Source organism: Bos indicus, chromosome 3, assembly GCF_029378745.1.
Source record: "Bos indicus isolate NIAB-ARS_2022 breed Sahiwal x Tharparkar chromosome 3, NIAB-ARS_B.indTharparkar_mat_pri_1.0, whole genome shotgun sequence".
Taxonomy (NCBI): Eukaryota; Metazoa; Chordata; class Mammalia; order Artiodactyla; family Bovidae; genus Bos; species Bos indicus.
In genome coordinates, this window is record NC_091762.1 from 118,011,804 (window position 1) to 118,082,563 (window position 70,760).

At 51.2% G+C, this 70,760-nt stretch overlaps 3 long non-coding RNA genes across 3 annotated transcripts; 2 read left to right on the plus strand and 1 right to left on the minus strand.

The window, feature by feature from the left end:
• Positions 1–9,018: 9,018 nt before the first annotated feature.
• LOC139182303 (uncharacterized) lies at positions 9,019–10,414 on the minus strand. Its single transcript, XR_011565971.1, has 3 exons — positions 10,283–10,414; positions 9,288–9,518; positions 9,019–9,100 (listed from the first exon to the last, which is right to left on the minus strand). It is a non-coding gene; the product is annotated as an uncharacterized lncRNA (long non-coding RNA).
• A 323-nt stretch (positions 10,415–10,737) lies between these two features.
• On the plus strand, positions 10,738–37,939 carry LOC139182302 (uncharacterized). Its single transcript, XR_011565970.1, has 3 exons — positions 10,738–10,864; positions 32,275–32,525; positions 37,786–37,939. It is a non-coding gene; the product is annotated as an uncharacterized lncRNA (long non-coding RNA).
• Positions 37,940–38,786: 847 nt separating this feature from the next.
• Positions 38,787–41,409, plus strand: LOC139180108 (uncharacterized). The gene is made up of 2 exons (XR_011564425.1): positions 38,787–38,929; positions 39,687–41,409. It is a non-coding gene; the product is annotated as an uncharacterized lncRNA (long non-coding RNA).
• The last annotated feature ends 29,351 nt before the right edge of the window (positions 41,410–70,760 follow it).

Genomic DNA, 70,760 nt, shown 5'->3' on the forward strand with positions numbered 1-70,760 from the left:
GGTCTTACCCCGGGACCTGTGAATGTGGCCTTGTTTGGAAGCAGGGCCTTCGCAGAAGGAAATCAGTTAGGACAAGGGCCTACTGGAGCGGGGTCGGCCCTAAAGCCAATGACCGGTGTCCTTCAAAGAGGAAGGAGCAGGAGGTCTGGACACAGAGACTCAGAGGAGACTTGGAGGGGAGAAGGCTGGCTTGTTCCACTGCAGGAGATTCCAGGGCTGCTGGCGGCCTGTGGAGGCTGGGGAGGGGCCTCTAACGAACTCCGCCCAGAGCCTCCCGCAGGAGCCAGCTCTGCAAAGCCTTGGCTTTGGACTTCTGGCCTCCTGACCGGTAAGAGACTGCATTTCTGTTGTTTTCAGTGCCATCTGTGGTTGTTGTCATGGCAACCCCAGGGAATGCAATTCTTGGAGCATCTTTGAGCCCCCGCTGGGCAGCAGCCACTGTGCCCAGGAATAGGACCTGCTCTGGGACTTTCACCTGGTGGCCAAAGAGAAACAGGGTGGCTTGTGGAAGGGAGGGGTTGTCCCGTGGGCCCCGGGGAGGGGCTCCACCAGTGACATAGGGACTCTGGCTACCGCGTGACATGTCCTGAGGCCTGTAGACCTCGAGAGGAGCGGGTTTGTCCAGAAAAATCTGAAGAATTGGGAGTGGGGAGGGCAGGCTGAGGGTGGTAAAAGGTCATGGTTCAGGGTTCAAGTTTAACCCCAGCATCCTGGGCAAGGTCGGAGTCAGCCTTCGGATGGCACGGATGCCCCTTGGGCCCCCCAGCCTGGGCTCCCCAGGCTGCACCCTGCATGTGCCTTGACCACACATTCTGCGTCATTCCCAAAGCTGCTTCTAATGAGCCTCGTTTTCAGCCTCCGTGGCTGCAGGCCTGAGGTGTGTCCACATTCCGGTAATGTGTTGAGAGTTTATTCCAAAGCAGGGAGGCTGCCCTCGCCTTTTGACCGGACTTTGAGCGTGTGAGCCCCTTCTGGCATCGTCAGTTTCACAGACTCCTCCTCGCTGTCTCCCCCTACCCTCCACGGTTCCCGCCCACAGTTCCTGCCTGAGCCCCCCTCCCCACACTCACGAAGTCTGGGGGGAGGGAGGGCTGAGACTGGGCCCACGTGGCTCCACCACAAGTCTCATCAGCCCCTGGCGACCCTGCAACGTTACTCATGGTTTTCAAGAGAATATTAATTTTCACTCAAATTGACTCCCCTTTGGCGGGGCCTGTCCCCCAGAGGCAGCTTTTAGAACTGTTCTGCTTTCCCCTCAAAGGAAAAACACGGCAGTGGCCAGCAGCCTTTTAGAGAAGGACTTCGGAATGAGGAAGTCCTCTGCCTGCGGGGTGCCGCCCATCTGAGCAGGCAGACCCCCTCCCGGATGGACAGATGGATGGACAGATGGATGGACAGATGGGTGTGGTGTAGGTGCCGAGCACAGGGCCTCTGTTCCTCTGCAGAACCAGGAGGCATGAGGGTCAGGAAGGAGCAAAGGAAAGATGGATGGGTGGATGGAGAAGGAATGGAACTTTCCTTCCAAGCTCTGACCGTGGCTTTGGGCCCAAGCGGCTGGGCGGCAGACGTTTTGAAGCCCCTCCACCGCATTCTCGCACCTGATGCTGTGCATTGGGTGAAGTTCTCCAGTGTCTCAAACCCTCCAGCCACCCCTGGAGGTTGAAACAATGTGCTTTCTTGCAGGAGCAAGTGTGTGGGCAGCTCTGAGGGCTGTGCTCTCTGGACAGCAGCTGGTCACCCCAGTCTCATGTTTCCCAGGTGGCGTTCAGCAGGAGGCATACGGTTTCCCATCTGGTTGCAAGAGGTGGTAGGCAGGACAACCCTTGGCCCAGCAATGTGGGCTGCTCCCCCGTGGGGGGGGCTGGATGAGCCCCCTGTGCAGTTCCTTGTACAGGGCTGGTGCGGGCACTGCTGTACCGGAAGCAACTCTGCAGGTCAGGTTGACCAGATCCTCCATGCTAAGTATAGAAACCTCACTTTTCTTCACGTCCCTTGACTATCCCCCATGGATAATATCGGGCTTCCCTGGTGGCTCAGTGGTAAAGAATCTTCCTGCCAATGCAGGAGATGCAAGATTGATCCCTGGGTCAGGAAGATCCCCTTTAGTATGAAAGGTAACCCACTCCAGTATTTTTGCCTAGAAAATTCCATGGGCAGAGGAGCCTGGCCGGCTACCATCCATGGGGCTGCAAAGAGTCAGCCACGACTAAGCACATGTATAATATCAGCGTTTTAAATAGTTCTTCTAAAATACATTTAGCACTACATCACATGGTGTTATAATTTGGTTATCAATAACCTGGAAAACTCAACTAACTGGAGAAGAAAAGCCTGTTGTACTTCTCCGTATCTTTTTCTTCCTTTCTGACACCCCCAGTTTCCTTCTTTTGTTGTTTCCTTTATGTTTAGAGAATTTTCTTAGTTATTCCTTAAGGCAGGTGTGCTGGTGACAAATTCTGTTAATATTCATTTGTCTGAGAATGTCTTGATTTCCTCCTTCATTTCTGGAGGATATTTCCTGTGGTGGGCACAGCTTTTGCTCTGACATGTGAAAAATGTTGTGCTACTTTTTTCTGGACTCCTTGGCTCCTTATGAGAAATCTGCTGACACTCTAGCTGTTTATTCTCTGCTGTAAGATGTTTTTCTCTAGATGATTTCAAGATCTCTTTTTTGTCTTGAGTTTTGAGTTTTCAGATGTGTAATGACAACGTATCTTGGCACAGATTTCTTTGCGTTTATCTTGTTTGGTGTTTGCTCAGCTTCTTGAACCTAGAGGTTCACGTCTTTTGCTGAATTGATGAAATTGTCAACCATTATATACTTGAATATGTTTCAGCACGTTCCTCTTTCTCCTCTCCTCCTGGAACTCTGATGCCGTAAGCGTTTGATCTCGTTATATTCCCACAGGTCTCTGAGACGTTGTCATTTTTTTCCAGAACGTCTTCCCTCAGTGTTCAGTTTGGACGACGTCTGCTGTTCTGTCTCCTGGTTTGCTGAGTCTTTCCTCTGTCTTCTCCATTCTGCGGTTGAGCTTCTCAACTGAACTTTTTATTTCAGTTATTAAACTTTTTAGTTCTTAATTTTCCATTAAAATGTATTTTATTTCTTAGTTGAGACTTTCTTTGCTGAGACTTTCATTTGTTTCGTTTCAATTTTTTCATTTGTTTCAATCATATTTGTAATTGCTTGTTGAAACATGTTTATTAGGGTGGCTTTTAGCATCCTTGTCAGACAATTCTAATGCCTGCCAGCTCACTGTTGACATCTATTGATTTTTTTTTTTCACGCAGTTTGAGGTCTTTCTGGTTCTTGGTATGATGAGTGATTTTCATCTGAAGCCTGTGGACTGCTCTGGTGGAGGAGGGGGTCCTGCTGTGTCACTGCCTGGTAGAAGTAGAGGTCTGAGTTCCCTGGCAAAAAAGTCTTTGCTGTTGTAGGTGAAGAGGGGGGCACAGTTTTCTCTATGATCTGTGGCTGCAGCAGAGCAGTCATTCTCTGTGTTTTCTGTCTGGTCAGGCTGCCTCTTTTCTGATCCTTTGGCCACAGAGAACAGATTTTTGTTGTTTTCTTGGGGTGTTTGCCCGTTGAGAGTTCTGGGTTTCAGCCTCGTTCATATCCAAGTCTAGAATATATGAGGCAAAAGAAAAGCTAAGCATCCCCTACTGTGCTGTCCCTGGGACCGCGGTCTACCATCCTCTCTCCACCTCTCAGCGTGTTTTATGTTTGTTTTACATATAATGTTCAGGGTTTTTAGTTGTGCTTAGGGAAAAGTAGATCTGCTTCATCCTAGAAGCAAAAGAAACATGAATTCCTTTTATAATCAGAAAAACATAGGGTGCAATAATGTTTCATCCAACATTGCATGTTAATTGGGTCGCAGAGATTAGAGAATGAACAGAAGACTGCCTTCCAGCTGAAATAAACTCGAGGGAAAACTCAAGGGGCTGGTTGCAACAGAACCGAACAATAAAAGCAGCTCTTTTGCTCATAAACGTTTCTGTTTAAGTATTTTGACCAGAATCACCAATGAAGTTCTGTCTGTTTACATTCATCCGTGACAGAGGAAGGTTGATGCAGGGAACAACTGCAACCCCATGTAGTTCGTAAAATTAATAACTGAGAAATTGGACTCGTGCTTCCCCATTCTTATTTTGCTCTGGCTTTTAGCTAAACCAACGACTATTATTTTGTGCCAGAAAGTCCTTCCCAAAAGGCCTGCTTAAGTGTTCCGGCAGATTGGGAAGGCAGCAGAGGGGGGAGCGCGCGGGGACTTCGGCCCACGGCCGACCTGCAGGCTCCTCTCCCCGAGTACAGGCGCCCCCTTCCCACTCCTCCAACCCGAACCGTTTCCTCCCTCGAGGGGAGAGCAGGGATGAGGTTTCCAGATTTAAAAGGAGGCTGGCCATGACCTCGGCCCTTTTTACGGCGCCTTTCCTGGGCAGCACATGAAGGGGAGAGTCCGTGTGTTCGGAGGTCAGGGTGGGACGGAGCAGGTGCCCAGGTCCCCGCGCTCTCTTCATGCCCCGGTCCTGCCGTTCTCACCGCGACACAGGCTGCACTGATGCAGGTGGGGAGGGCGACTCTCACTGACTCTCTCCTCATTGTCACGGTCACAAGGATGGTCAGTCCCTTTGGTCCTGGGGGCAGCGATGTCCTGCAGTTCGTTCATTCCTCAAACACGCAGAGTGCTCCACTCAGGCTCCATTCTCAGGCTCCACGCACTCAGAATCACAAGGCTCTTTTTTACAAAATATTTTACTTTTATTTATGTATTTATTAGACTGCCCTGGGTCTTAGTTGCAGCCTGCAGGATCTTTAGTTGCCACATGTGAATGCTTAGTCGCGGCACATGGGGTCCAGTTTCCCAACCAGGGATTGAACCTGGGCTCCCTGCATTAGGAGCATGGAGTCTTAGCCTCTGGACATCCAGAGAAGTCCCCATCACAAGATTCTTATTTCCTCTGGTGCTGTCTTCATGGGGAAACATGTCATTGCCTACTTAACACCCACAAGGTGAGGCTCTTCACAGGCTGGTGAAAGGGAGACAGAGACTAGATGTAAGGACGTGAACAGGCCAGTGGGCACCTGCTCAGATGAGGCTGTTCCAGGGAAAGTTGGTTTCCGTTCCTGGACAGCCTCTTCATGTCCCCGTGTGTCACCACGCTGCTTCCAAAACACCAGGGGCAGAGTGTGTGCCCCCCACCCCTCCCCATGCAGGTCGAGACAAATCAGAGCGTGTGCCCCCCGCCCGCCCCCCATGCAGGTCGAGACAAATCAGAGTGTGTGCCCCCCTCCCCATTCAGGTTGAGACAAATCAGAGCGTGTGCACCCCCCCATGCAGGTAGAGACAAATCAGACCGTGTGTCCCCCACCCCCCTTTGCAGATCGAGACAAATCAGAGTGTGTGGCCCCCACGCCCCGCCCCCCATGCAGGTCGAGACAGATAGGAGAACTGGGTTGTGTTTTGCATCAAAAGCCATCTTCTGTCTTCATCACCCCAGCCTTCTTCCTTTGAGTCACCTGCTCCCAGCTGGACCAAGCAGGTCAGTATTAATTCCAGTTTCTTCCATCTTTCATTGCTCCTCTGTAACTTAAAAATCCAATAAGCTAGGGGAAAAAGTGAATCACCCCAAACCCTGCTTGTGGTTCCCACTCTGCCATAAACCAGTGAGGCCCCCTTGGGCGTTGCCCGCCTTTCCTGAGCCTCAGATTCCTAACTGCCAGGAGAGGCCTGGGCCCCAGGACAGCCCGGCACAGGGGCAGCCACCTTGGGCATCAGCTGCGGGGAAAGGAGTACGGGGCGGGGTTTGAAATATCTGCTGACCTGAGACCCCTGACCTTTAAGCTCAGTTTTCTGTGCTCACCGTAATTGCAGCATGCTTGTTCCTTTGGATTTAAATGTACCCGCGATTTACACGTAAGTGAGTCCGCCTGTGCAGAAGACGTGAGACAACGGTAAGATGTCTCCGGCGGAGATGCAGGGAGAAACTCTACACGGTTAGCAGGTGAAAACCAAGCGGGGATGACCCTGCAAGGCCTGGGCACTGTCTGGGCTAGGGCAGGGATGCTCAAGGGCACCTTGTGCGGTGAGTGTGCTGGCAACTCATGACTTTCTGATGGAGGGGAGATGAGATGAGGGAGGTGAGAGCTGGGGAAGGGGGCCTGAGGAGGGCTGTGGGGAGGCTGAACCAAAGTGGGTGCCAGCTGTCACCTTGCTAGACCAGGGTCTGGGGCCCCAGGCCCACCCAAGATAAGGTTCAGTTGAGGGGGCTTCCTGAGTTTTCTGGACCATGTCACCAGCCAAGGCGGGTGTTCTCCGTTGGTGGCAAGGATGCTGCTGGGGAGAATGAAGCTGCGGTCTCAGGCAGCGATGGACACACAGGTGTGACGCGGGCCTCACAGCTGTTAGCTGATTCCACCTGCTTCTTTTCTGCTTTTTTAGCAAGTGGGTGTGAAAAAATTTAAATGACAGTTCAGTTCAGTAGCTCAGTCATGTCCAACTCTTTGTGACCCTATGGACTGCAGCACGCCAGGCCTCCCTGTCCATCACCAACTCCTGGGGCTTGCTCAGACTCATGTCCATCAAGTCAGTGATGCCATCCAACCATCTCATCCTCTGTTGTACATCTATGCCACTGTTAAAACAGTGAAACAGATGGCATTCATTTTAATGATGTAGTTTACTTAACTCTTTTAAAATATTATTTCAATCCATAATCTGTACAGAAATTATCAATGAGACATGGCACATCCCTTTTTGTGCCAAGTATTCGACACCCACTGTGTGTGTGACCCTCCCAGCGTCCTCCAGCGGCCTTGTGTGGTCAGTGGCCACTGTCCTGGGCGCTGCAGCTGCGAGAGGCGAGACGGGATCGGGACAAGGGGGCCTGCTGTGCCGGTGGCTTGTGAGAGGGTCAGGGCTCCATGAAGGGAGAGGTGTCTTCCTCTGCAGGAGGACACGCCCCCTGGGAGGAGTGGGTGGAGGTGAGTGTGGGGGCACCTGGCTCTGTCTGGAGGGACTCCTCCTGGTCCGGACACTACAGCGTCACACTTCCTAAAACGTGTCCCCGGAGGAGGAACTGGCAGCCACTCCAGGACTCTTGCCTGGAAAACTCCATGGACGGAGGAGCCTGGGGAGCTACAGTCCATGGGGTTTCAAAGAGTCGTACATGACTGAGTGACTTAGCATGTCCTCAGACTCTGGGGAGACTGGCAGCACCCAGAGCCCACGGCTACATGGGAGGCCCTCCCCATCAAGCTGGGCTCCTTACGGGGCTCTGGTGCCTTCTCTGCGGCTCTCTGGTCCATGCGTCCTGGGAGGAACGCGGGTCTCCCTCCCCTGCATGGAGCCGAGCAGGGGCTGGTCAGGAGCTGGTTATGAAGGTGGATGGGGGCTGAAGGTCCAGTTCTGGGACAGAAGTGCCCCTCTGTGTGACTCCCACCACCACTACCCCCTGCCAGGCCATGGGTGTCGGGACGTCCACTTTGACTGTCCAGATACGATAATCATGTCATAATCATGTCAAAAACTGTTCTTTTTCTAGCAAACCCTGAGAGCAGACCCGTGACAAATGTGGCAGCCTTTGTAATCTCACGTTTGTCTTTAAACATCAGTTATGTGTTTATTGAGGAGCCATATCTTGACAGCCTTGTTCACCTGCAAACCTTACTTGTGAGCAGTTTCTTTTCTCAAAGCTTCGTCTTCCCGTGGTGAAATCAGGGTCCCAGCGAGGACTGGAGGTTACAGCCTGACAGAGCAGCTGCGTGGCCAGAACTCCCTGGGAGGGGACCTGAGTGCAGGAGGGCGCCCCAGCCCCTGTGGGCCTCGCGAGCTCCGGGAACTGGGGTGGGGGGCCTTGCTGTCCTTCCTGGAGGTGGACGCTCCCAAGCCCAGGCCTGCCTCAGGGGCCAGGGGTCAGCGCACCTGGGGTGGGCAGGGGCTGGGGCTGGAGGCCTAGTGTGGGGAGGTGGGAGCCGCCTGGAGGCCCCCGGGGCGTGGTGAATGGGCCGTTTGTGCGTTAGGAACACCCCAGTGTCTCAGGAATGTGGCCCTGCCCACAGCAGGGAAAGAACCAAGCTGAGAGCTGAGAAATCCTAATAAAACACCACTCCCGGGAAACCACTTAAATGAATGACTGCTAAGGTAATAATAACCCTTTTGGCAAATGCATTTTCTCTGCCCCAAGCCAACACATATTCAGCCCCACAAAGGACCCTGTGATGGGCGGTGGGGCAGCCCCCGCTGAGGGGATGTTCTTGGGGCTCTTCAATTCAGTTCCTTTCACAGGGCTGGGCCCGACCAGGAATTTAGAGGACTCTGCTGCTTAATGAAACGTTCCGGGGCTGTATTTATTTAACAGATACATGCATTTATTGGGCTCCTAGACAGAGCAAAATAAGCTTTTAAAAATATCTTTATATTGATCTCATATATAGTTTTTTTTTCATTTTAAGTGATTTTGGGGGCTAAGAGAATGGAAAATACCCTGAAGAAAGCTGGCAGCCTAAGGGTATTGAATGAGCCTTTGATCATTTTTTTCCCTGTAAAACTCAGCCCCAGGCGACACGGTTACAACTGGCCAGTGGAAAGGCTGAGGGCGAACAAAATCAGTTCACCTCTTCTGCACTTGGCCATCTCAGGCTGGGGGTGGGGGTGGGTGGGATGGGGTGCCCCCTCCAGCTGAGACCCCCTTCTCTGCTGCAGGGGGGCCTCCCTGGAGGTGGTTCTGGTGACCCAGGTTTTGGTGATGCTGTCTCCTGACTCAGATTGGTCTGGGGTCACCTGGAGGACCTCACTCTTCATACAAGCCTCAGTTTCCTTACGTTTAAAATTAGGGGGAAGGGCTGTATAAACCAGCAAGCCTGAAGCCCCAGACTGCCACGAGCCCCTCCCCAGCCCACCCTGGACAACACCGTGTGTCCGTCGGACATGTCACCGAAACTGCGGACAGATGCGGCTTCAGGGGCGCCCTCAGTGGACGGCCCGCAGGCCGCGGCTCTGCTGCGCAGGAGTGAACCCTGTCAGCCATCAGGACAGCCGGTGGTCCGCTGGTTCACTGGCCCAGCCACTTCTGTGGCTCCTTTTCTGTCCGCTCAGTGCTGTGGGGGGCAAAGGTCACGCATGACTCCCAGCCCCAGGTTGTCTGTTAAGCTGGAGTGACTGGAGGTCAGACGAAGATACACGGTGAAGATTCTCGCGAATAAAGCAGGCGGTTATAGGGAGGGCAAGAATCTCCTGGGGATTTATTAGGAGAAATAAAGTAATGACTTTCCTTTATTTACTTACCTATTGCTGGCCATGACAGACAGCCCAGTCTGGGCTTTGTGAGAAACCGGAGTGTGGATTGGGTGTGGGCTGTGTGTGCCATGAGCGTTCGTGTGTGCCCCCATGTGCCAGTACTCGCACACCCACGTCCTGTGCTGGGGCTACTGACAAGGAGCTGGTCGCGTTCCCAGAAATATGCGTGGATTCTGTGTTTCACCGCTCCTTACACCGAGGGTGTTTATCAACCGCTGCCTGAAAACAAGAACAGGTGACCAAACTCCTTAACCATAATATGAAACACTGCTCTGGGGGCTCAGTGTAAAGAATCTGCCTGCCAATGCAGGAGACAAGGGTTCCATCCCTGGGCTGGGAAGATCCCCTGGAGGAGGAAATGGCAACCCACTCCAGTATTCTTCCTTGGGAAATCCCATGGACAGAGGATCCTGGCAGGCTAGTGTCCATGGGGTTGCAAAGAGTTGGACACGACTGAGCGGCTGAACAATACACACACACGTGTGTCTGAGAAAACACTCAGGTGATGGTGTGGACTGATAGGAGAGCGTGACGTTAACCTTAACAGTATGTTCATGTCTATATGCTGCTAAGTCACTTCAGTCGTGTCCAACTCTGTGCGACCCCATAGACAGCAGCCCACCAGGCTCACCCGTCCCTGGGACTCTCCAGGCAAGAACACTGGAGTGGGTTGCCATTTCCTTCTCCAATGCATGAAAGTGAAAAGTGAAAGTGAAGTCGCTCAGTCGCGTCCGACTGTTAGCGACCCCATGGACTGCAGCCTACCAGGCTCCTCCGACCATGGGATTTTCCAGGCAAGAGTACTGGAGTGGGGTGCCATAGCCTTCTCCACATGTCCGTATAGTGTGTGTGCAACCCAGCTGCACATACACACGTACACACATGCTGTAATTTTTCTGACTGTATTTGCCATGACAGTTCATTGTAGAAAATTTGGTAAACATAGAATATATGAAGAAGGAAGTATAAACCCAGTTACCCACCTTGCTGAGAAACACTGTGAAGAGTTTTATGTGTTTTCTCCCAGGCTTTTGTGGCATGCACACTCATGTAACTGTGTCCTGTGGGGCCTGTGTCCAGCCCATGTGTGTCCAGATGCTGGCACTTGTCCCCAGGCCCTGAGAGCCTGGGGTCCCCGTGGTGCTGGATGCTCTCCAGGGAGATGTGCAAGCTGCAGTGACGCAGGAGCCCGTTGCTTGTTCTCACACAGCCCATGGGCTGTCAAGGCCACTTCAGACCTTTGTCCCTGGGCCTGGTACCCTCTGTTACTGAACCAACCTTGCTCGCCATGTAGCAAAGCCAACTTACTGACACTGTGGTGTGTGAAGAAAAGCACAGCGTTTATTTGCAGGGCAACAAGCAAGGAGAATGGACAGCTCATGCTTGAAAGCCCCAACCCCTCACTGATTTTCAGGGAAGGGGTTTTAAAGGCAACATTTGGGACGAGGGTTGCAGCTCACGCGCCCTTCTTCTGATTGGTTGGTGGTGAGCTAACAGAGTGGTGTTTTGGGATTTTTGACCAACAGTCTTCTGGTTCCAGCCAGTCTGGGGTCTGCATGCTTGTGGTGAGTATGTGGTCACCATCCCCCACCTGGGCGGGGGTCCCAGTTCCTGCAGAACAACTCAAAGATACACATCAGATTGTTATACACATTCTATGAGGAGGACCTACAACTCGATTGTTGTTTAAGCTGTCATTACTTTTCTTGCTTAACTGCTTTTTCTGTTTCCCCACTCCCTCACTTCGCTAATTAGTAGTAACTGCTTGAGTCTGCTATTTGGAACTCAGGGAAGACCTTTGGGATTACAGCCTTTTTCTGCAAACAAGAAACGTGGGACACAGAGGTGTTTTTGTGCTTGGGAAGGCCCTGCAGTGTCCTGCTTTGTTTCAATCCCCACTTTTCTCTGATTCTCCTCAGTCTTGAGGGGGATGGGGTTAGGATAAGAAAGAGAATAAAGTTTTGGATAGAGAGGTTCATAAACCTGGCAAGGGAAATTTGGTTTCTGGGGAACTTGGTTTCACCTTTGCCTTGATGTCCTTGGCTTGGTTCCTCCCCGCTCTGTGGCCTCCTTTTTCAACATGCTGGTCGGCAGCAGGGCGTTTTCTGGACCCAATGCCCGTGCCCCTGACAGAGGTGTGTTTTCTCTACATCCAGAGTGGACCCCAGGTCACTGAGCTTGGCCAGCTGTATAATCTGCAGGCCTCAGTGCCAGGTGAAAACACAGGGTCCCTTGTTCAAGAAGTAGGAAAACAGAAAAAAAGCTTTTCCTGTGGTTTCTCTCTTGACCTGTCACCGTGTGCTTTTATTGCAAGTGCAGACCCTCACAGGAGCCCCGGGCCCACCCTGCGACTTGGCACCTGCCCCCGGCCCTCCCGGCAGTCGCTGGGCTGGGGGGCCGTGAACTCATTTGTCCCACTGGACTTCATCCACCAAGCAGAGTCCCAGGGGGAGTGGTGAAGTGTCAGGACCGAGACAGCGGAGCGCTGACCGCCATGGGCGGGGCCCCCTCCCAAGCGCGGGGTGCCCTGGGACTTCGTGGTCACACCCCCAGGGCGCTGCCCCGGTGGCTGAGGAGGGACAAGGCCCAGAAGGACTCTGACCGTAGGAATGGTGCCCGGCGCACCAGAAGGTTGGCGCGGGCTCAGGCCTGGGGCCTGGGGCGGCGGGGAGGACTGCCCAGGCCCCCCTGAGGCAAACGGCCGTCACCGGCCTGAGGACAGGCCCCGTTCTTTCCTGACAAACCAGAGCAAAAGCGATTTCTCTAAAACGTGTGGGCTTACCGGCTAATCGTGTTACTCTGCTCTTCTGTCCTTTCGAAACTTCTTTTAAAAAACCCCCCTTTAGGACAAGTGTAGCTGGGGTTACGGGAGGAAGGCAGGGAGAGGTTTGGGGTGTCTCACCTCATCTGTAGACAGTTCCCTCGCCAATGCTGTCGCAGATCGTTAGCCCTGGGTTCAGACAACTTATGTGACAGGTGAGCCCTCCTGTAACTGCTGTGTTTAAAAGGCCCAAGAGAGGGCTGCCCCAGGGGCGCCCAGCTGGGCCCCGACTACACGTTCATTACAAAACTGTTTAAAAGAAACTGCTTCGGGGCCCACCCCGCTCCCAGGGGAAGCGGATGGAGCAAATACAGAGGGATATCCAGATAGGAAACACCTGTCCCCCGCCTGGAGCCGGCCAGCCATTGTTTTATATATTTGTGTTTTCCTTTCAGTTCATTCAAACTCAATATCGAGGTGAAATTAAGTACATCATCGACCTAAAGCTACCAAACCAAATACATAAATGGTGGGATTTAAAAGCCGTGCTGCCGCGGGCCGGGTCTGGCCTGTGGCCAGTCTGGGCTTGTGTACAATGGGCCAGTGTGTGCTTCGGGCCCGCCAGCTCAGCCAGACCGCAGGCACCCCGGGTGGCCCAGCCGGGATCGCGTCCGAGGACGGTGGGGGTGAGGGAGCCGGGGGTGGGGGGCTGCGGGGGGCTCTAACCTGCAGACGGGAGCCCCCAAGCTGGCTGTCGTCAGGGGGCCCCGGGGCCAACGGTGTGGGGAGCGGGGCGCCGGACCTGCAGGGGGAAGGTGTGGAAATCTGACACAATCGCCAATGTTTTACCTTCTAAATCACCTGGGTCTCTGCAGTTGAAATGCATCCTGAACTTCCCACCCCACATGTCTCGGGCGGGGGGACCCCGGGCGACTTCTCACTTTCCAAACTCACAAGTCGTAATTCTTTCTCCGGGGGCAGCCGGTCATGGACTGAGCTCTGGGCGCGCTGCTGAGATGCTGTGAAAATCTTGGAAGGGTCCCGGGACCCTCCCCTCCCCTGCTCTCCGCAGGGAGCGGGCTGACCCCCGGCGGCCTTTCTAGAGCCGGTCCTGTCGGGTTGGGTTTTTCCAGAGGCGCTTCTGGCTGCAGAGGGGCTCCTGTCACTCAGGCGTGGCCCATGGTCCACCTTCAGCCCAGCAGGTTGGCCTTTCGCCTGTGGCCTCCTGTGTGTGCTGGCATCCTGTCTGAGCTGGGCGGACCCAGTCCTCAGCACTCTGCCAGCTGTCCACGAGGCATGGACGCCCCACTGGAGACAGGACTGGACGTGTGACCCCGCACGCAGTGCCCGCGGGCTGGGTAGCTTCTGGTCTCAGGGTCCCCATGGGCACTGGTCCCGTCCAGTCTCTCCTGTCTCTTCTCTGTCCTCAGCCTCTCCTCCAAGTCCATGTCCATCGCAGAAAGGCTGCTTCCAGGAGAGGTGCATTCGTGTCCTGGGCCCCTGGAAAAACCGTACTGATTATGGATTGATCACAGCCCATTCTGTATTGGCTCTTGAGCATTGGGTTCTCCCACCCTTTCCTGGAACCAGGTCCAGACTCATGTGATTTCCATCTTCCCTGCAGATCCCTGACCACTGACCTGGTGGGGACGTCCCCCCCAGACTCCTCCTGCCACCATGGTTATCAGTGACTCTGTTGGTCTGCTTTTCAACCCCCGAGCTTGGCAGGCACTGTGCCCCCATCTCCGGGGGGACTGGGATGGTTAAAACCCTTCTTCCAATGGCCTAAGCCTCTCCATGTCATCATTTGTTCTCCGTGATAAATTAAGACCTGGACACAATGTACAAATGACCACAAATGTCGCAGGCTTAAAATAACACAGATTTATTCTCCATACAGTTCTGGAGGTGGGGAGTTCAGAGTGAATGCTTCCTGGGGCCCTGAGGGGAAGACTTGCCTTCTTGCCTTTTCCAGCCTCTAGAGGCTCATGACCCCTTCCTCCCGCCTACCTGGCCTCCCATTTCTGCATGTGCCAAGTCGTTTCAGAGTTGTCTGACTCTGTGTGACCCTGTGGACTGTAGTCTGCCAGGCTCCTGTGTCCATGGGACTCTCCAGGCAAGAGCACTGGAGTGGGCTGCCATGCCCTCCTCCAGGGATTGTCCTGACCCAGGGATTGAACCCGCATCTCCTATGTCTCCTGCATTGGCAGATGGGTTCTTTACCACCAGCACCACCTGCCTCTCACTTAGGTTGTCACATCTGCAGCCACCAGACTGTGGTTAGCTGAGTAACGGCCCCCAGGGATATCCCCAGCCTAACCCTCGGATCCCATGAAGGTGACCTTCCGTGGCAAGAGGGTCTTTGCAGCACGACTAGGTTCAGGATCTTGGGATGGGGAGTGTCCTGCTTTATCTGGGATGCAGGGGCCTGTGGAAGGGGAAAGACAAGGAGATGGTTCTTGATGGAGGCATGCAGCCCCGGCGATACTTTGATTTTAGCCCATTGAGTCTGATTTTGCATTTCTGAGCTCCAGACTGTAAGATAGTCAGTTTGTGTTATTCAGAGCCTCTAAATGTGAGGTACTTTGTTCAGCGGCAATAGATTAATGCAGGTGCTCCTGGAATGTAGGGGAGGCAGGTTAGTTAAAGAGGGCCAGCGGGGAGGGGACCTGGCTTGAAGCTGTCTGTATGGAGCGCACGGACTGTTTTCACCTGGAATCGAGGTCCATTCAGGATTAACGTGGCTTCGGCACGTGTGTGTGAGACAAAGACTTGAACTGATGTCTTACCCTCACAACCCACCCCCGTCTCCCGGACTTCAGCTGAAGATTCTCCATCTCTACTTTGGCTTGAGCTTGGTATTTTCCTAGGTTAAAAAAACCTTATTTCTATAAATGTTTAGTCGTTCTGTCCGTCAGTTACAGGTGCAGAGAATTTAGAGTCGATGCAGCCCTTCACAGGTCCTCTCCTGCAGTTCCTCACTCTTTGGGCCAGTTCTGCTGGTGTTGACCCGGATGTCACTAGTAACATGTTTATGTGGGTACTTCCTGATTTTTCAAATTTGCCGACTCTCTCATGTAGGATACTGGCTCTTTTGGGCTTTCACTTACATCCTGTCCCCCCCACCACAGAAACACAGATGGACACATACACACTCTCACACACACACACACATGGACAGACACACACACCCAGACACAGACACACACATGAGCACACACATAGACCCACACACTTACACACAGATGCACTCAGACACATACACACTTACACACGTATACACACATGGACACGCACACTTACACACATGCGCACGCATGTGCACACCTCTGGTTCCTCCCCCTTTCTGATATGGTTGGCATCATTTGACCAAGATGAGTAGCCCATGTTTACTATTCACGCTAAGCCACGAAGAGCAGTAAGTTTAATTCCTCTCGTTTTCTTTTGGGTTAATGATTGCTTTTTTTTTTTTTTTTTTGTAATGTATTTTACCACTTAGCACAGTCTCAAACTCTCTGTTTCTCAGTTTCGTCTTCTTGGAGAAGGCTCCCTCCCTCGTTACACCTGCAGCTGCACCCTCTAGGCGTCCATGGGGTGGATGGTTTGCTTCTTGGCCAAGCCAGCTCCCGGCTCCCGGGAGACTTGGCAGACTCGGTTCCTGGATCTGCCACGCTGGTCCTGCTTGTCCATCCCTTGTTGCTGTTGCCTCTGCTGGTTCTCTCCGCCTTTGTGGATTTATGCCATCAAAACACACTCTCTGCGCTCCATGCTGGGCCTCCGGAGCGGGTGGATGACGCGCCTCTGTCCTTTCTTGTCATGACATCTTTGATGGGAGCTCTTCCCTGCCTCTTCTGACGGGCGTGCGTCCCCTGGCGTGTCCACTGACAACAGCGATGGCGGCGATCCGTCCTGTACCGACTGCGGGCGTGCGTCCCCTGCTGTGTGTCCACCGGACGACAGCGATGGCGGCGATCCGTCCTGTACCGGCTGCCGTACGGGGCCAGGCTCTGCCTTCACTTCATGCAGCCTCCCCAGAAGGTGGGGCCTCGGCCCCCAGTGTTTACATAAGAAGAAGGGGGCCTAGGCTGGACTTCAGGTCCCCCAGCTGCTGAGTGGGCAGAGCTGGGCCCTGGACCCCTGCTCTCTGCCTCTGACCGCGGACTCCTTTCTTTGTTAATTCTAGCTGAGTGTGTTTGCACTATGCTGCCTAGAGTGTCACTTGCTGGGAGGGTGGGGGTGTGGCAGTGCCCACCTGACAGATTAGAGAGGATCCCCGATGGGGGGAGGGCAGAGGGCTGTGTCTGTCTACCCCTGGTCGTTCTGCATGGGGGTCAGCTCAGAGGACCCCAGAAGCTGCCCCCACTTCACTGCCTTCTTTGTGTGTTTTCTTAACTTTTTTCAGTGGAAACTCTAGATACTTAAAAAAAAATTAAGCGTCTCTTCTCACTGTTTGGATACCATATCGTTGGTAGAGTATTAAAAAAACCCCTGCAAACTATAGCTTTCACATGCACGACAGAGAAGACTGATTTTAAAAGGTGAGTCTGTGTTTTTGTGCTGTGTGCACTTATGCAAATGAACTGAGCAGCCTTGGCAACCCCGGGTGCACTTTTGTTCTGTATTTATGTCTAATACTGAGGTTTTGTGGGAAAGCTACATTTTTATGACCCTGGAGCACCTATTTCTCTCCCCCGTGTGCAGCGTGATCGCGTCTTATTTATTGCACTGGGTGTTAGCACTCATAGTTCATTAAGAAACTCTCTCCAGGGCTTGTTGGGGCTGGTGCGTGAAAAGAATCAGAGTTAACGTCCAGACATGACGGCAGGGACGAGAGGTGACTCCACGTTCTGGGGACGCGCCAACACCCGAGCCCCACAGGCCCCGTCCACACAGGTCTCACCACTGAGCCTCTGGACCCCAAGACTCTCAGGACTCGTTTCTCAGCTTGAAGAGTGAGGTGGAGCTCAGAGCTGTTTCTTTTCTGGTGTTGACTCTGCAGCAGCCATATGAGGGCCTCCCGGGCAGCGTGAGGCTCAGCCAAACCCAGGAAGAGGGAAGGCTACCGGCTACCCTCGGAAGTGGCAGCACCTGAAGGGATCGAGCTGACCCTGCCCTGGGGTAGGAGACCCACGAGGGGTCAGCTCCACACTCGTCCTAATTCCCTCAAGGGCCCTGGCAGTGAGCAGGGACATTCGGTGACATTCATCGCCGGCTCTCCCAGAAAGTGAGCAGGACCCCCGCTCCAGGGGCAGGTGTGAGGTTTGGCTCAGTGCGGCTCTTGTTTCAGGAACAGGAGACCCTGGTGGGGAGATGCTGTAGGTCAGGTGGGGAGTGGCCGGAGACCAGGTTCTCTTCATCTGGAGAAAGACCTCCAGTGGCACGGATGTTAGTGAGGCTGGGTGGGCACTCTCCACCTGGAGCTGGGGTGGCTTGGGTGGGCAGAGGGTGCTCTTGCCCGGGCCCTGTGAGGGTAGCACCGATGGCCCCGCTAGAGCACAATAGGCCCCTGCCCCCGGGTGCCTCTGGATTTGGAGGACACCTTGGCCAGCTCTGGGGTCAGCTTCTGTGGTTTTCCGGCAATGCTGGGCACAGGCTAGTGAGGGAGGGGCAGCTGGACTCCCGAGCTCCACCAGGACATCCTCGGCACCGTCTTGGAGAAGGTCTCCTTGTCTGGGTTGGTGGCCACACTCTACGTGGTGTCAGGGCAGCTGCTTTGGGTAGCCGTGAGCGAGCTGTGGTCTGTGGGACTTCACCCTGTCTCCGGCTCAGGTTCCACTGCTGTGCACACCATGCTGTGTTCTGCGCAGAGGGCCTCTGCAGGTACCACCCTAATGCCTGGAACAGGACAGCATAACTCTGGAAAAGCGTCTCTTCTGAGTGTAGTTCAGTTGAGGGTCTTCAGAGGACATGGTCCTGGATTATCTGGGCAGCCTTAATCCAGTGACAAGAGTCCTTGAAAGACACAGAATGGGGGAGACGTGGGCTCGCAGAGAAGGCGACACGAGACTGGGAGGACTCAGCCACACCCAGGAGCGCCAGTGATCAGCAGCAGACGAGGAGGGACTCACCCCCGTTCCACCCGAACCTCTGCAGGCAGCATCGCTGAGGGCAGCATCCCTCTTTCCTGGCAGGTCTTGCACTTTTCCAAAGAGAAGTTAGAAAACCCAAAGTGTAATAGTTGGGTCACATGAAAAATATAATGAGAAATGTGGGTAGCCTCCAAGAGCAAAAACTAGCCCAGGTTGACAGCCACCCAGGACATAAACAGATAGAAAGTATCCAGATTGGAGAGGAAGAAGTAAAACTATCTCTGTATACAGATGGTGTGATATAAGGCATGCCAAAGGGAGAATTTGTGGCCACCTTTAATCCATCCAGTTGGCCATGGCTGGAACCTCTACTACAAAGTATTGAAGACAAGTAAGAGCAGCTGTTCCTGATTTTAGGGGAAAACCATTCAGTCTTTAACCATCAAGTATAAATTTAGCTGTGGGCTTTTTGTAGATGCCTAAGGTTGGAGAAGCTCTCTTTGTTCCTCATTTGCTGAGTGTTCTTTTTACGAAAGGATGTTGGATTTTGTCAAATGTTTTTTCTGTGTCTGGTGATGATCATGTGATTCTTGCTTTTTATACTATTGATATGATGTATTATAGTAATTAATTTTGAGATGTTGAACCAGCCTTGAATTCCTGGGACAAATCCCATTTTGTCGTAGTGTATAATTCCTTTATATATTTCTATATTTGGTTTGGTATTATTTTATTGATGATTTTTATGTATGTATTCATATGAGATATTGGTCAGTGGTTTTCTTTGCTTGTGATAGCTTTCAACTTTGGTATCAGGAAAACAATGGCCTTGTAGAATGAGTAAGTATTCTCTCCTCTTCTATTTTTCGAAATAGTTTTTGAAGAATTGGTATTAGTTCTTCTTTTAATGTTTGGTAGAAGCCATCTGAGCCTGGGCTTGTCTTTGTGGACAGTTCTTTGGTTACACTTTGATTTCTTCACTTGCTAGAGATCTACTTGGATTGTTTTTCTATTTGAGTCAGTTTTAGTAGTTTGTGTCTTTCTGGGAATATGTCTGGAGAAGGCCATGGTGCCCACTCCAGTCCTCTTGCCTGGAAAACCCCATGGATGGAGGAGCCTGGTGGGCTGCAGTCTATGGGGTCGCTAACAGTCAGACACAACTGAGCGACTTCACTTTCACTTTTCACTTTCATGCATTGGAGAAGGAAATGGCAACCCACTCCAGTGTTCTTGCCTGGAGAATCCCAGGGACGGGGCAGCCTTATGGGCTGCAGTCCATGGGGTCACACAGAGTCGGACACAACTGAAGCGACTTAGCGGCAGCAGCAGGAATACGTCTACTTCACCTAAGTTATATAATTGATTGGCACATAATTTATATATGTATATATATACACCGTAGTTCCTGGCATACAGTAGTTCTTATATACATTTTATTTCTGCAAGGTCAATAGTAATGTCTCCTCCTTCATTTAAAAAAAATAAAGTTTTATTGGAATATAGTTGCTTTACAATGTTGTGTTAGCTTTTTGCTGTACGGCAAAGTGAACCAGTCACATGTATATGTATATTCCCTCCTTTTAAGATTTTCTTCCCATTTAAGTTCCCTGAGGTGCACTGTAGGTTTTCATTAGTTATCTATTTTATACATAGTACTGTATTCTTCTTTCATTTCTGAGTCTAGCAATCTGAGCCTTCTTTCTCCTTCTCTCTTATTTTTAAAAAGTTAATCTATCTAAATGTTTGTCAATATTGCTAATATTTTCAAAGAACCAGCTTTTGATTTCACTGATTTTTCTCTATCGTTTTTCTATTCTCCATTTCACTAACTTCTAATCTCATTATTTCTTCGCTTTTGCTTGCTTTAGATCTAATTTGTATCTTAAGGTGGAAGGTTATTGATGTGAGGTTTTTCTTCTCTCTTTTTTTTTAAATTAAGGTATAACTGACATGTAATGCTGTATTTGTTTTGGGTGTACAACACTATGAGTTGATATATATTTATGTTGTAAAATGGTTACAACAATAAGTTTCATTAACATTTATCACCATAAAATTTAATTTTTTCCCTTTGTGGTGAGGGCTTTTACGATTTACTCTTAGCAACTTTCAAATGTACAATACAGTACTATTAGCTATTATTTCCGTGCTGTACATTACATCCCCAGGACCTGTTATAACTGGGAGTTTGTACTTTCTGACCTTCTCCACCCGTTTTCCCATCTCCTACCCTGTTCCTCTGCTCGCCACCAGAGATCTTTCTTTGTAACATAGGCATTTACAGCTATACATTTCCCTCTGGGCACTGCTTTGGCTGCAACCTAAAGGTTTCCATAGGTTGTGACGTTGTTTTCATTCATATCAAGTATTTATAATTTCCCTTGTGATTTCTTCATTGACCAATTGGTTATGTGTTTATTTCCTTCACTGCATTTTCTTTACTCTATGCAGCATGAAGTTGCAGCCTTTCCTGATTTCGGAGTGACTTTTTTTCCTTTAAAAGATTAGTATGGTGGATTAAAGATGCCCATACATTTTTTGAGATTTCTCTTATCAAGAGGTGAGATCTCTGGCTCCCCTCCCCCTCAGTCTGGACAGGCTCTATGACTGTTTTGGCCAACAAGATACAGGAGAAATGAGGCTACATGACTTAAGGCCATAAGGCCAGGTTGGAAGCAACTTTGCAGCATTTGCTTTGGAATCTTGGAATGCTTGCTTGGGAGGGGGTCAGGGCAGATAGCCACTAGATAAGAAATCCAGCTGCTCTGAGACTGCCATACTGTGAGGATGCTCAGCTAGCCGTGTGGAGGAGCTACCTGGGGAAGTGCTGACCATCCCTGTGTTAGTTTGTTCAGGCTGCCATTACAAAACACTGCACAGTACTGGGGAGCTCAGACAATAGCAATTTGTTTTCTTCCTAGGGAAACTAGTTCTAGAGCCTGGACATCTGCGATCAGGGTGTCAGCATGGTCGGTTTCTGGCGAGAGCTCTCTTTCTGGCTTGTAGATGACCCTGTTCTCACTGTCCTCACATGGCAGAGAAGGAAGTGAATTCTATCCAATCAGGGCATCACCCTTATGACCTTAGTTAACTTTAGCTACTTCCGTAGAGGTCCCATCTCCAAGTACAGCCATACAGAGGGCTAGGGCTTCAAGATATGAAGGGGGACACAGACACTGAGTCCATAACAAGTACTCAGCTGCTCCAGCCATCCCATCCTAGGTTCCAAGTAGGTGGCAAAAGAAGTCATTTTTATAGTTCCAACCCCAGGAGACGCTCTGGTTGAGCCACCCCTGCCCTCTCCTGCTATCTGAGGCATAGTGGCAAGGCTGTGGATGTTGTACAGCAAGGATGTGTTTTCTTCACTGTGTCTGCGCTGATTCCTGACCTGCAGAATTGTGAACAAAACAAAATGACTTTACTCTCCCAAGTTTTGGTATGATTTACTGCACAGCAAATGGAAATGGGAACACTGAATTTGTTGCATTTATATTTATTGTTATTATAACAATCAATTCCCCTTAATGGAGCACACCCTTGTCTTGGCAAAGAGGCTGGCATAACTCAATGAAGCTATGAGCCATGCCATGCAGGGGCATCTAAGATGGACGGGTCATAGTGAAGAGCTCTGACAAAACACGGTCCACTGGAGGAGGGAATGGCAAACCACTCCAGTATTCTTGCTGCGAGAACCCCATAAATCATATGAAAAGGCAAAAAGAAATGACGCCGGAAGCCGAGCCCCCCAGGTTGGAAGGTGTCCAGTATGCTACTGGGGAAGAGCAGAGGGCAGTTACTAATAGTTCCAGAAAGAATGAAGTAGCTGGGCCAAAGCAGAAACGACACTCATTTGTGGGTGTGTCTGGTGGTGAAAGTAAAGTCTGATGCTGTAAAAAACAATGTTGCATAGGAACCTGGAACGTTAGGTCCATGAATCAAGGTAAATCTATATTTTGGCCCAGAAGCGCCATGTGCCACACCTGCTCAAAGCCTGTTGGTCAGAGCCAATCATGGGACCCTGCACCGGTGTGGGGCAGCGTGGGGAGCAGGTTGAACGTTTACGAATGCTACTGTTCCTGCCATGAACTCTATCTACATCCCTCAAAAACATCCATTTATATGAAATGGATGCTTTTGAGGGATGTATAAATTAGCAGAATTGATCCAAGAAGTAAGAGATGGCAAGAGTAAACATCGACATCTTAGGAATCAGTGAACTAAAATGGATGGAAATGGGCAAATTTAATTCAGATGACTATTACATTTACTAGCATGGGCAAGAATCCCTTAGAAGAAATGGAATAGCCCTCATAGTCAACAAGAGTCCAAAATGCAGTTCTTGGGTGCAATCTCAAAAACAAAAGAATGATTTCGGTTCATTTCCAGGGCAAACCATTCAACACCACAGTAACCCAAGTCTATGCCCCAACCACTGATACTGAAGTAGTTGAAGTCAACTGGTTCTATGAAGACCTACAAGACCTTCTAGAACTAACACCAAAAAAGATGTCTTTTTCATCATAGGTGACTGGAATGCAAAAGTAGAAGTCAAGAGATACCTGGAGTTACAGGAAATTTGGCCTAGGAATACAAAATGAAGCAGGGCAAAGGCTAACAGAGTTTTGTCAAGAGAACACAGTGGTCATAGCAAACACCCTTTTCCAACAAAAAGCAATGACTCTACATGTGGACATCCCCAGATGGTCAATACCAAAATTAGATTGATTCTATTCTTTGTAGTCGAAGATGGAGAAGCTCTATACAGTCAGCAAAAACAAGACCTTGAGACAACTGTGGCTCAGATCATGGGCTCCTTATTGCAAAATTCAGGCTTAAATTAAAGAAAGTTGGGAAAGCCACTAGACCATTCAGATATGATCTAAATCAAATCCCTTATGATCATAGAATAGAGGTAATGAATAGATGCAAGGGATTACATCTGATAGACAGAGTACCTGAAGAACTATGGATGGAGGTGCCTAGCATTGTACAGGAGGCAGTTACCAAAACCATCCCCATGAAAAAGAAATGGAAGAGGCAAAGTGGTTTTCTGAGGAGGCTTTACCAATAGCTGAGAAAAGAAGAGAACTGAAAGGCAAGAGGGAAAGATATACCTAACTGAATACAGAATTTCAGAGAGTAGCCAGGAGAGATAAGAAGGTATTCCTCAATGAACAACACAAAGAAATAGAGGAAAACAACAGAATGGGAAAGACTAGAGATCTCTTCAAGAAAATTGGAGATATCAGGGGAATATTTTATGCAAGGATGGGCATGATAAAGGACAGAAATGGTGAAGACCTAACAGAAGCAGAAGAGATTAAGAAGAGGTGGCAAGATTACACAGAAAAACGATACAAAAAAGGTCATAATACCAGGATAATCACAATGATGTAGTCACTCACATAGAGCCAGACATCCTGGAGTGTGAAGTCAAGTGGGCCTTAGGAAGCATTGCTGTAAACAAAGCTAGTGGAGGTGATAAAATTCCAGCTGAGCTATTTCAAATCCTAAAACATGATGCTGTTAAAGTGCTGCACTCATTATGCCAGCAAATTCGGAAAACTCAACAGTGGCCACAGGACTGGAAAAGGTCAGTTTTCATTCCAATCGCAAAGAAGAGCAACACCAGAGAATGTTCAAACTACCACACACTTGTGCTCATTTCTCATGCTAGTAAGGTGATGCTCAAAATCCTTCAAGCCAGACTTCAGCAGTACATGAACTGAGAACTTCCAGATATACAAGCTCAGTTTAGAAAAGGCAGAGGAACCAGAGATAAAATTGCCAACATCTGCCGGATCATAGAAAAGGCAAGAAAAACAACTACTTCTGCTTTAATTGACTATGCCAAAGCCTTTGACTGTGTGAATCACAGCAAACTGTGGAAAATTCTTAAAGAGGTTGGAAGAGACAAGACACTTTTCATGTCTCCTGAAAAACCTGTATGCAAGTCAAGAAGCAACAGTTAGAACCTTACATGGAACAACTGACTGGTTCAAAATTGGGAAAGGAATATGACAAGGCTGTATCTTGTCACCCTGCTTATTTAACTGATATGCAGAGTGCTGCTAAGTCGCTTCAGTCATGTCCGACTCTGTGTGACCCCATAGACGGCAGCCCACCGGGCTCCCCCGTCCCTGGGATTCTCCAGGCAAGAACAATGGAGTGGGTTGCCATTGCCTTCTCCACTAGCACCACCAAAAGGTAGCTTGGCTAAAGATAACTCAGTTCAGTTCAGTTCAGTCGCTCAGTCGTGTCCGACTCTTTGCGACCCCATGGACTGCAGCACGCCAGGCCTCCCTGTCCATCACCAACTCCCGGAGCTTGCTCAAACTCATATCCATGGAGTCGGTGATGTTATCCAACCATGTCATCCTCGGTCGTCCCCTTCTCCTCCCACCCTCAATCTTTCCCTGCATCAGGGTCTTTTCCAGTGAGTCAGCTCTTTGCATCAGGTGGCCAAAGATAACTAGATGCATATACTTTTGAATATATTCTTTCATTTGCTTGAGAAAGTTGGCAGTTTTTCTCTGAACTTTAATTTCTTGTGGTGAGTGTTTTGAATCATTCTCTTCCTCTGCTTTCTTACCTACTATATTCTGATTTAAAGTTCTTTCTTAAGTGAAGGAGCTGGGTTTCTTGTTTACTCATCTTGGAGGGGAGTTTCATATGGGTTTTCCATTAGCCCCAAGTCAGTGAGAGCAGAAGTTTTTGTCCTGTATGCCTGGGCCCTGTGTTTGCTGCCCTCCCCTTTGCTCCCCGCACCAGCCCCTCGTCCCCAGCCCTGAGATTAGCATGGAGTCCTCTCTGCACATCACCAGCTGGCTTCCTCCAGATCATCCGTCGTGAGGTTGTGGCTTTTCCTGATTTCAGAATCCTTGATCATTTTATTTACTTTTGATGGTAGTGGTTAAGAGAGAGGGCATTTTGGGGTGTGATTTATGTAGGAATGTATGGCATTATGATAAATGTGCATTATTATGCCATTTTCTTTCTTTCGCCATCCAGGATGGAGCAAAACCTGGCCTCAGCCCTGGAATTTGTCAAAGTTAATGAGTAGAAACTCTCCTTGGTCCGTTCATGGGGCAGCCACGTCTGTTAGCTCAAATAACAGCAATTCCCTCACATCAAAGCTCTTACTTCACTAAAATGTCCATCCGGCTTTTGAGTGGGAGACTCATCAGGAAAGAATTCCCATCTTGTCGGAGGTTCAGGAAGGACTGACATGAAGCAATACTCTTCGGAATCCTGCAGGGTTTCAATGGTTTTCATGGAATCGCATAACCTCTTAGGCGCAACAGGCTTCAGTGGGACATCGAGTGTCCATGGTTCATCCTGGATGGGTCATGTTTGGCCTCCTCTGTAAAAGCACCAAGCCTGCAGAAGCTCCTGTGAATCTGCAGGGGTCACGTCAGTCCCTGGAGAGGGGGGCGGGTGGGGAGTGGACAGGAAGCTCGCTTTAATTAGAGTCGAGCTTTCCATCCAACACAGAACTGCATCTGATTTTCACTCTGTGGGCTTCCGCCTCCCAAGGCAAACAGAGGGTCTGAGCGCTTGATGTTTAAACACATTTCACACACACGTCGATTTATTTACTTACACAGACACGCACTCGCACACACGCAGACCCACCCGTTCCCGGCCTTGCCATGTGTGGGGCAGATTTTGCTTCCTTCCCCACCCTCTCTGTGGGCCCAAGCAGAGCTGGGTCATCTCTCTGTTTGTTTTTACACGGAGGGATTCATCAATTAAATGTCCAGTGTGGAGATCCGGCCTATTGGGACTGTTCGCACAAAGCCAGCTCCTCGCTTTAATCTCCACCCTCAGCCCCAATTAGCTGCCCTTCAATCAACAGTATTTGGACAAGGATTCTTGTCCCAAAGAGCAGCCAAGGTGTTCTCATCGTTCTCAGGGGTCCCCACTGGCTCTGGGGTTGCATTTGCCCTCTGAGGAACCCCATCCTGACCCCCCCATCCAGGGAGGTTGTACCAGCCACAGCTGTGGGTGACTCCAGACATTCTTGTTCACTTTCCAGGGCTGCACCCCGTGGGGGTGTCTGCTGAAAACTGGGCCTCTTCCCGGGGCTGTGCACATATCCACACATGTGTGTGCACTTGCATGTGTACACACACACACATACACACACACAGCTTCTGGACTATGGGGCAGTGCCTGGTTCAGCCTGATACTAAGGCCCAGAAAGCAAGACCCAGGCGCATAAACAAGTCCCTGGTGAGCAGCGATGGGGCTGGACTGGAAGCTGCTCCCCAGCCCTTGTCTCCACTCCTACTGCAGAGCTGGCCCGCCTATCCTTGCCCAGGTGCTCCCTCTCATCCTGAATAGGTCTTTACTTCTCCCATTTCAAGAGGTCTGGCTTGGCACATAGAGAAAACTGGTGGGGTCCTCGGAGAAGGGTCATGGGAGGGCTCTGACCAGGTCAGATTTGGTTTGTCCCTGGAGCCCTCACAGAGCTCCCAGCCACCTGTATCCCTGTCCCTGGGGGCTTGACCACTGGCGGCTGCTGTCCCTGGAGGTGAGCCAGGCTCTGGGGACTGCTTTCCCCTGCCCCTGCTCTTCCCATGCCCCAGGAGAAGGATGTTTTTCTAGGAGGTTACTTAGTGAGCATGTTATTGATATATTGCATGAAAAAGGCAGGTTACAAGATAAATCTTACACTTTGGCTGGTAAATATGTATATGTTTATTATATATAATATAGAAAAAACACAAGAATGAAAATGCTAAGCAGTTATCTCTAAGTGGTGAGATTTACAAGGAATAGTTTTCCTTTTGGGGGCTTATCTCTTATTTCTAAACTTTTGCCTAAGAAAATGTAATAACTTCATAATGAAAATGTTATTAAAAAATAAAATGGAATGGTAGAAGAAACTGTTTGGACTGAAATAAAAAGGACTTGGAGACACAATGATTGTTTCTGAAGAAAGGTCACATGAAAGAGAGATGTTGACATTTTTTGCTAATGAGGATGGGGGTGCTGATTTACAATTGAAACAAACAGACAAAATGGCAAAGAACTCACCATTAGCAAAATTGTCTATAAATAGGTTGAGCCAACTCAGAAGGGGCTGTGTTCTCTGTCACAGAAAGACCTCTAGATGGGAAGGGGTGGTGGCAGGATTTCAAGTACAGGATTGACAACGGTGATGATGAAGATGGTGAAGTTTATGATAATAATGGTGGTGATAATGGTGGTAATAATGAGTGATGGTGATGATGGTGATTGATGGTGGTGATAGTGATGGTGGTGATGGTGATGGTGAAGATGGCGATTGTGGTGGTGGTGATGGTGATGATGATGGTGATGGTGATGGTGGTGATGGTGGTGATGGTGAAGATGGCGATTGTGATGGTGGTGATGGTGATGATAAAGGTGATCATGGTGGTGATGGTGATGGTGATGGTGGTGATGGTGATGATGGAGATTGTGATGGTGGTGATGGTGATGATGATGGTGATCATGGTGGTGATGGTGATGGTGGTGATGGAGTGATGGTAGTGATGGTGATGGTGATGGTGGTGATGGTGGTGGTGATGGTGATGGTGGTGATGGTGGTGATGGTGGTGGTGATGATGGTGGTGGTGATGGTGATGGTGGTGGTGATGGTGGTGATGATGGTGGTGGTGATGGTGATGGTGATGGTGGTGATGGTGGTGATGGTGGTGGTGGTGGTGATGGTGGTGATGGTGGTGGTGATGGTGATGGTGATGGTGGTGGTGATGGTGATGGTGGTGGTGGTGGTGATGGTGGTGATGGTGGTGGTGGTGATGGTGGTGGTGATGGTGATGGTGGTGGTGATGGTGATGGTGGTGATGGTGGTGATGGTGGTGGTGATGGTGATGGTGATGGTGATGATGGTGGTGATGGTGATGATGGTGATAATGATGGTGGTGATGGTGATGGGATGGTGGTGATGGTGATTATGAGGGTTAGGATGATATAATCTTATATTTTCATGTTATGCTGACAATGGGCTTCCCTGGTGGCTCAGTGGTAAAGAATCTGACTTCCATTTCAGGAGATGCAGGTTTGATTCCTGGGTTGGGAAGATCCCATGGAGAAGGAAATGGCAATCTGCTCCAGTATTGCTGCCTGGGAAATCCATGGATTTCCATGGATTCATGGAAAGAGCAGCCTGGCAGGCTAGTCCATGGGGTCGCAAAAGAATTAGACACGACTGAGTGACTAAACATCAAAAACACAGTGAGAATACAACACTCCTTTCCACACCCAGCTGATACTTGCCCGACCCTCTGGGGAGGCACTCAGGCACTATATCCACCACCCAGCAGAGTGAATGAGGCCAAGAGAAGATGTTCCTGCTGATCCAGAGGAAGAGCAGGAAGCTGGCCCAGACCTTCCACTCCCCAGCACACTGCCCTGCCCTTTTTCATCTGAAAGTGGTGGCACCTTGTGAAAACCAAAGACTTCTGGAAGGAAAGGTAGATTCCATGGACCCCACTGCATAGGCCTGCATTCCCATGAGCTCAGAGAAATGCGGCCACAGCCTGGGCCCCGGGACCAGAACAGTGTGGATGGGGAGCAGGTTTTCAGGGACTCAGGTGGAAAAGAGTGTTTCCGTGGGGGAACCAGTCTGAGATGAGGGTGGAGCCTGTGCCCACAGGCCTTAGGACTGGCCCCTCCTCCAGCAGGGCCTGCAGAGGGGACTGTTTCTTCCAGCAGGCTGTCCCCCAGGCCCCCTCCTGTCATCCTGCCCACCTTCCATTTCTGAGCCCAGCCCTTGGATGTGGCGGCTTTCCTGGATTCTCTCTGATCTCAGCCTCCACTTCCAGTTCACACGGCTTCAGGTCCCTCTCGGCTCTATCCCAGACCGCCCTCACCTCCTGATGCTGCTTGCTCCAGCCCAGCATCCTGCCCCCTTTCCAGTCACTTCACCCTGAACACAGCCAAGTGGGGTCCCTCTCCCACCCCACTCCACGGCTTGCTCTCGAGGGAGCTGGTAGTGTGACTGTCACTTGCCCCTGTCTAGTCCCGAGTCCCATTTATTCTCCCCAGCAATTCTCAGCACTGCCTCCTCCTGCCATCTCCCAGGGGCCCCTCACTGCTGTTCCAGGGTGGTCAGCCTCTGCACAGCCGCCCACCTGCAGACCCATCTCCTCCTTCACTGCCCGTCATCACATCGTCACTTCTGCCCTTTGGCAGTTTTGGTGTTTTGGTTCCAACCCACAGGACTGAGTCCCTGGAGGTCCCCAGGGAGTCCCACTCACGTGTGTCTCTAGGAACCACAGTCTCCGTCCTCTGCCTGTGCTGGTCTCCTCTCCATGCTTTGGGCTCAGCTGGCTTTGGGCTCAGCCTGAAGGAATCCCGCCCGGATCCTCTGCTGGAGTCAGATGCTCCCACCTTCCATCAGAGCATCATCGTCCTTGTTACCTAATCATGGGGCACAGCCCAGCTTGCAGTGTGCTTGTTGGGTGAATAAACGAGGAAGTGAATGAATATATGAATGAAGGGGGTATCCAGGGTCCTGTGGCTCCCAGTGGCAGAGTTGGAATTTCCACTGCTCTGCAAGTGTCTGCCACGTCCCCCACTGAGACCAACCTTGAGTTCAGAGCCAGGGCCCAGGGTGACCAACAAGGCAAGAGGCCCTGCTCGCCTGGAAGTGAAATGCAGCCTGCATTGGACTCTGAGTTCAGCTCTTCCACATGTTGCAGCAGCCTCAGGGCCCAGCACAGCCCTGCAGGGCATTTTGCACCTTTTCAAGTGGGTGAAGCAGGGTCCAGGGTCTGGCAGCCTCAGGCACTCAGGGCACACACACGTCACTGACTGCAGGAGCCTCCCCCTTATTTACCTCTTGCTTTCTGATGGCCATTGCCAGAAGGGCAGCCTCAGAGGCCGGCCAGCTCCCTCCTCCTGGCTGCAGACTACAGGTGAGGGCGCTGCTGAGTGCTGCTCTGGGAGGACAGGGGAGCGCCTGCCCTGCAGATCCCAGCCTGACCCCATCAAAGGGATGCTTCGGCAAGGGGATCGGATGGATGCTGGCCCGGAGCAGGGACGCCAGCCTCTGCTGTTAAGCAATGGCCCCAGACCTCTTTGTTTCTCCGCTTCTTCCAAAGTGGCAAAAGATCAAGGCCCCGGAGCTTGAAATAACAGAAGGGAAATGGCTTGCAGGCGTGCATCTGGAGGCCAGAAGGTGTTTTAACATCCCTGCTTGGAGGGTGCGAGGAGGGGTGCGGGCTGGGGCGCCGGTTCCCAGCCTCTTCCCCCTGGCTCCCCTGGGCCGGGATGAGGTGCGGGGTCCCTCCCCTTAGGTGGCATCCACCTGGCGGCAGCCCCTCCCTTGTCACTCAGGAGGGCGGTGCCACCCCTCCCCCCCCCCCCCCCCCCCCAGTCCTCACTGCAGGTTCTTGGTCTCATAGCTCGTGCCTTTCTGTCTCTTGTTCCGTCAGGGGAAAACCTCTTCAGTCCAGCTCTGGGCTGGTGAGAACACCAGGCTGGGGGTTAATGAGGGTCTGCAGCAGGGCTGGGACTCCCTGGCCACGGTCGTGTGCAGACACACATCTGTGATTACTCCAGGCTGAGGAGAGCCAGCCCCAGAGCACCGCAGAACTTCCCTGCGGGTGGATGAGACGGGCCTCCCCTGGGGGATGTCACCCCATAGCCAGAGGTGGCAGGAAGGGGGCGTGGTGGTGTCTCACTGCAGAGAAGGGAGTCTCTCTTTCTCTCTTGCTCCGCTGACCCCAGATGGATGACTTCTGGAGGGCTGGCAGGATCACTTCTCACTTCTCACCGCACGTGGTTCTCTGGGCTGAATCTTCTTAAAAGCAGTGAGAAGGGCATCTAAAGTTCTGGGAGGTTGGGAGGTAGAGGGGCCTCCTCTCATTCAGCTCTGACAGCCGCAGAAACAGCACCTGCTTTGCACGGAGCCACAGGAAACCCCCCCGTTGGCCACAGCTCACACCCACACCCACAGAGCCACCCACGAGCCTTTACCGCGTGTCAGGCATGGTCTGTTCACCATGCCACTCGGCCAGGGGTGGGGGTTCACACCACCATCCAGGAGAGGCTGGTGTTGGGTGAAGGCTGGCGCGCTGTTGAAGGTTCCCTGGTTCATCAGAGCCGGAGCTGAGTTTCAAATCCAAACCTCCCTGACAACCGGCCCTGAACGCTCCAGGATCTCCTGTCTCCCAAGAACTCGAGCGAATGAATTACCCAACCTGGTCCAAGTTCTGTCTCAGAGAGTGTGTTTCCCTGAAAGACCGTTTGGATCTCGTCACTTCCCACCTCCGACACTGGCCGTGGCTCTCCTTTCTTGGCGGTCCTTTCTGGATGGCTGCGGTGACAGACGCCCCTGGATGCCAAGGCTGCTTGGGGTTCTGGCCCCTGGTGCGAAGGCTACGTGGCAGAGGGAGGCAGCTGGACGGACGCATGTGTCCTCTGGCTCTGAGTGGGCAGGAGAAGCCAGGCACCTGCTGTCTGGGTTTCTAGGCGGTGCTGCCGGGGGCTCAGGCCACTGGGCGGGCTTTGATTGGTTAGCTGCAATTGATCAAGGCATCCTGTCCCAGCCAACCTAGCCAGCGGAAGGGGCTGCAGCCAGGGGAGGGGGAGGACGGGAGGCACCCGCGCCACACTCCACCACCACCACCATCGGCCGCTGGGGCTGGGTTGGCCCTGGGTTCAGCACAGCCGAGTGCCCTCTGGGAGGGCCTGAGTTGGAATGCAGGAGGCCAGCCCTCCCAGCAGGGCACTCCCCAGGAACTGGGAGAGAAGTGGAAACGCCAGTACATGGTAGGACTCCTGAGTTAGTCACAGGAACCAGCAGAGCATGCCCCCCAAGACGGGGTGTGTCCAGGAAAGGAGGGCATCAGGAGGAGGCATTGGGGGGCTAGTGCCATGGAGCACTGACGTGCGATACTGACTTGTAGGCTGTGATCTGAACCCTGGGAAACATAAGTGGCTTTTAGATATGCAACTGAGAATCCAGTTAAGTCCATTTTCAGCTACTACAAGGGGTGGTTCCTTTGCCTAGGATGGGGGGTGAGGGTGATGCTGTTTAGTGGGACTGCCAAGCCAATAGCTCACCTGTGCCAAGAGCAGGGACCGACCCATGGGATCTTCTGGTTCTTGAACTGCTCCTCTTGGGTTGTTTTTTTCAACTTTTTATTTTGTATTGGGTGGTTATTTTGCTTATTTAACTTATATGCAGAGTACATCATGTGAAATGCCAGGCTGGATGAAGCACAAGCTGGAATCAAGATTGCTGGGAGAAATATCAATAATCTCAGATATGCAGATGATACCACCCTTATGGCAGAAAGTGAAGAGGAACTAAAGAGTCTTGATGAAAGCAAAAGAAAGAGTGAAAAAGCTGGCTTAAAACTCAACATTCAAAGAACTAAGATCATGCCATCCAGTCCCATCACTTCATGGTGAGCAGACGGGGAAGCAATGGAAACAGTGAGAGACTTTATTTTTGGGGGGGCTCCAAAATCACTGCAGATGGTGACTGCAGCCATGAAATTAAAAAATGCTTGCTCCTTGGAAGAAAATCTAGGATTAATCTAGACAGCATATTAAAAAGCAGAGACATTACTTTTCCGACAAAGGTCCATCAAGTCAAAGTTAAGGTTTTTCCAGTAGTCATATATGGATGTGACAGTTGGACCATAAAGAAAGCTGAGTGCCAAAGAATTGATGCTTTTGAACTGTGGTGTTGGAGAAGACTCTTGAGAGTCCCTTGGACTACAGGGAAATCAAGCCAGTCAATCCTAAAGAAGATCAGTCCTGAATGTTCATTGGAAGGACTGATGCTGAAGCTGAAACTCCAATATTTTGGCCACCTGATTCGAAGAACTCATTGGAAAAGACCCTGATGATGGGAAAGGTTGAAGGTGGGAGGGGAAGGGCACAACAGAGGATGAGATTGTTGGATGGCATCACCAACTCTATGGACATGAGTTTGAGCAAGCCCCGGGAGTTGGTGAAGGACAGGGAAGCCTGGCGTGCTGCAGTCCATGGGGTCGCAGAGAGTTGGACACGACTGAGTCACTGAACTGAACTGAACTGATAGCCAATTATCAATGTTGTGATAGTTTCAGGCGGACAGCAAAGGGGCTCAGCCATACATATACATGTCTCCACTCTCTCTCAAACTCCCTTTGGGTTGTTGTTCAATCGCTAAGTTGTGTCAGACTCTTTGCGACCCCATGGGCTGAAGAACACCAGGCTTCCCTGTCCTTCACTCTTTCCCAGAGTGTGCTGAAGCTCATGTCCATCGGGTCGGTGATGCCACCCAACCATCTCATCCTCTGTCGTCCCCTTCTCCTCCCACCTTCAATCTTTCCCAGCATCAGGGTCTTTTCCAATAAGTCAGCTCTTCACATTAGGTGGCCAAAGTACTGGAGCTTCAGCTTCAGCGTCAGTTCTTCCAATGAATATTGAGGATTGATTTCCTTTAGGATGGACTAATTTGATATACCTGCTGTCCACGGGACTCTCAGGAGTCTTCTCCAGGATATGGCCCCCTACCCAGGACATGCTAGCATCAGGATATTCCAATAACTTCATTGAGTAAAAACCAACCCCAAAGGCCTTATCCTGGGGTAACTCTGCTTCCTTTTCAAACCTCTGTTCCTTGCATCCCTCTGTTCATGTTGGGGACTGGGAGGGGACTGTTTCATGCCTCTATGTGGCCACAAGCTCTTGTCATGGCTTCTAGGAAGATCCCTCTTCACTTAGAGAGCTTTCTCACTGACCACAGTCTGGTCAGGGGAGAGGGTGTGTCTAGTTGAGTTCTCTGTATATTTTAGGCCTACGAGGTCTTCTGGGACCCCCAGAGCTGTCCCATGCCCTTCTGCTGCTCAAAGCTACAAATGTCCCCAAGCATGAATTTTTTTCTGATGTTCCTTGGGGAAAACCAAGCCGCCTTCCTCCCCAAACATCCAGTCCCAAGCCTGAGCTGTATTCTCGGCTTCTCACCTCAGTGTGGAATTCATATCAGGATAATGCTCTCAACTTTATGTCTTCCAGAATTATGGCACTCCTCTCTAATTTTAGTGCTCAGTTCAGTTCAGTCGCTCAATCGTGTCCAACTCTTTGCAACCCCATGGACTGCAGCATGCCAGGCTTTCCTGTCCATCACCAACTCCTGGAGTTTTCTCAAACTCATATCCATCAAGGTGGTGATACCACCCAACCATCTCTTCCTATGTCACCCCCTTCTCCTGCCTTCAATCTTTCCCAGCATCAGGGTCTTTTCCCATGAGTCAGTTCTTTGCATCAGGTGGCCAAAGTACTGGAGTTTCAGCTTCAGCATCAGTCCTTCCAATGAATATTCAGGACTGATTTTCTTTAGGATCTACTGGATTGATATCCATGTAGTCCAAGGGACTCTTAAGAATATTCTCCAATCCTACAGTTCAAAAGTATCAATTCATCTGTGTTCAGTTTTCTTTATGGTCCAAATCTCACATCCTTACATGACTACTGGAAAAACCATAGCTTTGATGGGATGGACCTTTGTTAGCAAAGTAATGTCTCTGCTTTTTAATATGCTGTCTAGATTGGTCATAGCTTTCCTTCCAAAGAGTAAGTGTCTTTTAATTTCATCGCTGCAGTTACCATCTGCAGTGATTTTGGAGCCCCCCCAAAATAAAGTCAGCTGCTGTTTCCACTGTTTCCCCATCTGTTTGCCATGAAGTGATGGGACTGGATGCCGTGATCTTAGTTTTCTGAATGTTGAGTTTTAAGCCAACTTATTCACTCTCTTCTTTCACTTTCATCAAGAGGCTCTTTAGTTCTTCTTTGCTTTCTGCCATAAGAGTGGTGTCATCTGCATGTCTGAGGTTATTGATACTTCTCCTGGCAATCTTGATTCCAGCTTGTGCTTCATCCAGCCCAGCTTTTTTCATGATGTACTCTGCATATAAGTTAAATAAGCAGGGTGACAATATACAGCCTTGATGTACTCCTTTCCCAATTTGGAACCAGTCTGTTGTTCCATGTCCAGTTCTAACTGTTGCTTCCTGACCTGCATACAGATTTCTCAAGAAGCATATTAAGTGGTTTGGTATTTTCATCTCTTTCAGAGTATTCCACAGTTTATTGTGATCCACACAGTCAAAGGCTTTGGCATAGTTAATAAAGCAGAAATAGATGGTTTTCTGGAACTCTCTTGCTTTTTTGATGATCCAGCAGATGTCAGCAATTTGATCTCTGGTTCCTCTATCTTTTCTAACAACATAATCTTTTAGAATTTGAAATAGCTCAACTGGAATTCCATCACTTCCAGTAGCTTTGTTCATAGTGATGCTTTCTAAAGTCTGCTTGACTTCATACTCCAGGATGTCTGGCTCTAGGTGAACACACCATCAGTGTTATCTGGGTCATGAAGATCTTTTTTGTATCTGTGTATTATTGCCACCTCTTCTTAACATCTTCTGCTTCTCTTCTGTTCAGTTCGTTTCAGTTCAGTCACTCAGTCGTGTCCGACTCTTTGCGACCCCATGAATCGCAGCACGCCAGGCCTCCCTGTCCATCACCAACTCCCGGAGCTCACCCAGACTCATGTCCATCGAGTCAGTGATGCCATCCAGCCATCTCATCCTCTGTTGTCCCCTTCTCCTCCTGCCCCCAATGCCTCCCAGCATCAGAGTCTTTTCCAATGAGTCAACTCTTCGCATGAGGTGGCCAAAGTACTGGAGTTTCAGCTTTAGCATCATTCCTTCCAAAGAAATCCCAGGGCTGATCTCCTTCAGAATGGACTGGTTGGATCTCTTTGCAGTCCAAGGGACTCTCAAGAGTCTTCTCCAACACCACAGTTCAAAAGCATCAATTCTTTGGTGCTCAGCCTTCTTCACAGTCCAACTCTCACATCCATATGTGACCACAGGAAAAACCATAGCTTTGACTAGATGAACCTTTGTTGGTAAAGTAATGTCTCTGCTTCTGTTAGGTCCATACAATTTTTGTCCTTTATTGTGCCCATCTGTGCATTAAATCTTCCCTTGGTATCTCTCACTTTCTTAAGAGCTCTCTAGTCTTTCCTTTTCTATTGTTTGCTTCTATTTCTTTGCATTGATCACTGAGGAAGGCTTTCTTATCTCTCCTTGCTATCTGTTCGAACTCTGCATTCAGATGGGTATATCTTTCCTTTTCTCCTTTGCCTTTCACGTCTCTTCTTTTCTCAGCTATTTGTAAGGCCTCCTCAGACAACCATTTTGCCTTTTTCCGTTTCTTTTTCTTGGGGGTGATTTTGATCACCACCTCCTGTACAATGTCACAAACCTCCATCCATAGTTCTTCCAGGCCCTCCGTCTATCATATCTAACCCCTTGAATCTATTTGTCACTTTCACTGTATAATTGTAAGGGATATGATTTAGGTCATATCTGAACAGTCTAGTGGTTTTCCCTACTGTTTTCAAGTTAAGTCTGAATTTTGCAATAAGGAGTTCATGATCTGAGCCATAGTTATCTCCAGGTCTTGTTTTTGCTGACTGTATAGAGTTTCTACATCTTCAACTACAAAGAATATAATCAGTCTGATTTTGGTATTGACCATCTGGTGATGTCCATGTGTAGAGTCGTTCCTTTTGTTGGAAAAGGGTGTGTTCTATGACCAGTGTGTTCTCTTGACAAAACTCTGTTAGCCTTTGTTCCACTTCATTTTGTACTCCAAGGCCAAACTTGCCTGTTACTCCAGGTATCTCTTGACTTCCTACTTTTGCATTGCAGTTCCCTATGATGAAATGGACACCTTTTTTTTTTTTTTTTTGGTGTTAGTTCTAGAAGATCTTGTAGGTCTTCATAGAACTGTTCAACTTCAGCTTCTTAGGCATTAGTGGTTGGAGCATAGACTTGGGTTACTGTGACACTGAATGGTTTCCCTTGGAAACAAATAGAGACCATTCTTTCATTTTTGAGATTGTACCCAAGAACTGCATTTTGGACTCTTTTGTTGACTATGAGGGCTACTCCCTTTCTTCTAAGGGATTCTTGCCCACAGTAGTAGATATAATGGTCATCTGAGTTAAATCCAACCATTCTGGTCCATTTTAGTTCACTGATTTCTAAAATGTTGATGTTTACTCTTGTCATCTCTGTCTGACCACTTCCAATCTTCCTTGATTCAGGGACCACACATTCCAGGTTCCTAAGCAATACTGTTCTTTACAGCATTGGACTTTGCTTCCATCACCAGTCACATGTACAACTGGGTGTTGTTTTCACTTAGGCTCTGCCTCTTCATTATTTCTGGAGCTATTCTCCACTCTTCTCCAGTAGCATATTGGGCACCTACTGACCTGGGAGCTCATCTTTCAGTGTCCTATCTTTTTGCCTTTCATACTGTTCATGGGGTTCTCAAGGCAAGAATACTGAAGTGGCTTGCCATTCCCTTCTCCAGTGGACCACATTTTGTCAGAACTCTCCACCATGACCTGTCCATTCTGGGTGGGCCTACACGGCATGGCTCATAGTTTCACTGAGTTAGACAAGGCTGTGGTCCATGTGTTCAGATTGGTTAGTTTTCTAGGGATTGTGGTGTTCATTCTATCTGCCCTCTGATGGAGAAGGATAAGAGCCTTGTGGAAGCTTCCTGATGGGAGGAACTGGCTGTGGGGGGGAGTAGGGGTCTTGCCCTGATGGGTAAGGCTATGCTCAGCAAATCTTTAATCCAATTTTTTGTTGCTGGGTGGGGCTGTGCTCCCTCCCTGTAGGCCAAACTCTGGTAGGGTTAATGGTGGAAATGGCGACCTCCTTCAAGAGGACTTATGCCCGCATGCTGCAGCTCCCAAGACTTCTGTGTTCAGTGCCCCTGACTCCATGGCAGGCCTCTGTGGACCCACGCCTCTGCTGGAGACCCCTGGACACTCACAGGCAAGTCTAGCTCAGTCTATTGTAGGGTCACTGCTCCTTTCTCCTGGGTCCTGGTGTACCCAAGGTTTTGTTTCTGCCCTCCAAGAGTCTGTTTCCCCAGTCCTGTGGAAGTTCCGTAGTGAAATCCCACTGGTCTTCAAAGTCAAATTCCCTGGGAGTTCTCAGTCCCTTTGCTGGATCCACAGGTGGGAAATCTGCTGTGGGCCCTAGAACTCTCACAACAGTTTGAGAACTTCCTTGGTATAGTCATTCTCCAGTGTGTGGGTCATCTACTCAGTGGCTTTATGGTGGGGCTAATGGCAACCTCCTCCAAGAGGACTTATGCCACACTTTCAGTGCTGCAGGAAGTCTATTCTTATTTCCATAGTCATTTTGTCATTTGAATGGGATTTGTGGTAGAAGATGTAAATATGGCAGCCCTTTGTTTTGACCTGGCAGAATAGACTAAAATTCAAGTGGATTTTGAAATCAGGAAAGATTAATAAAGTCCAGTGAAAGTGAAAGTCACTCAGTCATGTCTGACTCTTTGTGACCCCATGGACCATATAGTCCATGGAATTCTCCCAGCCAGAATACTGGAGTGGGTAGCCTTTCCCTTCGCCAGGGGATCTTCCCAACCTAGGGATCAAACCCAGGTCTCCCACATTGCAGGCAGAGTCTTTACCAGCTGAGCCACAAGGGAAGCCCAAGAATACTGGAGTGGGTAGCCTATTCCTTCTTCAGTGGATCTTCCTGACCCAGGAATCAGAACAGGGTCTCCTACATTGCAGGTGGATTCTTTACCAACTGAGATATCAGGGAAGCCCTAATAAAGTTCAAGGAACTTCAAAAATGCAGATTCTTCTAGATCATTCAGCTTATTGAGGGTAGAATAACAGTGTGAAACCTGAACTGACCATATCTGTCCGATCTCCAGTGCTCCTTCCATCCAGAGCTCTCCTGCCCCCGTGGTCAGAAGGAAGAGGAGACCCAGCAAAAGGCCAGGTGGGTCAGTCCTTGATGTTTTGAGCCACTGGATAGGGGTCCCTCAGTTAGATGGTGACCCTAGCTGCAGTGGCTGTCCTTCCCCACCCAGCCCCAGCCAGTGTGGAGAAGGCACCCAGGAGCAGAGGGGTCAGACCTGGTGTTTTCCAACTCAACAGCCTCAAGGGCTATCCTAGGGTCAGGAGTGTTGCCTCCAAGCATCTGCTTCTCCATCCTGAATCTGGAGGTCTTCCAGAGCCTATAGACTTCTGGGAATTTCCCGTCACCCCACTCTGCACCCACCACCAGAAAGCTCCCTCTTTCTGTTCTTCAAGTGGGTTTGGCAAATCCCCTTGACCTTCCTTGGGAAAACTTGTGGTCTGTATGAGTCCGAACCCCCGATGTTTGCTCACTGTAAGGTTTCCGATACCTTCTGATCTGTTTCTGATACCTGTCCAGGTGCCCCCCGAGGGAGGCTCTTGTCTGTTGGTATTATGTAGGCATGTCCAGGGGAGACTCCAAGGTGATGGGTGACAAGCCAAATAATTTGCCTAGAATTACTTTTACAACAATCTACAATTTTGATCAGTCCAGAGTCACCAATGCAGTGATTCCAGGCATAGATTCCATGACATGGATGAAATTGTCTTTTGATAAAAGTGGCATTTCAAATAAGTAGGGGAACATTGAATACAAGATTTTGGACTTGTGTTGGCTAGCCATAGGGAAAAACGTTACCTAAAGACTAACATCCCTTTCCATGTCAAACCTCCAATAGATTCCAGCTGCTCGGATTAGGTGGAAGAAAAGAAGACTGAAATTTGCAGGAGGAGATATAGGAAGATGTCTTTGTATTCATGAGAAGAGGATGTTAGGAAATAGAAGGAACAACGTGTCTCAGAGACTTAAACCACAGAGAGTGATTTTGCCTTCAGGCTCTACATGCAACCTAGGTCACACGGTCTCTTGCTCGACCCAGACACTCAGGGACTCAGGCTGACTGGGACCCTCCCGTCTGGGATAACACAGCTGGGAAGACACACCGAGAGCCACACTCTGGCCCGTCTGTATTTCGGCCCACTTGCTCAAAGCCTGTTGGTCAGAACCAATCATATGACCCTGCACCGGTGTGGGGCAGTGTGGGAAGCAGGTTGAACGTTTATGAACGCCACTGTTCCTGCCACAAACTCTATCCTAGTACATTAAAATATCAGATGAAATGGATGATTTTGATGGATGTATAAATTAGAAGAATTGATCCAAGAGAAAAGAAGTTGCAAGAGATGCGCAGGAAGAAATGGAAGAAAGATTCTAAGAGTTACCTTCAAGAAATGAGGCCCACCCAGGTGGTTTAGTGGCAGGATAGTGAATGTTTCTTGGGGGGTAAGATGCTCCCAGAATCCACTGGGGACTGTGCACCCTATGTGGAGTCAACAGAAGGAAGCCAGGAGCAAGGGGCAGGAAGCGCCACCGCAGGGCATTAGGGGAAGATGTGGGTCCCTGTCTCCCTCTCCAGTTACTCCCAGTCCAGTGGGGGTGTACTCAGGACCCTGCCACTTCTGTAAATGCAAGCTGTTTACCTGGCATTATCCTGTCCTGGTTAATTTCATGTGTTAACTGGACCACAGTGTCCAGATATTTGGTTAAGCATTGCTGTTGTTGTTCAGTCACTAAGTTGTGTCCAAATCTCTGCGACCCTATGGGCTTCAGCATGCCAGGCTTCCCTGTCCTTCATGGCCAAGGGCACTGCTGAGCTCTGGCCAGGATGGTGCAGCCTGTGGGGTGCGGTGTGCTGCTGCTCCCATGCCCCCAGCTCTTGCTCTGTGTGCTGCCTGCTCAAGACACCCACCCAGGCCTCTCTTGCTGTTCAGTTGCTCAGTCGTGTTTGACTTTGTGACCCTATGGACTGCAGCATGCCAGGCTTCCCTGTCCATCACCATTTCCTGGAGTTTGCTCAAACTCAGGTCCACTGAGTCAGTGAAGCCATCCAGCCATTGCATCCTCTGTTGCCCCCTTCTCCTCCTGCCTTCAATCTTTCCCAGTATCATCGTCTTTTCCAATGAGTCAGCTCTTCACATCAGGTGGCCAAAGTATTGGAGCTTTGGTCAAGTATTACTCTATTTTTTTTTGGCCATGCCACACAGCATACTGGATCTTAGTTCCTCAACTAGGTGGAAGCTCAGAGTCCTAACCACTGGACTGCCAGTGAATTTCTGTTAAATATTATTCTGTGTCTCCATGAAGGTATTCTGGGATGTGATTAACCATTAAATCTGTGAACTTGACATGGATAGGCCTCACCTAATCATCTGAAGCCACAGTGAGAACAAAGACTGACCTCCACTGAGCAAGAAGGAATTCTGCCAGCAGGTGGCCTTTGGGACCTGGACCGGAGCTCTTCCCTGGGTCTCCAGCTGCCAGCCCACCCCGCAGGATTTAGATTTGCACCTTCACAACCGTGTGAGCCAATTCCTCTAAATAAATCTCTCTATATACATACACATCCTGTTGGTTCTGTCTCTCTGGAAAATACTGACCAGTGCACCTCCCAACAGACCATGGACAACCGGGCAGAGGTGATTCCTCACTGGGAAACTAGGGTGCTGTTAGAGGCCGGGAGAGTGTGCTCGGCCGACAAGGAAGGTCTAAAGAGAGCGAAGACACAGACAGATGCCCGTGGAGTATTAGATGTGGGAGCCCTGTCGGGGGTGCAGCCAGCTTGCAGTTTATTGTATGAAGCTATTGGAATCACAGAAAGTATGAGGTGCTATTTATAAATATTTATAAATGTGTATTTGTTGTTGTTCAGCTGGTAAGTTGTGTCCAGCTGTTTAAGATGCCATGGACTGCAGCATGCCAGGTTTCTCTGTCCTTCACCATCTCCTGGGGAACTAGGGAGCTGTTACAGGCAGGGAGAGTGTGCTCAGCACACTTTGGAGTGCGCTCAAACTCATGTCCACTGAGCCAATGATTGCATCCAACCATCTCATCCTCTGTTGCTCTCTTCTCCCACCCTCAATCTTTCCCAGCATCAGGGTCTTTTCCAATGAGTCGCCTCTTCTCATCAGGTAGCCAAAGTATTAGAGCTTCAACTTCAGCATCAGTCCTTCCAATGAATATTCAGAGTTGATTTCCTTTAGGATTGACTTGATTTCCTGGCTGGTTTTTTTTTTAAAATACATACTATAAATCTGTAGATATACATCCGCATATATATTTAGAAATTATTTATTTATTTGGCTGCATTGGGTCTTAGCTGTGGCACGTGGGATCTTTGTTGCGGTGCGCGGACTCTATTTGAGTTGGTTCAATAGTTGCAGCATGCTGGCTTAGTTGCCCCCAGGCATGTGGGATATTAATTCCCCCACCAGCGATCAAACCTGTGTCCCCTGCATTGCAAGGTGGATTCTTAAGCACTGAACCACCAGGAGAGTCCCTCTAAATGTATATATTTAAAATTAGGAGTCTTTCTGTCAATCTTCAGACATGGATAAGAGTCAATCTTTAGCTATGAGGCCCCTTCTTGTCAGGGGCTTTCATCTCAGCACCACTGAAGCGTCATATTCACGCTGGGAGTGGTGGTCTTGAGGCTGTCACAGCTGTGCCTGACCAGGCAGGAGCAGAGCCCACGTGGATTCTCCCAAAGGTAGAAGAGGACAAGATGTTTCCTTGGAGGAGAGGGGAGGGCTCCAGGTGCTGGTGAATCCAGAGCCATGTGGCTGCCCATGGGAGCAAGTTCTACAGAGGAAAGTTTCAAAAGATAAGAGATTCATTTTAGAGCCTTACAAGGGCCCGGGGACATCTGCCTCTTTCACTAGAGCACAGGAGAAGAAAGTGTCCCCAGACAGCTCACCCCTGGAGCTGAGCAAACTGAGACTGCCCGGCTGGTGCTGGTCTGCTCTTTTCATCAAAGGGGCTGGGCTCACTGGAGTAGTAAACGGCAACCCGCTCCAGCATTCTTGCCTGGAGAATCCCATGGACAGAGGAGCCTGGCGGCTTACAGTCCATGGGGTCACCTGGAGGCCTACAGTCCATGGGGTCATGACACCACTGAGCACGTGTGCACCCTGAACCTGGGCTCACTCTCACTTCCCATCTCCGTACTCTCAGGACACCATGACCTCTGTACTGCATTCTGGAGACAGGTGGAAGCTAGGACCAACGTACCCCAAACAAGTCTGCGTTCAGCTTGGATGACTAAAAACGAGGAATACAGAGAAGGGAAGGGAAGGTGGACTGTGATGATGAATTCTGAATTTGTGTGCAAATTCCGCCATCAGCTAGCGATCTACGCGTCAGGGGCTCCTAGCACGCTCCAAATAGAAGCTGGGTAAACACTGCCACTTTCTGTTTGCCTTGAGAGTTAGCTGTCTGCAAGCATGTTAGGAAACTGTGGCAAAGAGCATTCCAAACGCATGTGGTGCCTTTGAGTTTATTTATTTGTCTCAATTTATTCCAGCCATGTTTGAGCATGGCGTGATTATGCATCTCACACTGACTGAAGATCACGGCCTGTGTGGTGGGTAAGGAAGGAGGAGGGGAAAGGGTTTCCTAGCTTCATCTAATTTAAAGCACCTTTGGCTGAGTGGTGCAGTGAGGAGGATATGGCTAAAACAAATAAAAGTCAGACAGGATCAAAGTGCAGGCGCAAATCTATTCCTTCTGGAAGCAGCTCCTCTCTCCCCTGGCCCCTTCTCTCCCCCTGGCCCTCTCTCTCTTGTCCCTCTCTTCTCTCTCCCTGGCCCTGCTTTTTTTCCTTATTCGATTTGCAGTGATTCTTCTGTGGCAGAGCTCCAGAACGACCTCCTCTCCTCCAAGCGTGACCGCGGCTTCATCTCTGATTGATGGGCGAAATCACAGGCACCTCGGGCTTGAAGGAGGTCTGAGAGCCTCTTGATTGCGTGGTGGACATGTGAAGTAGGGCAGTCATCAACGCTCCTTCTGAGCAGTTCAGAGACAGATATGTTGGGAGAAGCTGGCTTGAAGCACAGAGCCTGGAGATTCCAGGAGGTGAGCACACGCCCTCTGGCCTCCACCCCCTCCCCAGCGCGCCTGCGCGGCTGCTGTGTGGACAGTCACGTGGTAAGCGGGCGCCGTAGAGCCAATATGGCCGTCCTGCGGCGCTCGGCACACGCTGAGGGCGGAGGCTCGGGCGATGTTTCCACTCAGGGTCACACGTCTGGTCTGGAGACCCGGGGTTGCTCAGATTTCCTGGTTCTGGTGACCACTCCAAAGGTAGCAACACGCAGGGGGTACCTGAGCCCACAGAGCACACACACACACCACCGCTGCCGCCAAGTCGCTTCAGTCGTGTCCGACTCTGTGCGACCCCACAGACGGCACAGACCAGGCGCCCCGGTCCCTGGGGTTCTCCAGGCAAGAACACTGGAGTGGGTCGCCATTGCCTTCTCCAGTGCATGAAAGTGAAAAGTGAAAGTGAAGTCTCAGTCGTGTCCGACCCTCGGCGACGCCATGGACTGCAGCCCACCAGGCTCCTCTGTCCATGGGATTTTCCAGGCAAGAGGACTGGAATCACACACATATACACACCACACACACTACACACACACGTCACAAACCACACATACAAAACATACACACACATGTGTACACACAGACACCACACACGGCACACCTTTCCCTAACCTGCCTGTGGGTGGTTCTCCCTGCACAGCCTGTGGTCAGGAGGAGGCCCAGCGCGGCAGCCACACCGTCACTCACAATCTGCAAGAGACTGACTGCAGCGCCCACGGATCTCGCCCCAGGGCAGGGCCTGACTGGCCTGGCTGGTCACATGGCCAGCCCCTCATCAATCACTGCATATGGAAAGACCCTAGGCAGTCAGAGCCCCACCCCAGACCTGAGGAGACAAGGAGGTCTGGGATAGTGCCAATAAAACCCTGTGTGTGTGTGTGTGTGTGGTATATATGTCTGTATGTGGAGTCTGTGAGTGTGTGTATGGTGTGCATATGTGTGGTGTGTGTGCACGTAGTGTGTTTGTATGGTGTGTGTATGTGTGGTGTGTGTAGTGTGTGCATATGTTTATGGTATGTATGTGTGCTGTGTGTGTGTGTGTAGTATGTGTATGTTATTGGCATGTATGTGTGGTACACATGTGTGTTGTGTGCGCATGTGATGTGTATGTGTATGGTGTGTGTATGTGTGGTATATATGTGTGTATGGTGTGTGTGTGGTATGTCTGTGTGTATGGTGTGTTTATGTGTGGTATGTATGTGTGTATGGGGTGTGTGTGTACGGTGTGTGTATGTCTGGTATGTCTCTGTGTGTGTGTTATGTCTGTGTGCATGTGTGTGTATGTTTGGTATATACATGTGTATGGGGTTGTGTGTGTATGGTGTGTGTGTGTGTGGTATGTCAGTGTGTATGGGGTGTATGTGTGGTATGTCTGTGTGTGTGTGTGGCATGTCTATGTGTGTGTGTTATGTCTGTGTGTATGGTGTGTGTGTGTGGTATGTCTCTGTGTGTTATGTCTGTGTGTATGGTGTGTGTGTGTGTGTGGTATGTCTGTGTGTATGGTGTGTGTGTGTGTGTGGTATGTCTGTGTGTATGGTGTGTGTGTGTGTGTGGTATGTCTGTGTGTATGGTGTGTGTGTGTGGTATGTCTCTGTGTGTTATGTCTGTGTGTATGGTGTGTGTGTGTGTGTGGTATGTCTGTGTGTATGGTGTGTGTGTGTGTGTGTTATGTCTGTGTGTATGGTGTGTGTGTGTGTGTGGTATGTCTGTGTGTATGGTGTGTGTGTGTGTGTGGTATGTCTGTGTGTATGGTGTGTGTGTGTGGTATGTCTCTGTGTGTTATGTCTGTGTGTATGGTGTGTGTGTGTGTGTTATGTCTGTGTGTATGGTGTGTGTGTGTGGTATGTCTCTGTGTGTTATGTCTGTGTGTATGGTGTGTGTGTGTGTGTGGTATGTCTGTGTGTATGGTGTGTGTGTGTGTGTGTTATGTCTGTGTGTATGGTGTGTGTGTGTGTGTGGTATGTCTGTGTGTATGGTGTGTGTGTGTGTGTGGTATGTCTGTGTGTATGGTGTGTGTGTGTGTGTGTTATGTCTGTGTGTATGGTGTGTGTGTGTGTGTGGTATGTCTGTGTGTATGGTGTGTGTGTGTGGTATGTCTCTGTGTGTTATGTCTGTGTGTATGGTGTGTGTGTGTGTGTGTGTTATGTCTGTGTGTATGGTGTGTGTGTGTGGTATGTCTCTGTGTGTTATGTCTGTGTGTATGGTGTGTGTGTGTGTGTGGTATGTCTGTGTGTATGGTGTGTGTGTGTGTGTGGTATGTCTGTGTGTGGTATGTCTGTGTGTATGGTGTGTGTGTGTGTGTGGTATGTCTGTGTGTATGGTGTGTGTGTGTGGTATGTCTCTGTGTGTTATGTCTGTGTGTATGGTGTGTGTGTGTGTGGTATGTCTGTGTGTATGGTGTGTGTGTGTGTGTGGTATGTCTGTGTGTATGGTGTGTGTGTGTGGTATGTCTCTGTGTGTTATGTCTGTGTGTATGGTGTGTGTGTGTGTGTGGTATGTCTGTGTGTATGGTGTGTGTATGTGTGGTCTGTCTCTGTGTGTGTATGTGTATGTGTTTATGGTGTGTATGCGTGGTATATATATGTGTGTGTGTTATGTCTGGTGTGTGTATGTTTGGTATATATGTGTGTATGGTGTTGTGTGTGTATGGTGTGTGTGTGTATGGCATGTCTCTGTGTGTGTGATGTCTGTGTGTATGGTGTGTGTGTGTAGTATGTCTGTGTGTATGGTGTGTGTATGTGTGTATGGGGTGTGTGTATGTGTGGTATGTCTGTGTGTATGATATGTGTATGTATGGTATATATGTGTGTATGGGGTGTGGTATGTCTGTCTGTATGGTGTGTGTGTGGTATGTCTGTGTGTGTGATGTCTGTGTGTATGGTGTGTGTGTGGTATGTCTGTGTGTGTGTGTGTGCTCTGTGTGTGGTATATGGTGCGAGGTGTGTGTTTCTCTAGTGTAGGGAGGGGCTTTGGGTGGAGGCCGGCACTGGCCAGCTTTCTGGAGGGCTCTTTCCCGCGGTGCTGCCTGGTGGGTGGGCGCGGAGCTGCCTCAGGAGATGTCAGGGTGGCGTCTGATGAAAGGGACTGGGGCCAGTGTGTGGGGCAGCAGCTCCTCTTGTCACGCTCATGTGCATTTTTTAATCCCCAAGACAGGGAGATTTATGAGTGTTTCCCACACTTACTGGTCCAAGAAGATCTCTCTTTCCACTGGAGCGGTAAAAAGGAAGATGGAGCTTTAGGATAAATATTAATAATTTAAACTGGAAGCCATCTCAGGAAGCCCTGTCATCTTCCAGAGGGAAATGAACAATGCGCCCTGGCGTTTTAAGGCAGACTCCCTCCGCAGCCCCCAGCCAGCTCCCAGCACCCAGCACTGGGCCCCGCGTGAACTCTCCACGATCGTGGCTTTGCTGGTGCTGTGCCCTCTGCCCGGAGTGCCCATATCCCCAAGCCCACTGACCATTCTTCTGGGCAACTCTGGCCTTTGAGACTGGGGTGACCTTACCTAGCTGCTCACACTGCAGGGGAGGAGCACCTCACGCACCAGGGTGACCCCAGCATGCTCAAGCTCCACTGTAAACAAAGCACCCCCACAACTGCCATCACACCGTGTACAGAGCATCCCTCACAGCCGGCATCACCACAGTGCCCCAGGCACCTCGCACGTGGTGCAGGCCAGAGGTGCTTCTTCATTTGTTTGCCTCCGCCGGACTGTGAGACGCCCAAATAAACCTTCGCTTCCACACAGTATCTGCAAAAGCACCTTGTGCTGGGGCTGTGCTCAGTCCAGCTCTGCGACCTCATGGACTGTAGTCTGCCAGGCTCCTCTGTCCATGGGATTCCCTAGGCAAGAATACAGGAGGCTTGCCATTTCCTTCTCCAGGGGATCTTCCCAACTCAGGGATCGAACCTGTGTCTCCTGCGTTGGCAGGCCGGTTCTTTACCACTGAGGCACCTGGGAAGCTCTTCAATGCTGGAGAATGAAGAAATGATTGAATGACAGCCTTATAAGTGTTTCTTAGGTGGCTCAGTAGTAAAGAATCTGCTTGCCAATGCAGGAGACACCGGTTCGATCCCTGGGTCAAGATCTCCTGGAGGAGGAGATGACAACCCACTCCAATATTCTTGCTTGGAAAATCCTGTGGAAAAAGGAGCCTGGCGGACTACAGTCCCTGTGGTTGAAGAGTCCAACATGACTGAGTGACTAAGCACGCAGGCACGCACGTATGACCTCTTATAGACAATGAACTCTTAGGCTATGAGTGGTTTCTTCTGCTCATCATTTCTTCTAACACATCCAGTCTCAGTGGTTGCAGTGGACATATTAATCCACAGTTCGGTGAGATCAGCTGTTGATCTTACCCTGATTGGCGTGGGACCTGAAAATTTCCTGAAGTCCATGTTGCTTTGGCAAAGCAGTGTTGCATGACGTGTTTCTGATTTGATGTGGGATCTGTGCAAAAATATTCCAGAACACAAAGAGGGATAAAACATCAGGCAACAAAGAACCTTAAAAAATTAATTGATTTACTTGGCTACGTTGCTCTCAGTTGTAGTGCACGGGACCTTGGTTGCAGCGCACGGGCTTCTCTGGTTTCAGCTCGTGGCTTTAGTTGCCCCGGGGCTTGTGGAGTCTTAGTTCTACAAGGGACTGAGCCCACATCCCCTGCGCTGGAAGGCGGATCCTTAACCCCTGGACCGCCAGGGAAGTCCCAAGGACGTGGTTTTTAAAGCTTATCTGGAAAATGAAAATAAAAATTTGGAGCGAGTTTCAATGCCTTGCACCCATGAGACAAATAAAGAAAATAGGGACTTTTAAGAGATGAGATATAAGATGAAAAGATGCTTGAGAGCTGGTAAATGAAGAATGATAAAGAAATCAATAGGCACTTGCAGAGTTTAAGTGATTATTAGAGCAGTAAGGCCTGAAATTGCTACTCTAAACAAACTAACCGGTGGGAATACAAAGCACAAACAGAAACAAAAAAGCACTGAAATCAAAGAATCAAGAGCTGCTGGGCCAGCAGTGGATGCGACATGAGGAGACTCCGTTGTGTGAAAGGAGCCCAGACCAAAAGGAATGGGAATAGTGTTTTGAAGCTGTAATAGAAGAACATTTTCTGTGACTAAAGAAGACACAAATCTGCACTTTAACAAATCTCATGGTGTCCAAGGGAACATAATTAATTCCACCTGCTGCTGAGTGAAACCCCTGCCTTTCCAGGGCAAGGAGCAGAGTCTCAGGATCCAGAAATAACGTGAGTCACTTAGAAAGGGAACCGGCAGGCTGGCCTCAGAGTTCTCTCAAGGTCGGGCGACAAAAGATAGTAGATCTGTATCCACAGGTGTTGAGGGGAAGCTTCTGTGAAACCAAGATTCTTCCCCAGCTGAGCCCCAGCTTGTGTATTGGCGGCAGGAGACGTCAACTGCAGGCGGACTCATGTCCCGAGAGCCCGCTGTCTCACTACAGTTCCAGCGCTGCTACCAGGACGTGACGGCCTGTTCTAACCAGCCAAGAGATGACTCAGGATAATCCACCGAAATTGTGGGCCAGAGAAGGAAAGGCAGGTGCTGAGCACACACTCCATTTAAACATCTCACTGTGCGTGTGATCAGTCACTTCAGTCGTGTCTGACTCTTTGCGACCCCATGAACTGCAGCCTGCCAGGCCCCTCTGTCCATGGGATTCTCCAGGCAAGAACACTGGAGTGGGTTGCCATGCCCTCTTCCAGGGGATCTTCCTGACCCAGGGATCGAACTAGCATCTCTTATGTCTCCTATACTGGCAGGTGGGTTCTTTGTCACTAGCTCCACCTGGAAAGCAAGCATCACATTAGGTCTGAATAATGGTAGTAAGTGTGCTTACGTATCAGAACAAAAACGTTGCCCGGATTCCTAATCTAATCAGGTCAGACCAACTTCATGTGAAATTTAAAACAATCATCTGATGGAGAAAAGAGAGAAATCAAATCATCAATAACAAATATTTTGAAAAGAATGGAAGAGAAAAATTTGTATGCTAGATTTTTTTGGGTTGTATCTGGAACTATTAATATACTAAGAAAAGAAGTTCATAGTTTAAAAATTGTCAAAAGATTTTAAATTATTCAAAAGGAAAAAACCCAAGGAAAACAGAAGAAAGGACTATAGAGAACAAGTATAGAGAAGAAGTAACTAATTAGAAAACAGAAACAATAGAAGTGATAAACAAAGATCAAGAACTCACTCTATAGAAGAAGAAAATAGAATAAACTATTAACCAGGTAGTCCAGAAAAATATCAGAAAATATTAATATATTATGTGAAAATAGCCTCAAAGGAGCCAGCATTTGAGGAGAATAATTCCTAAAAAACTATGCTCAAAGAGTTTGAAAAAGTAGCTGAAGAGATTAATTTTCTAAAAAAGTATGTATTATTAAAATGAATCGAAGAAGTGCTAGAATATTTACAGGTGTCAACATATATAGAAGAGTTGCAGCAACTAAGTGTGACTTGTGTGTGACTGTGTGTTGAGTTTGTGGGGCTGAGTGTGAGTGTGTGGTATGTTTGGGTGTGAGCATGCTTGGTGTATGTATGTATATGTGGTGTTTATATGGGTATGAGTAATGGGTATGTGTGGTGTGTATGAGGTATGTGAGGATGAGTGCGTGTGCATGTGTATGTGTGGGGTGTGTATGTGTGTGAGTGTGTGCTTTAACCTCCTGTAATCTCCTTCAGGCTTCACAAGTTTGTTCAGTACAAGCAATGATGGTGGTGATGGTGATGGTGATGATGGTGATGATGATGATGGTGGTGATGGTGATGGTGGTGATGGTGATGGTGGTGATAGTGGTCATGGTGGTGATGGTGGTGATGGTGATGATGGTGATGTTGATGGTGATGATGGTGGTGGTGGTGATGGTGGTATTGGTTATGGTGGCGATGGTGATGGTGGTGGTGATGGTGATGGTGGTGATGGTGATGGTGGTGGTGGTGATGGTGATGATGGTGATGGTGGTGGTGGTGATGGTGGTGGTGATGGTGATGGCGGTGATGGTGATGGCGATGGTGGTGATGGTGGCGATGGTGATGGTGATGGTGGTGATGGTGATGGTGGTGATGGTGATGGTGATGGTGGTGATGGTGGTGATGATGGTGATAGTGATGGTGGTGCTGGTGGTGATGGTGGTGATGGTGATGGTGGTGGTGGTGATGGTGATGGTGGTGATGGTGGTGATGGTGGTGGTGGTGGTGGTGGTGGTGATGGTGGTGATGGTGGTGATCATGATATGGTGATGATGGTGTAATGATGGTGATGATGATGGTGGTGATGGTGGTGATGTTGATGGTGGTGATGGTGGTGATGGTGATGGTGGTATTGGTTATGGTGGTGATGGTGATGGTGGTGATGATGGTGATGATGATAATGGTGGTGATGTATGTACAAGAGATGTTAAGAATGTCGTGAGTCAGAAAGTGGATGGATGAGTGGTGAGCACTCAGTGGAGGGGCGAGCATCAGTTTAAGTTTCCATCAGGTGAGATCAGGTCCACTGAAGCAGCTGAGCCTCAGGGTCCCAGGTATGGAAGGCTGGTGTCCCAGGGTGGGCTGGGGGGGACCAGGTGACGGTGGGACAGAACAGTGGGATGGTCCCTTCCAAGCCCCCTCATGGTCAGTGCTGCGAGGACATGGAGAGCAGCTAGGGTGAGGTGAGGTTTGTACAGTGAGTGGTGAGAGGCCCCAGCCCCTTCCTTCCCTTGACCTAGTCTGGCTGAAGTGCCAATACTTTGGCCACCTGATGCAAAGAGCCGACACATTGGAAAAGACCCTGATGCTGGAAAAGATTGAGGGCAGGAGGAGAAGGGGGTGACAGAGGATGAGGTGGTTGGATGGCATCACTGACTCGATGGACATGAGTTTGAGCAAACTCTGGGAGATGGGGAAGGACGGGGAAGCCTAGCGTGCGGCAGTCCTTGGGACTGCAAAGAGTCGGACATGACTGAGTGACTGAACCACAACAACACATGGCCACAATTCCTAGGATGTCCTGACAACCACCTGCAGTGGCCCTAAACTGAGCAGGAAAGTCATCATCTGACCCCAAGTCTCACGTCAGGTGGGTCCTGGGAGCTGGTTGGCCCTTGGCTCTTCTCCAAGGCCCCCAAGCAGGAGTCAAGCACGGGCCATGCTCTTCTTTTCCCTTTTATATTCCTCATCGCTCTTCCTTCCTCCTTTTAAAAAAGAGGCAGGGGGAGGGGCCCAGAGAAGAAAGTGAGGTGTTTACCCCCAAGTGTCCTGGTGGGAAAGACCTGGTGCGGACTGCCTGTGCCCGGAACACCCAGGGCCCTCTGTTGCCCCTGCAGCAGCAACGGGAGAAAGGGTCTCTGGGCTCGGACAGCTGCTGGTGTGCTTGGGGAAAGGGAGGCCATGTGAAGTGTTCCCACTCTGCAGTGCTGGGCAGCTCTAGCGGTGCTACGGTCTGTGTCCTTGGATGGCCTCCTCACTATACCACACTATACTAAATTGTACCCCTGAGGGGTAACTCAGCTCCAGGTGCTCACAGAGCGGGAAGGGCTCGTGGGACATTGGCTGCCCCCGACTCACACAATGACTTCCTAAAGCTGCTCTTTGGGGCAGGGTGGGGAGGGTGGGCAGCAGAATGGGGGGCAGGAGAAGGCCCCAGATAAGTTGTGCTTAACAACAGTGTCTGGGATGTTCTGGTTAACTGCTGCTCTGTGAGAAGCTGCAAGGCGAGATCCCCCCTCCCCCGTCCGTGGGGAGACAAGACCCTTACTCTGCATCCCCGCCTGACCACAGAGCTGCCTTCTGTAGACTTGTGGCTCTGAGTCAGGAGGGCGTTCTCTCTGGGGCCAGGGGTGGCCCTCAGGCACAGGGACCCCAGGAGGGGAGGTGGGTCATCAGCTTGTCCTGGTGTGTCCTGGAACTTTATTGGTTTTAAAACTGAAAGTCTCACATTTTGGGGACCCCCAGGCCCAGGTCGTGGGGGTGGGTTGGTCACTCTGGAGCTGGTGAGGGGGTGACAGAGGAGTGGCTCCCCAGGCATGTGTGTGGGGAGGGGCCTGGGCTGGGCTTCCAGAAGGGGAAGGACAGGCTGAAGGGCTGCTCAAGGTGGGTTACCGGGGGCTCTTGCTTGAACTTGACTCATTCGACTCCCAGTGAGTGAGGTTCAGAGCTTCCCTGTTGAGCTTCCTGCAGACTCAACACTTTAAATGCAACTCATGCAAAGTTACATTGTTAAGGTGCTTCCTTCTCGCGTTGCTAAGCATGCCCAGCTTTGTTCGGCCTGCCTGCGGGAGGGTGTGGGCTCTGGGATGGGGGCAGGTGTCGGGCACATGCCCAGCTCCGGCCTCCCTCTCCGTGAGAACAGCGGGGTGGCTTCGCCTCTCTGGACCTCGGTTTCCTCCTGTGCAAAGCGGGGCTGGCTTCTGCACTTGAAGGAGCCGTCCACACCAGCCCTTTCTGACAGTCACTGAGGCCCCCTCTCCAGCCCCCGTGGGGTCACTGGGCCCACACACGCCAGTTCTGGTCTGCGGCCGGGCCTGGCACGGGGCAGCCTGGGGGCCAGTCAAGCCTCCTCCCGCCTGTCTCTCTCCCTCTGTCCATACTGCTCCCGCAACACCTTGTCCGGGAACTGGCGAAACCAGCCGCCTTCTTGCCTCTTGTCCTGGCCAGCCTTGGGCCCTTGTCGGTCCCCTCACAGAGAGAGACCCTATCTGGGCCCTTGTGCTCCCAGGGGCGGGGGCCCTGCCCACCTCCCACCTCCGGCCAGTCAGCGAGCCTTCCTCCCCTCTCCCATGACCTTGGGGGGAATCATCCCATTTCCAGGTGAGCCGAGCAGGCTAGTCTCAGGAGCTATTAACCACAGAGGCAAAAAAAAAAAAATGTTGAGGCTGGTGGAAACAAGGTGAAGTTAATTTAGGGTTTAGCTATGCTTTTAGAGATTATCTCGAGTGTTTTTCTCGTCTGTTTTTCAAATTAAGACCTGGAGGTATTAAAATAATCTCCAGTGTTATCCGGGGGTGAGGACCAGGCCTGCTTTCTCAGCCATGTGGTGGCCTCGTGGACACCCCAGGCCCTGCGAGAAGGGCTCTGAGGCTCGGTTCTGGCTGTGGCGGGAGGACTCAGCACCCAGCCTCACCCCTGGGCGCCCCGCTGCTGGGAACCAACCAGAGCATCGCGGGCCTCCACCAGCTACAGGAGGACCGTGTGGAGCACACACGCTTGCTGGCGCTTAAATCCATTACGCTAAGTGCTTTGGGCTTTATATGCTGTGGGACTCACAGTCCAGCAAAAAAAAAAAAACCACCAAAAACCCTTTTAATAACTCATTATTAAAACCATTTGCCTTTCACTTGTTTGTGAGTATGAGTCCTGAAATATCTCCTAGCTGATTGTACAGGATTGTGATATTCAGCAGAGCTCGCCCCCTCCCAGGCCCACCGCCCGTCATAAAGCTGCCCCGATGGCTCGCGGGGGAGGAGGGCCGGGGGCTCGCCCCACCTCCGCCGCTCAGGGCTTGTCTGTGGGGGGCGAGCCTGGAGGGTCTGGGGCCTCAGAGTGTCACAGGAAGATGTAGGGAGAGTCCCTGGAAGGCCTGGGTGCTTCTCATGACGGTGGAGGGCCTGCGGGGTAGGGGGCAAAGGCCGAGCCGAGGGGGCGGCTGCACCCTGGTCCCTTTGTCCCGTCCTGTGACCGTTCAGGGTCCCTGAGTCCTCCTGGGGCTGGAGAGATGGCGCCTCTCTACAAGGTGTCTGGCCGGCCTCCGGGGTGGGCTTGCGCCCCCGAGATGGTAGATGCCACCTTCTGAGACCTTCGTGCTCCCGAGGCCGCCCCGCATTCTGGCAGGGAAATAGGTGTTGTCAGGCTCTGGGGACACGGTATGTGGGCCTAGGGCAGAGTGAAGGCGTGGGCCCTGTGCTCAGAACATCTCCCGCCCCGCGGACAGGGACAACAGGGCAGGGCCCCACGCTCGGGCCTGGCCCCACTGCTGTTGGGTTCAGTGTGTGCGCTCAGGCGTGTCCGACTGCGACCCCAGGGACTGCAGCCCGTCGGGCTCCTCTGTCCATGGGATTCTCCAGGCAAGGATACTGGAGTGGGGTGCCAGGACCTCCTCCAGGGGGTCTTCCTGACCCAGGGATTCAACCCGGTCTCCTGCCTTGTAGGCAGATCCTTTACCGTCTGAGCCACCAGGGAAGTGTTGGTATCAGAGGGAGGCCTGGAGCCCAAGCATCTGACTGTGAAGTAGACGCTGGGGTCTCTGCACGCCCCCTGCCATGAGGTGGTTGGGGTGCTCTTGGGGAACTTGGGTGTCTGAGCACCTGTCACCCACAGGAGACACCGGCACCCTCCCTCCACCCGCCCTTCCCCTCCCATCCGCAGGGTGTCCTGGGAGGTGTCACCTGGCGGGCCCAGAGGGCGCTGCTCTAATGCAGCATTCAGCCCCTGCTGCTTGTCTGCCTTCTCCGTGCCAGACCCTGGGGGCACTGGGGACGTGGCACTTTATAGGGAGTGGGGAGGATGGATGTGGCCCCTCCGCCGAGGAGCCCTGGACTCTGAGGGAGACAGACTCACTGAAGGGCTTACAGAATCCTCTGCTCATGGTCGTGAATGTGCTGGGAAAGGGACCAGGGACAGAGGACAAGAGATGGTACTCTCTGGAGCCTGGCCGAGGGAAGCAGGGCATCCCAGGGAAGGGAAGTTTGAGCCTGGGGGGCTTGAGGGACCCGGGGACCAAGAGCCTGGTGCAGGCCAGGAGGTGACGGAAGGCCAGAGTGCTGGGGGTGGGGGGCTCAGGGGGGTGAGACGCGAGGCTGCAGTGGCCAGCCATGTGTATTCTAGTTTTCCTTATTTTTACTTGTTTTGTGATCTAGTGGGTGCAGTGATGTTTCTCTGTTGCTCTAAGCTGCGTTTCCCTGACTTCTAGTGATGGTAATTTTTCAGATGTGTGCTGGGTGTTTATGTGTTCTGATTCATTTATTTTGCCCATTTGTGTCTCTTGCCTACTTTTCTGCTGGGTATTTGGGTCTTTCTTGTGGGCATTTACCCTTTACAGGTCATCTCTGTTAAAATATGTATTTCGTACATTTATTCTTTTCTAATTTTTGTGGTATCTTTTGCCATGTAAATTTTTTAAAAAGCAAATTTAAAGTACACGTGGATACAGAAAAGTCTACACAGTATAAGTGTTTAGGCTGGTGAATTTTGACAGAGTGGACAGGCCTCTGTAATGACGCCAAATCAGGGTCAGAGTGACACAGAACACCACGCCTCCCGTCACCACGTCCAGAGAGTGACCCCAGAAGGAGGGTCTGCCCCCACTCCTGGCTTCACAGCTCAGTTCTGCCTGCTTCTGAGCTTTCTATAACTGGGACCATAAAGTCTGTCCTCTTTTCTGATTATGAAAATAACACAGTCATTTAAAAAATTCAGAAAATGTAGTAAACTGTGAAGAAGAAAACCTTGGTTAATATGCTTTAACAGATTTTTCATATAATTTTTTGGCCATTTCTATATTTTTCTTCTGTGAATTGCCTGTGAAATCTCTCTTTTTTTTCCTGTTGGAATTTTGCCTTTTAAAAAATAGCTGTGGTAAAACACCCTTTTCCGAGTATGATATTAGCTCATCATCATCTTTGTTACCCATATTTTTTCTTGATTCGTCATTTGCTTAAGTTTATCGTTTGAGGTAAATGATAAAATTAGGTCTGTATAGTCAAGGCTATGGTTTTTCCAGTGGTCATGTATGGATGTGAGAGTTGGACTATAAAGAAAATTGAGCACCGAAGAATTGATGCTTTTGAACTGTGGTGTTGGAGAAGACTCTTGAGAGTCCCTTGGACTGCAGGGAGTTCCAACCAGTCAATCCTAAAGGAAATCAATCCTGAATATTCATTGGAAGGACTGATGCTGAAGCTGAAGCTCCAATACTTTGGCCACCTGATGCGAAGAACTGATTCACTGGAAAAGACCCTGATACTGGGAAAGACTGAAGGCAGGAGGAGAAGGGGATGACAGAGGATGAGACGGTTGGATGGCATGACTGACTTAATGGACATGAGTTTGACCAAGCTCCAGGAGATGGTGAAGGACAGGGAAGCCTGGTGTGCTGCAGTCCATGGGGTTGCAGAGTCGGACACGGCTGAGTGACTGAAGAACAAAGATCCTTTTACATTTTAAGTAACTTTTCCCTTTACTAACTGTTTTCATATTTGGTAAGATCTTACTTAACTTACCAATGAATTCAGTGAAATACTCAACTGTATTTTCTATAAAAATTGTCACAGTTTCTTGTTATGCTTAGCTTTCCCTTTTATTTGGAATTTATTTGGAGATACGGTTTGGAGATACTTAATCCCTGTGGAGTTGGGCTTTCAGACACCATTAGGCCCATCCTCCCTCTAGCCATCTCTAATGCTTCTTTGATCACATATTAAGTTTTACTGGCAGTGTCTTTGAGGTGTATCTCATACCCACCGTCGGCCCATTAATCTTTGCACCATTAAGTTGCATTTACTGCTGTAACTTTCTCATGTGTTTTAATGTCCCAAACACAAGTGACCCTCACTGCCTCTTTTTTCCAAAAGTCTTAGTTATTTTTGTTGGTTTATTCTTTCAGATCATCTTTGGCATTATTTAGCTGAATTTTTGGAATGGCGTGAAACTCATGAAAATTTGAAAAGATCCAACTTGCTTACAGTGTGGTCTGTCAGAAGCACGGTGTATCTCCCCATCATCTTTTCTTCTCCTTCACCTTTTCCTGAGATGAATCACAATTGTTTACTGTCACGTCTCTCCTTCTGGAGACCCGTCGGCACTCTGGGGTCAAAGGCAAGACCATCTGAGATGTTTTTAACGGCAGGAATGAACACAGCACAGGGCGCCTTGCTGGGCTCATGCAAACGTCCCCTGAGGACACACACATGTGCGTGCTGGGAGCTGGTGCCCTGAGCGGTCCCTCTGTCCCTCCAGGGAGGCTCAGCATTTCTGTCTGGCGAGGGAGGGCGTCCTTTGCTCCCCTGGGTCTCAGGAGGCAGTGTCCTGAGCCCCCAGGCTCTGGAAGCTGTGTGGGGCCCATCCAGGGCTGGGAGGAGGCCCTGGGCCCAGCTCAGCCAGAAGACCCCCACAATAATTTATTCTATAAGTTAGGTTGCTGCATAAAATTTCGCTTTGCAAATGATTCTTCTGCTTATAAATGCTTGAAGGCTCGTGCCTTCGTGCCAAAGACTCAACCTGTAGTAGCAAGATTACGACCCCAGATCCAGGAAGAGAGCTATGCGCAACTTGGGAATTCTCCTGGCAACCCCAGCTTCCACCACGCGGGTGGTCCCGGAATCCCCTTTCACATAAAGCCTGTTTGAGAGGGACATGGGAGTGATGTGGGTGGAAGTGACCTGAGGTGTCTCTTGTTTCTGGAATAGTCCAGGTGAGTGGCCTCCCATTCCTCAGGAAGAGGTGAGGGCGGCTGTGGTGGACAGGTGGTCTGGGCTCCGAGAGGTCACTCCCCCGCCAGTGTGGAGGTCGTGGAAGCATCTTCGCCTCTCTAGAAGCAGCAGATGAAAAGACCCCTTTTTTGAGGGCTGCCGAGAGCCTGGGTTTCCTGGGGAGAGGGGCAAGTTCACGACCAGCCCTTGATCCCTTTTCCTTCCGCCAAAGGAATTTCCATTCTTTGCTATTGGGGACAGAGTTCATTTCCGGCAACACATTCCCTGGGATGAGAGATGGGCAGGTCCAGGGGTCTTGGGTGGGTCTCGCTTTTGAAAGGAAAGCAGCCCTTTTCTCTCTCTTTCCTTCAGCTGCACTGATAGCAGTTGGCTGCTCCCTCTTATGAATTCTCCAGAGAAATGGAAATAGCAGCTCCGAGTCTTAAAACCGCGTCCTTTGATCTGAATGTTCCAGGAAATAAAACACCTTTGCAGTTATGGAGTCCAGACAGGGGCGCAGGTTCAGGGGGTCCCTGAGTGGTGCTCCCACCCTCACGTGTCAGGACGGCAGCCCCAGCCCTGGCCGCCACGGTGAATCTCCTCATATGGCCGGGCTCTCCTCCCCATGAGGGATTCCACGGGCAACACGAACCTTCGGGGCCCACGTCTCCTTCCTGTCCTAATCACTTATCACTGGGACCATTGCCCCAGCCTCTGAGCTCTGCCCTACCGCAGCATCTTCCCACTCAAATCCAACCTCCCTCACACCAGACATGTTGTCTGAAATCAGCGTGAAGTGTAGACCCAGCCAGAATCAGCTGCCTAAAGACAGCCAAGCAGGGGCTGCTCACTTAGGGTACCGGAAGCCTGGCTGATTCTGATTAGGGCTCATCCAGCATCCTGTTCTGGCTGTGTGAAGACAGAATTCTGTACCAGGTGTCTCCTGGCCCCAGGCATCTCTACTGGTCAGGGAGGAGGTACCTAGCACTGAAGAATTCATGCTTTCCAACTGTGGTGTTGGAGAAGAGTCTTGAGAGTCCCTTGGACAGCAAGGAGATCCAACCAGTCCATCGTAAAGGAGATCAGTCCTGAATATTCATTGGAAAGACTGATGCTGAAGCTGAATCTCCAATACTTTGGCCACCTGATGAGAAGAACTGACTCATTGGAAAAGACCCTGATGCTGGGAAAGATTGAAGGCGGGAGGAGAAGGGGATGACAGAGGATAAGATGGTTGGATGGCATCTCCGTCTTGATGGACAAGAGTTTGAGCAAACTCTGGGAGCTGGTGATGGACAGGGAGGCCTGGCGTGCTGCAGTCCATGGGGTCACAGAGAGTCGGACACAACTGAGCGAATGAAGAACAACCACCCAGCTGGTCTTTGTGGACTGTTCCCCCCCAGCTTCACATGTAGAAGTCCTAAGTGCCAGGACCTCAGAAGGGGCTGCACTTGGAGACAGGCTCCTTACACAGGTTGTCAAAATGAGGTCACCAGGGTGGGCGTCCTTGTAAGAAGAGGAGATAAGGACGCGGACACACACAGAGGGAGATCAGCCATCTACACTTCAAGGAGGGCATCCTCGGAAGAAACCAAGTCTTGATCTCAGACTCTGGCCTCCAGAAATACTAGGAAAAAACGCATTTCTGTTGTTTAAACTGCCTGGCCTTGGGTCTTTGTTACAATGGCCTGCTCTGACTAACCCACCAGCCAACTGGCCCTTGAGAGGTTCTTTAACTTTCCGAATTTGATGAAAGTATTTGTTGAGGTTTCCAGCCTATTCCGGGGGTGGGGTGTGTACAGCAATTTCCATGGATTCTAGCACAAACTCCAGCCTGTGGGCCTCCCCCTGGCTTGCATGGAGCTGTCTGAGTTCCTCTAACAAACCGGCTCTGCGGGGCGCACCTTGGTGTTTGATTAGCTAGTGTGGGGGGCAGCCTGGGCTTCGGGCTTGCTCCAGCTCCCGGTGACCCTGATGAACACTGGCGGGCTGTCTGCGGGTGGAGGTGGGGACAATGACGTTTGCTCCACGTCAGCTCCCAGGACTCCCCATCAAGAACCCGAGGTCCCCGCAGGGGTGACCGGGACCTGTCTGCCAGCTGGACACTGTCCTCCGCGGGGCCGGGTGCCCGGCGGCCTGTGTCCGAGGCGCTCTGCAGGGGGATGGAAAACCCTCCTTGGCAGGAAGACTCTTCCCCGCAGTGGGAACAACGTTCTTACAGGCCACACATGCAAAGTTTAAAAAGTAATCACTTTATTGGGTGTCTCCAGTTGGTGAAAAATTCATTGAGCTCCACACTTAGGGCAGGCGCCTTCTCCGTCTGCATAGTGAACTTTAATGAAAGGTTTCCAAAGGTAATTATTACTTTTCTATAACCAAACTTATTTTTGGAATCAGGGCTCCATGGAACCTGATAACTGAAGTGTAACCTAATGTCTTCCAGGTTGATCCCGGGGTTTAAACAGTCAGTTCCGGGGCCTCGCTGAGTATCCCCAGGCCAGGCCGAGACCAGCCCCAGCTGAGGACCACGGCCAGCATGGACAAGGACTGCAGGGCCTGGGGTCGCCGTGGGTGTGGACATCTGTCAGAGGGAGGTGCCGGGGCAGGTTTCCACAGCCCCTGTCACCCTCTGCCACGGACTCCCTGGCGTGGACAGCTCTGGGGGTGGGGCGGGCCATGGGGGGAACAGGTGGGGACATGGACCAGCCCCTCTGTGCTGCCTGCCTGGTGGGAAGACTTTGAGAGACAGAGCTGAGCTGGGGGTGGGGGGGCGCTTTAAACACCATGAGAGGTTGGAGTTTTCATTTAGACTGGACCGGGGAGGGGTCTGGATCAGATCCAGCCGGGAGGGGGTGTCGGGTCCATTGCCTGCTCCCAGCTGCTCCTTCAGGACCCAGTGGCCCCTGCAACACTACGCGGATGCGGCCGGGCCCCTGCCCACAGGACCAGGAATCAGAGACTCCAGCTGACCACTCAGTCTGTGACACCCAGAGAGGTCTCCGAGGGTCCCCGCAGGCCCTCCACTCAGCATCCTGAGGCCCTGCTGTCTGCACCGAACCCTGGAGAGGCCTCCCTGGGGATGCGCTTGGCACCCTGTGTGAGTGGACAGACCATCCTGAGAACTGAGGCGGGTGCCTTCACAGCAGCTTCACCTACCGGCAGGCTCCGTCCTGGGGTCCCTTTCTGCCCTGGTGCTCCTGGGCGTCCAGGCCTGGCTGTCCTGTTGATGGCCGGGCGGGGATGCCACGGACATCCCAGTGAGGACCCCGCTGATGGCCGGGCGAGGATGCCGCTGACGTTCCGGCAGGGAGCCCGCTGACAGCCTGGCGGGGACTCCGCTGACGGCCTGGCGGGGACACTGTGGGGGCCTCTCTGCCCTGGAAGCTCTGACTTCTGGGTGAGCGCTGCCCAGGGTGGGGCTCTGGTCCCCTTCCCCCCCTAGGATGGTGGTCCGAGGCCCGGTCTGTCCGGTGTGGGTTGCCTCCTCCTGCCCTGGCTCTGCTCCCCGGCTCTCTCGCTTCTGCTGGGGATTGCGCTCCCAGACAAGCCAGCCGGGTGAGCGTGCCCCCTGTCCACCCATGGCGGTACTCTCCGCAGGACCTGGATTAAGTCAGTTTGTGTGCGGTCCCCGGAGCCGGGCAGCAGGTCAGGGCCTGGAGGCTCCCTGGCCTGGGTTCCCTTCTGCCCAGAGGCACCACAGGTCCTGGGGTCCTGGAGTGGCCGATGCTGCAGCTGCATCTGATCTGTTCCATTCTCCAAGGCACCTGCTGGGAGCCCTGCCTTCCTCCCCATCTCTCTCACGGGTGGGGAGGGGCTGCCTCGGGGTAAAAAACCACCTCCCGCCCTGGCCCAGGTGTGGGCAGGTAGGTAGTGCCTGGATTCCCCACGCGAGCTGCACATCTGGGCCTCTGGATTCTCTGTACCTTTTGTGTTGATGAAGTTACTGACCATACCAGCCTGCGCTTCAGAGCAGGGCGGAAAGGAAACAGATCCAGAGGCAGAAGAACTGAAGTGTAATCGCTGCTTCTCCACTCGCCTGCAGGCCGCCCGGCGCCCTCAGCTTGGCCTCACTGAGCCTCTCGGCACTTTTAGGAGATCACAGCACGTGGCTGCCACGAGGAAATTAGATCGTGCCCGGAGCACTGACCCCAGGCCCTGGCCATTCTCTGGGGAGGCATCTGCTCAGGAGTCCTGCTCAGCCAGGGCCAGGGGGCGAAGTGTTGTGGACTGAGATGCTCTCGGAGTCTCTCAGGAAGAGAACAGCGTGGGGGTCTTTGGTCCTCGATGGGTAATTTCCTCCCAACAGAAATGGCGTGTGAAGCCAAACAGAGGGAGACCTCCGTTTCCAGAAGCGTGTTATTGCACTCAAGCCCTGGGAGGGCTGCCCACGTGGAGGGCCCCCCCACGGAGCACCCTCTGCAGGGCCGGCCTTGGCCCTGCTTCCCCACCAATCTTGACCTCACCCGCAGGGGAGGAAGGCGGTACAGTTTTAAGGCTTTCTTTTTGGAAAAACAAGAGTTATGGGGAATGACATTAATTTAAAAGCTTTTAAAGAGCCAGTTCACCTGTGAAAGTGCTCCCCGGGTGAGGGCCTTCCTGTGTGGAAAACAGCCCGGTCTTTAAAAGGATTTTAATTAATGTTGCTCAGAAACGTACCAATGGCACTTAAGGCTGAAAGCTCAAGAGCCAAGGTGCCAGCCAGGAGTTTTATGACAGGGGGCGAGTTCTTCAAGGCAGTTGAAATAATATTCCCATGCGCTCAGCCTCAGCACTCACCTCCTGTCACAGCCAAAAATAAGTGCGGGGAACGCTCGGCGGCCTAACCCCTGGCCCTCCAGATGACACGGTCTCTGCCCAGATGGAGCAGAGGTGTTTTCAGGAGTGCGGTTCCTCGCCCATTGGGACGCGCCTTGCCGGGGTGCCCGCTCCTGCCCTGGCCCGCCTGGACTGGCTCAGATCCGATGTGGATCCGACCCGTCATCCAGCTGGTGCCAGGAACCGGACCTGGAGGAGGGGGGGCGGAGTGCAACGGGCACAGGTCCTGGACGGCCCGTGCGGACCGTGGCTTGAGCTGCAGATGGCGGAGCGGAGGCGGGGGCCTAGGGCGTCGGGGAGGGCTCTGGGGGCCTTGGCTGAGCCCGACGGCTGGTGGCCGTGTGGTGACATGAGACTCAGCTCTGGCCATTCGTCCTGGGACATGTGGCGGAGGCGGTGCGCCTGAGGGGGCCTGGGTGGGGTCCTCTTTCTCCCGAACCAGTGGTGGGAGAGACAGCCTTTAAGTTCTGGCTGCAGCATTCTAGGAGGTCTAGCCTCTGAGCTGGCCGAGAAAGCCCTCCTGCGCTCTTCACGGTGGGTCCTCGGGCCTGGCCTGGGCCGGGTTTGCTGAAGGCACTCCTGCTTATTCAGGTTTTACTGTTTCCTGGAGAACTTCCCCCAGATGAGGTTACCTTCCACGTAAATTCTTACCAGCACTTCCTGCTTGCCGAGGAGGAGCAGAGCTCAGTGAACAACAGCACGGAGCCGGAGGTCAGGCTCAGACCCTGGCCCTGCCACTTGCTAGCCAGGTGACCTTGAGCAGATTCCTTTGCTCCTCTGTGCCTCAGTTTCTCTATCTTTAAAGCGGAGACAAGAATAGTAACCCCCTTTATGGGGTTGCCGTGAGAAAGGAGTCAGTATGAGCACAGCCCTTGAAACAGTGCCCGGAATGCTGTAAGTGGGCACTACGTGAATGCTTGCCACAGAAGTCCTGCTAAGAGCACTCTTTTGTAGAAAAGGCAAGTGTGACAGCTCCCGCAGCCCCAGGCCCTGTCCCACGATGGAGTGAGAAAGGGGGTGCATCAGTCAGGGACGGGCTCGTTCAAGTGTGGTAACAAGCACCCCTCACATCTCAGGGGCTTAGACCATAGACACCTGTTTGCCATTCACTCTACCGGCCACTTGCTGAGGGCCCCGGGCTGTCGAGGGGTCACTGTCTGGATCCTCGTGGGTTAGGGTCCCACAGGAGGGGCAGAAGTGTGACCAGAACCCACTCAGCGGCTCCCTAGTGCTCCCTGTCTGCCCTGGGCATCCCCAGAGGACAGAGACGTGAGTGCTGGTCCTCAGGGGCTGAGCACAGCGTGGAGCGCTGACCGCCGATGGGGGGCGTGCATGCTTCCTGGTCCCACCAAACTCTGGGGCCTGAGAAAGGCCTTTTGGCCCCTGAAATACATACCCTACGTAGTTTTGGAAGTATTAGATTTCTCCCTCTTGGAAATTTCCCTCCTTCTTCTCCCCAGGACCCCAGGTCTCACACAGTTCAGGTGGTGGGGTCGTTTCCGGTGGGGTAATCACCCCTGGGCCTCTAGGTCCTCTTCCTGCTGTGGGGCGTCCCTGCTGAGGGCTGGTGGCCCAGGGTCCAACAGGCCCACCGGCCACCCAGAGACCTGCCGCCCCCTGTCCAGCTCACAGGGCAGGTGAGCGCCACCTTGCTGAGGTGGACAACTTCCCGCCCGCTCTGTGCCCCGTTCATGTTCCAAACCCACGTTCTGCCACCTGCCCAGGGCCTGGCTCTCGCGGGGTGATGGGGCAGTGTGGCCTGTGTGCCCCGTTCATGTTCCAAACCCACGTTCTGCCACCTGCCCAGGGCCTGGCTCTCGCGGGGTGATGGGGCAGTGTGGCCTGTGTGCCCCGTTCATGTTCCAAACCCACGTTCTGCCACCTGCCCAGGGCCTGGCTCTCGCGGGGTGATGGGGCAGTGTGGCCTGGGCCCCAGAGCCCCACTTGGTCCCTGTTCTTACCTGAAGACGTACACCTGAAGCGCTCAAGCAAAATTCCCTGTGCTCCTCCCCTAATTTTTATTGTGAAGAATTTTAAACCTGCAGAAAGTTAGAAAAGAGAGAAATAATGAAGAAGCAATGAGATTTGCCAGCTAGCGTTTGGGGCAGATTTTTCTTATTTTTAGCTGAGCTGGTTTTTTGTGGCTGCACACGGGTTTTCTCTGCTCGTGGTGTGAGGGCCGCTCTCTAGTTGCGGCGTGTGGGCTTCTCGTTGCAGTGGCTTCTCCTGTTGCCCAGCACAGCTCTAGAGTGCGCGGGCTTCAGTAGCTATGGCTCCCGGGCTCTAGAACAGGCTCAGGAGTTGTGGTGCACGGGCTTATTTGCTCTGCCACATGTAGCATCTTCCCAGACTAGGGATTGAACCCATGTCCCCTGCAGGCAGATTCTTTACCATTGAGCCACCAGGAAGTCCAGATTTTGCCTTTTAATCACAAAGCATAGAAGTTCTGATTCTGCTTTTTTTCCTGGGCAATGGAGACCCCTTCCTGTCATCTTCAAGGTCACTGGCCTGGGTATCTGAGGGCAGATCTCAGGCCCAGCTCACCCTGGGGTGCCGGTGACTCTTGAGCAGGTCTCTGCTGGCTCCAGAGAGAGGAGAGGGTGCACAGATGAATTCTCCATCTCAGCATCATAGTGCATTTTCCTTAATTCCTTCTCAGGCCTTCTCTCCTTTCCCTCTTAGGGACACCCTCTGCTGTCTTTGCTTCAGGCTGCGGTCACGCACTTCCTTAGTAATCGACTTGATCACAGGCTCACCACCCTTTCCTCCTCCTTTCCAGATTTCTAATAAGACTCGACTCATGAGAAGAGACCCTCATGCTGGGAAAGCCTGAAGGCAAGAGAAGAGGGTGACAGAGGATGAGATGGTGGGATGGCATCACCGACTCAATGGACATGAACTTGAGCAAACTCTGGGAGATGGTGCAGGACAAGGAAGCCTGGCATGCTGCAGTCCATGCGGTTAGTCGCAAATATTCGGACATGACTTAGTGACTGAACAACAACAAGGTTCTTTCTCTGTTCTTCCAGCCCAGCTGATGTCCTCACTGTGTGTGAAAATCCTCGTTATCAGTGGGAAGCCCTCATCACCCACCTGGCACGTTCACCTGTGTCTCCACCATCTTTGCTGGCTGCCCACCAGGTGGAGGGTGACGTCGCTCTGCTCCCCCAGCTCCGCCTGCAGACCCTGTCACACACTCAAGGTCTTCACGCCATCACCATCGAGGCTTCTGCTCTCTAGATCTGCCCTTAGAAATGCGCCGAACACATTCCATATCCTGACAAATGCTTTCCTGGCGCTGAATCCCCCTTCAGCCCCTGCGAGTAGAGCTGGAAGGGGTCACGAGGGAGGGGCTGACAGAGAAGAGCGTGGGCAGGCGGGCAGGTGGCCCTGGGCCACTTGCAGGCTTGTTTCTGCCTCCGTCAGCGCTGGTGTAACAGGACGTGCTGTGTCTACACGCCTCTCTTGCTGCGTTTGTTTTCCTCTCTCAAAGCCTCCTTCTCTTCCTCTAAGATCAGTGTCACCCATGTCCACAGGGTTAGTGGGACAGACACACACTTTTATCACTGACATTTTTCTGGAAGGCAGTGTCTATGTAAAGCCTTGGGAACACCTGTACCATCTGACCCAGTAATTCCATTTCCTGTTACTTATTTTTAGAGAAGAACCAGAGACACACAGGCGTTTTCATGCCAGTGGGGCCTTGGCAGCATCGCTTACGATAGGCATCTGGGAGCAGCCTCCCTGTCCTTGCAGCCCTGCTCTGGCCTCTCTCTTCCTCCGTGTACCTGGGCTTTCTTGGAAAGCACACCTGCTGAGCACTTCGGAGACCCTGGATTGCCTTGATCGCTTCATTCTTCACTTCCTGGCTCCGTGAAGGCGTTATATTGAGCACTTATTATGGAGCACACTCTGGAGCCTCACAGAGTTTATAGTGGGGGAGATATCTCATAAACAGATAAACAGACCATAAAGTCTATAATTGTAACTTGTGATAAGTGCCATAAAAGCAAGAAGTGATGTGCACCCTGAGAAAACCTTGGGAATGTTGCCTAGATTGTGTAGTCAGGGCAGGCCTTCTAGAGGAGGTGACATTTAAGTTAACTCATACAAATGTTGCAGCCATAAGACCAAGAGAGCACTCCAGGCAGAGGGACACCAGGTAAGAGAAGGTCCCAAGGGAGCAAAGACCTAGGTACCAGTGTGTGCTGGAGATGCCCAGGTAGCTCGGAGAGGGTACTGGGCTGGGTCGTGAGGGCCTCAAGCCTGTTAAGGTGATTGTGGTTCATGAACTGGAGCATAGGAGACTGTGAAAAGCATTCAGTGCAGCCCAGCTTAAGCTCTAGGACTGTCACTCTGCCACCACTGGGGAGAGAATGGATGAGGAAGGAGATTGGAGATTGGGGGGAGGATGGAGAGCAGGGGGAGGGGAGGGGGTGAGGGAGAGTGGGTGGGGGGAGGGGAGGGGGAGAGGGAGAGCAGGGGGAGGGGAGGGGCCAGGGGGAGGGAAGTGGAGCAGGGAGAGCGGGGGGAAGCTGCTGGCAGAGGTGAGACGGGTGAGCAGGAGGTGGCTGGACCAGCGCTATGGAGGGGCCATCTGGGGCAGGTGTGCAGACGGCGCTTTATTCCCACAAAGATGTTTATCAAATGACCCTTCCCACCAAGTCCTCCAGCTGCCAGCAGCTTGTGCAAGATCCGCATCTCAGAGAAGGGAGGCCCCCACAGAGCAAGAGAGAAGGAGGGAGACCACGTTCAGCTTTTGAGGTGAATTAACGTGAGAATCTCCCCAGATGAGACTACAGTGGATCAAGGTCTCTGTCACTTAGAAGACTTAAGTTTCTGTGCACCCAATGTTGTAAACACACTTACGCCTTAACAGCAGACTCGGGAAGAAGGAAGGATGAATGAGAAAGAGTTTTCCCACCCCCAGTTGATAAGCATTTCAGAGGTTAGGGGGAGGGTCAAGCCGGGAATAACAGTGAACCTGACCATGAAGACAGGACCCTCCCACCCGAGGCTGTGGAGACAGAGTCCATCGTCTGGAGGAGCTGAGAGGCCACCACGGCGGGCCAGCAGAGGGGTGGAAGGAGGCTAAATCCAGCTTTAGATCCACCCGTTCCAGCCGACAGGAGAGGCCAACAAGAGGAGGATGGGAGGTTGGGGGGTTCCTTTGGAGAGAGCTGTTTGGGGAGCCCTGTCCTGGAAGGGTATGGGGGTGAGGGGCATCTCGTTCTGATCTTGGGCTGCTTCCAGGATGTTCCTGGGGAGACTAGACATGGGTGTTCTGTGCCTGGGAGACCCAGACTCCCCTGGGGTGAGAGGTTGTATGATGGGGTGTAGCAGCCGAGTAGGGGCTTTTGTCTGGAAACACCTGCATGCCCAGAGACCCCAACACCATAGATGGCTGGCCCTGGGTCAACCATAGAGAGTCCATTCAGGGGTCATCCGGAAAGGGCTGCTCTGGAGTCAACCATATAGTGACCATTCGGGGGTCAATCACAGAGGGCTGGTCTGGAGTCAACCATACGATGACCATTTGGGGGTCAGCCGTAGAGGGCAGGTCTGGGGGCAACCGTAGAGAGCTGGCCCAGGGTCAGCCTCGATCCTGCCCATGGGGGCCGCCTGGAGGGGTGGAGAGTCCTCGGCAGAGAGGAAGCAGAGGTGTTGCATCATCTGAGGGTGATGGAGGGTTGCTTTGCCATGAGAACTGATGAGAGGCCCAGGGATGGGATTGGAGTGCGTCTCCAGGGAGCTCATCCAATGAGAAGAGTCAGCTGTAAGCCTCAGGAGCACTGAGCTTAGGTCAAGAGGACAGGACCAGCCAAGGGGGACCTTCCCAGGCCCCTCCATCTCCTCTCCTCCTGCTTGGGGGCAGCAGGAGTCCAGGCTGGCCAGGGGAGGGAGGAAGCCCTTCTCCACTTGTATCCTTTGCCTCATCCTTATACACCCACCTGTCCGAGGAATTTGTAATCATCCTTTGGGACTTAGCTTGGTTGTCACTACTTCTCAAAACCTCGTGTAATCTCTCAAGAGACAGGTGTCTTGTTTTAAGAGCCCTGGCCTCCCCAGGACCCGGCACCATACCAGTATTTGATGTCCCATCACGGCCTGTGGACTCACATGCCCATCACTAGATCACAGTCTCCAGGGCCAGGCCCTGTGTCTGTGGCTGGAATGTGGAAGGCAGTAACACTTACTTTTTCAAAGAGTGAGTGAATGAAGGGGAAATCACTCACTAGATGATGGCTCATTTATACTGATAATACTTCAGTTCAGTTCAGTCGCTCAGTCATGTCCGACTCTTTGCAACCCTGTGAATCGCAGCACGCCAGGCCTCCCTGTCCATCACCAACTCCCGGAGTTCACTCAAACTCACGTCCATCGAGTCAGTGATGCCATCCAGCCATCTCATCCTCTGTCGTCCCCTTCTCCTCCTGCCCCCAATCCCTCCCAGCATCAGAGTCCTTTCCAATGAGTCAACTCTTCGCATGAGGTGGCCAAAGTACTGGAGTTTCAGCTTTAGCATCATTCCTTCCAAAGAAATCCCAGGGCTGATCTCCTTCAGAATGGACTGGTTGAATCTCCTTGCAGTCCAAGGGACTCCAGATGCATCCAACCTAAACCACACCTTAAAAATATTCAGCAGAATAAGAAAAAGTCTGATTATATGTAAAAATGTGAAAAGTGTGGTGACTTCTATATCCGTAAACACATACACTTGCCTTAAGGGCTAAAAGCTAAAATGGAAAAGACTGGTGACTCTAAATGATGTCAGGATCAGAGAGCAACCGGAATATACTGAGGGAATGTATGTGATACAGTAACTCTGAAAAAGCTCTGGTATGTTCTTAACCTGTGACCCTCAAATTCTCTTCTAGGTGTTGGTCCAAGGGAAATAACCATGTGTGCTCCTAAAAAGACTTGTACAAACATTCCCCAGTCATTTTGCAAATAATACCCCCAGATTGGGAACAGCCCAGGTGTATATCAGTAAGAGACCGGGTTCTTGTGTGAATACACCAATGACTGGATGACTCCTGGGCGGAAGAAGGAAGAAACTGTTGATACCTATGACCATGTGGGTGAAGACACAAAGTTTATGCTGCACTTCTGAAAGAAGCCTTATCCATAAGAATGCATACCTACGGTTCCATTTGTATAAAACCCTAGAATAGCTGAAACTACTCTATGGAAGGGAAAGTTGAACGAGGTGGCCTTTGAGAAACGCAGACGATTAGGAAGGGTACCAGTGATATTCGGTGTTTTGAAAGGAGGCTGGGTTGCACCCTTCTCAAGCCTTGGCAGAAACACACATAAGATCTGTGTGCCACGTGTGCCAAGTTGCTTCAGTCGTGTCTGACTCTGTGACCCCAAGGACCACAGCCCGCCAATCTCGTCTGTCCACGGGATTCTCCAGGCAAGAATGCTGAAGTGGGTTGCCATGCCCTCCTCCAGGGGATCTTCCTGACCCAGGGGTCAAACCTGCATCTCTTCCGTCTCCTGCACCACCTGGGAAGCCCACATTGTTTATGGATTTTACAAAAAAAAAAAACAGAACTATTATTGAGTTCTAATTAATGATA